The sequence below is a fragment of the Coregonus clupeaformis genome, chromosome 21 (assembly GCF_020615455.1).
Source record: "Coregonus clupeaformis isolate EN_2021a chromosome 21, ASM2061545v1, whole genome shotgun sequence".
In the NCBI taxonomy this organism is placed as follows: Eukaryota; Metazoa; Chordata; class Actinopteri; order Salmoniformes; family Salmonidae; genus Coregonus; species Coregonus clupeaformis.
Genome location: NC_059212.1, coordinates 3,265,746 through 3,335,974, shown reverse-complemented (window position 1 = coordinate 3,335,974; position 70,229 = coordinate 3,265,746). Strand labels below are relative to the sequence as shown.

Below are 70,229 nucleotides of genomic sequence, written 5' to 3'. Positions count from 1 at the left end.
ACAGCTTTGTGGAAGTTACCTGTGGCGCTGATGTTTAGGCCGAGGTATGTATAGTTTTTTGTGTGCTCCAGTGCAACTGTGTCTAGATGGAATTTGTATTTGTGGTCCTGGCAACTGGACCTTTTTTGGAACACCATTATTTTTGTCTTACTAAGATTTACTGTCAGGGCCCAGGTCTGACAGAATCTTTGCAGAAGATCTAGGTGCTGCTGTAGGCCCTCCTTGGTTGGTGACAGAAGCACCAGATCATCAGCAAACAGTAAACATTTGACTTCAGATTCTATTAGGGTGAGGCCGGGTGCTGCAGACTGTTCTAGTGCCCTCGCCAATTTGTTTATATATATTGAAGAGGGTGGGGCTTAAACTGCATCCCTGTCTCACCCCACGGCCCTGTGGAAAGAAATGTGTGTGTTTTTTGCCAATTTTAACCGCACATTTGTTGTTTGTGTACATGGATTTTATAATGTCGTATGTTTTTCCCCCAACCCCACTTTCCATCAATTTGTATAGCAGACCCTCATGCCAAATTGAGTCAAAAGCTTTTTTTAAATCAACAAAGCATGAGAAGACTTTGCCTTTGTTTTGGTTTGTTTGTTTGTCAATTAGGGTGTGCAGAGTGAATATATGGTCTGTCATGTTTTGGTAGTCTTTAATAGTTGATTCTAAGATTTGCATTTGATCATGTATATTTTTTTGCTGTTTGTTCTTTGTTATAGGCGCCAAAAAGATTGGAGAAGTGGTTTACCCATACATCTCCGTTTTGGATAGATAGCTCTTCGTGTTGTTGTTTGTTTACTGTTTTCCAATTTTCCCAGAAGTGGTTAGAGTCTATGGATTCTTCAATTACATTGAGCTGATTTCTGACATGCTGTTCCTTATTTTTCGGTAGTGTATTTCTGTATTGTTTTAGTGATTCACAATAGTGAAGGCTCAGGTTTTCTGGGTCTCTATGTTTTTGGTTGGATAGGTTTCTCAATTTCTTTCTTAGGTTTTTGCATTCTTCATCAAACCAATTGTAACTGTTGTAACTTTTCTTCGGTTTTCTGTTAGAGATTTTTAGATTTGTTAGGGAAGCTGAGGTCAAATATACGGTTTAGGTTTTCTACTGCCAAGTTTACACCTTCACTATTACAGTGGAACGTTTTGTCCAGGAAGTTGTCTAAAAGGGATTGCATTTGTTGTTGCCTAATTGTTTTTTGGTAGGTTTCGACACTACTTTCCTTCCATCTATAGCATTTTAAAATATTATTCAGTTCCTTTGGCTTTGATGCCTCATGATTGAGTATTGCTCTGTTCAAGTAGACTGTGATTTTGCTGTGGTCTGATAGGGGTGTCAGTGGGCTGACTGTGAACGCTCTCAGAAACTCTGGGTTGAGGTCAGTGATAAAGTAGTCTACAGTACTACTGCCAAGAGATGAGCTATAGGTGTACCTACCATAGGAGTCCCCTCGAAGCCTACCATTGACTATGTACATACCCAGTGTGCGACAGAGCTGCCTCTCTCCCCCTCCCTCTCTCTCCCTCTCTCCCCCCTTTTTATCTCTCCCCCTCCCTCACTCTCTCCCCTCCCTCAGGTAGCCTCCCTCTCTCCCTCTCTCTCTCTCTCTCTCTCTCTCTCTCTCTCTCTCTCTCTCTCTCTCTCTCCCTCCCTCACTCTCACCCCTCCCTCAGGTAGCCTCCCTCCCTCCCTCTCCCTCTCTCCCTCCCTCCCTCCCTCTCTCCCCTCCCTCACTCTCTCCCCTCCCTCAGGTAGCCTCCCTCCTTCTCTCTCTCTCTCTCTCTCTCTCTCTCTCTCTCTCTCTCTCTCTCTCTCTCTCTCTCTCTCTCTCTCTCTCTCTCTGTCTCTCTCTCTCTCTCTCTCTCTCTCTCTCTCTCTCTCTCTCTCTCTCTCTCTCTCTCTCTCTCTCTCTCTCTCTCTCTCTCTCTCTCTCGCGTCTCTCTCTCTCCCTCCCCCTCCCTCACTCTCTCCCTCCCTCAGGTAGCCTCCCTCCTCCCTCCTCCCTCCCTCCCTCCTCCCTCCCTCCCTCCCTCCCTCCCTCTCTCTCTCCTCCTCCCTTCCTTCCTCCCTTTCTGTCCTCCTCCATCCCTCTCTCTCCCCCTCGCTCAGGTAGTCTCCCTCACTCCCGCTCCCCTCCTATCCCCCCTCTCTCTCTTTCTCTCTCTTTCTTTCTCTCCCCCCCTCCCTCAGGTAGCCTGTGCCAGTAACCGAAAGGTCACTGGTTCGAATCCCCGAGCCGGCAAGGCGGAACTGCCCTTGAGGCCTGGCAGTTAACCCCAAACAACAACTACTCCCCGGACGCCGATGATGTGGACGTTGATTAAGGCAGCCCCTCTCTCTGATTTAGAGGGGTTGGGTTAAATGCGAAAGACATACACCATATATACAAAAGTATGTGGACACCCCTTCAAATTAGTGGATTCGGCTATTTCAGCCACACCTGTTGCTGACATATATAATCAAGCACACAGCCATGCAATCTCCATAGACAAATATTGGTATTAGAATGGCCTTACTTAAGAGCTCAGTGACTTTCAACGTGGAACCGTCATAGGATGCCACCTTCCAACAAGTCAGTTCATCAAATTTCTGCCCTGCTAGAGCTGCCCCGGTCAACTGTAAGTGCTGTTATTGTGAAGTGGAAACATCTAGGAGCAACAACGGCTCAGCCGCGAAGTGGTAGGCCACACAAGCTCACAGAACGGCCGAGTTCTGAAGCGCCACTCTTTACTGAGTTCCAAACTGCCTCTGGAAGCAACGTCAGCAAAATAACTGTTCGTCGTGAGCTTCATGAAATTAGTTTCCATGGCCGAGTAGCCGCACACAAGCCTAAGATCCCCATGCGCAATGCCAAGCATTGGCTGGAGTGGTGTAAAGCTCACCACCATTGGACTCTGGAGCAGTGGAAGCTCGTTCTCTGGAGTGATGAATCACGCTTCACCATCTGGCAGTCCGACGGACAAATCTGGGTTTTGCAGATGCCAGGAGAACTCTACCTGCCTGAATGCATATTGCCAACTGTAAAGTTTGGTGGAGGAGGAATAATGGTCTGCGGCTGTTTTTCATGGTTTGGGCTAGGCCCCTTAGTTCCAGTGAAGGGAAATCTTAACACTACAGCATACAATGACATTCTACATGATTCTGTGTTTCCAACTTTGTGGCAACAGTTTGGGGAAGGCTCTTTCCTGTTTCAGCATGACAATGCCCCCGTGCACGAAGCGAGATCCATAAAGAAACGGTTTGTCGAGATCGGTGTGGAAGAATTTGACTGGCCTGCAGAGAGCCCTGACCTCACCCCCATCGAACACCTTTGGGATGAATTGGAACACTGACAAGGCCTAATTGCCCAACATCAGTGCCCGACCTCACTAATGATCTTGTGGCTGAATGGAAGCAAGTCCCTGCAGCAATGTTCCAACATCTAGTGGAGGCTGTTATAGCAGCAAAGGGGGGACCAACTCCATATTAATGCCCATGATTTTGGAATGAGATGTTCGACGAGCAGGTGTCCACATACTTTTGCTCATTTAGTGTATTTCGGTTGAATGCATTCAGTTGTGCAATTGACTAGGTATTTTCTCCCTCTCTCTCTCTCTCTCTCTCTCTCTCAATTCAATTCAATTTAAGGGCTTTATTGGCATGGGAAACGTGTGTTAACATTGCCAAAGCAAGTGAAGTAGATAGTAAACAAAAGTGAAATAAACAATAAATATTAACAGTAAACATCTCTCTCTCTCTCTCTCTCTCTCGCTCTCTCTCTCTGTATTGTAGATTTTTGGGAGAAGCCAGGTGTCAGGATTATAGTGAGACAGACAGAGAAGCAGAGCTCAGTAATATCTGATTACAACCATTCGTTCTGACTGACTGCAGTACTGTTTAGTAATCATTCCACACCGTAGGAATAGCAGGGCTTGTTTCCAGACTGCACGTTCTCTATGCTATATGTCAGCTTTAGAATCCCAGGAACACAACAGCCTGTCAATCATTCTCTCCTCCAATCCAATGAGATGTGGGAGGAACTCCAGACTGATAATATAGTTGATACAACAGACCGACCAATCGATCGATCAGTGGCTTCGTTTCATTTCCCTGTGGCTGGCACATTCTCAGACTGCCTGTGTGTGCGTGTGCGTGTGTGTGTGTGTGTGCGTGCGTGTGTGTGTGTGTGTTACGATGAAGAACAACAAAACAAAACATAGAGTTAACCATACACACACAGATACCTGTGATAACGTATCTCCCGTTTTGTTTGAACATCTGCTCTGTGTGTGTATGGTAGTTAGCTTCGGTGTGATGTACAATAGCTAATCCATTCACACACAATCTGTTGCTTCAGCATCACGTTCCCATGACAGTGAAAGAAAGCCCAGAGCACACACACACACACACACACACACAATGCAAAAGCACACAGCCCAAACACCTGCTGTTGACACCAGAGAGACAGACTCCAACTCCTACAACTAGACATGTAGAGCAAAGAGGACACAGAGGAAAATACGCTACACACACACTTAGAACCACACACACACACACACACACACACACACACACACACACACACAAACACCATCCTTACCGTACATGGATGAATGAATTGATGAGATCCCCACCCCCTTGCTTTTCACATCGAGAGAGACGCTACTCTTCACACTCACTGGATCGCTCGCTACCTTCGCTGCCTCGTTACCTCGCTGCCTCGCTGCTCCGCTCACACACTGTGCATGTGACCAGGCTCCTATGACCTTGGCTGCGGCCGCACTGAGCTTGTACTCGAGAACAATGCCTGTGCACACACACACACACACACACGGGTACAATCACACCCTCTGAAAGCCAGACATACCCTGTACTCTGTGATGTTAATCCTCGCAGCACAGAACACACGCCCCACTCTTCATTCATGCATGCGCAGTTACAGAGGTAGCAGAGACAGAGACCGTGCTGGAGTGAGCAGGCGTGTTAGAGAGAGAGAGAGAGAGAGAGAGAGAGAGAGAGAGAGAGAGAGAGAGAGAGAGAGAGAGAGAGAGAGAGAGAGAGAGAGAGAGAGAGAGAGAGAGAGAGAGAGAGAGAGAGAGAGAGAGAGAGAGAGAGAGAGAGAGAGACCGTGCTGGATTGAGCATGCGCGTTAGAGAGAAAGAGAGAAACATATGTTCATGCCAATAAAGCCCTTTGAATTGAATTGAGAGATACAGAGAAGGAGTGACACAGGAAGAGATAGCGTGACAGAGAAAAGCAGGAAAGAAAATCAATTGGTGTAGCAATACTTTAATCACTGATTCCCCCCTCCTCCCAGTCCTCCCTCCCCCAGTCCTCCCTCCCCCAGTCCTCTCTCCCCCAGTCCTCTCTCCCCCAGTCCTCCATCCCCCAGTTCTCTCTCCCCCTGCTCCTGTCCTCAGAACGGAGTATTGCACTGATTAACAAATGTTCTCATCCACTAATAGCACAACAACATCATCCACAGCATCCTCATCCACACACTATACCATCCTCATCCACACACTATACCATCCTCATCCACACACTATACCATCCTCATCCACACACTACACCATCCTCATCCACACACTATACCATCCTCATCCACACACTATACCATCCTCATCCACACACTATACCATCCTCATCCACACACTATACCATCCTCATCCACACACTATACCATCCTCATCCACACACTACACCATCCTCATCCACACACTATACCATCCTCATCCACACACTACACCATCCTCATCCACACACTATACCATCCTCAGCCACACACTATACCATCCTCATCCACACACTACACCATCCTCATCCACACACTACACCATCCTCATCCACACACTATACCATCCTCATCCACACACTATACCATCCTCATCCACACACTATACCATCCTCATCCACACACTACACCATCCTCATCCAAACACTATACCATCCTCATCCACACACTATACCATCCTCAGCCACACACTATACCATCCTCATCCACACACTATACCATCCTCATCCACACACTATACCATCCTCATCCACACACTATACCATCCTCATCCACACACTATACCATCCTCATCCATACACTATACCATCCTCATCCACACACTATACCATCCTCATCCACACACTATACCATCCTCATCCACACACTATACCATCCTCATCCACACACTATACCATCCTCAGCCACACACTATACCATCCTCATCCATACACTATACCATCCTCATCCACACACTATACCATCCTCATCCATACAATATACCATCCTCATCCACACACTATACCATCCTCATCCATACAATATACCATCCTCATCCACACACTATACCATCCTCATCCACACACTATACCATCCTCATCCACACACTATACCATCCTCATCCATACACTATACCATCCTCATCCACACACTATACCATCCTCATCCACACACTATACCATCCTCATCCACACACTATACCATCCTCATCCACACACTATACCATCCTCATCCATACACTATACCATCCTCATCCACACACTATACCATCCTCATCCACACACTATACCATCCTCATCCATACACTATACCATCCTCATCCACACACTATACCATCCTCATCCACACACTATACCATCCTCATCCATACACTATACCATCCTCATCCACACACTATACCATCCTCATCCACACACTATACCATCCTCATCCACACACTATACCATCCTCATCCACACACTATACCATCCTCATCCACACACTATACCATCCTCATCCACACACTATACCATCCTCATCCACACACTACACCATCCTCATCCACACACTATACCATCCTCATCCACACACTACACCATCCTCATCCACACACTATACCATCCTCATCCACACACTATACCATCCTCATCCATACACTATACCATCCTCATCCATACACTATACCATCCTCATCCACACACTATACCATCCTCATCCACACACTATACCATCCTCATCCATACACTATACCATCCTCATCCACACACTATACCATCCTCATCCACACACTATACCATCCTCATCCATACACTATACCATCCTCATCCACACACTATACCATCCTCATCCATATAATATACCATCCTCATCCACACACTATACCATCCTCATCCATACACTATACCATCCTCATCCACACACTATACCATCCTCATCCACACACTATACCATCCTCATCCATACACTATACCATCCTCATCCACACACTATACCATCCTCATCCACACACTATACCATCCTCATCCACACACTATACCATCCTCATCCACACACTATACCATCCTCATCCACACACTATACCATCCTCATCCACACACTATACCATCCTCATCCATACAATATACCATCCTCATCCACACACTATACCATCCTCATCCACACACTATACCATCCTCATCCACACACTATACCATCCTCATCCATACACTATACCATCCTCATCCATACACTATACCATCCTCATCCATACAATATACCATCCTCATCCACACACTATACCATCCTCATCCATACACTATACCATCCTCATCCACACACTATACCATCCTCATCCACACACTATACCATCCTCATCCACACACTACACCATCCTCATCCACAGCATCACAGTATTCTCATCCACAGCATCACAGTATTCTCATCCACAGCATCACAGTATTCTCATCCACAGCATCACAGTATTCTCATCCACAGCATCACAGTATTCTCATCCCCAGCATCACAGTATCCTCATCCACAGCATCAAAGTATTCTCACCCACAGCATCACAGTATTCTCATCCCCAGCATCACAGTATCCTCATCCACAGCATCAAAGTATTCTCACCCACAGCATCACAGTATCCTCATCCACAGCATCACATTGTCCTCATCCACAGCATCACAGTATCCTCATCCACAGCATCACAGTATACTCATCCACAGCATCACAGTATCCTCATCCACAGCATCACAGTATTCTCATCCACAGCATCACAGTATTCTCATCCACAGCATCACAGTATCCTCATCCACAGCATCAAAGTATTCTCACCCACAGCATCATAGTATCCTCATCCACAGCATCACAGTATCCTCATCCAGAGCATCACAGTATCCTCATCCACAGCATCACAGTATCCTCATCCACAGCATCACAGTATCCTCATCCAGAGCATCACAGTATCCTCATCCACAGCATCACAGTATCCTCATCCACAGCATCACAGTAACCTCATCCACAGCATCACAGTATCCTCATCCACAGCATCACAGTATCCTCATCCACAGCATCACAGTAACCTCATCCACAGCATCACAGTATCCTCATCCACAGCATCACAGTATCCTCATCCACAGCATCACAGTAACCTCATCCACAGCATCACAGTATCCTCATCCACAGCATCACAGTATCCTCATCCACAGCATCACAGTAACCTCATCCACAGCATCACAGTATCCTCATCCACAGCATCACAGTATCCTCATCCACAGCATCACAGTAACCTCATCCACAGCATCACAGTATACTCATCCACAGCATCACAGTATCCTCATCCACAGCATCACAGTATCCTCATCCACAGCATCACAGTATCCTCATCCACAGCATCACGGTATCCTCATCCACAGCCTTTTCCAGCCCACCTCTAAAGGGTTTTTCTACCTGTTGTGTTTCAGACACACCTAGTGTACCGAATTAAATTAAAAGATCACGAAGGCTTCCATGTTGTTGGGTGAAAACAGGCCAGTTTGAGCCAGGCTGAGTTGTGCAAGCCGCAGGGCAGTGTGGGAGTTGTTGGCTGCATCCCAAATGGAATGGTATTCCTTTCATAGTCCACTACCTTTGACCAGGGCCGAATGGGCCCAATGGGCTCTGGTCAAAGGTAGTGCACCACAAAGGGAATAAGGTACCATTTGGGACTCAGTTCTGATCCCTTCCATGTGAAGCAGCTCAGTCAGAAGTAATCTGCTTCAACTCCACTCATAGGAGAGCACTTCAATACAGCACCAAATAGACATACTAACAGTCTAACTACAGCAACAACTAGACATACTAACAGTCTAAATACAGCAACAACTCACTCATACTGAATGTTATGCAGAATTTGGGGGAGTTTTCTGAACTGGAGAACAGTGTAGTGAAATAAGGGTGAAACAGTGAGATGATACGGTGAAGACCTACCCACCCATCTCTCGACTCCCCTTCCTTCTTTGCAAATCTCAAATGACAACCAACAGTGGTGGTAGTATATGGGGAGTATAGATGTCAATTAAGACACAGACTATTTCTCTCCTTTAATCCAGGTCATGTTCCAATAGGGTGAAGGGTCACAGGGTCAGTGGGTAAAGATGAGGTTAAAGGTCAGAAGGTGCCTACCTGAGACAGCCCATTGGGCACAAACCGGTTGAATTAACGTTGTTTCCACGTCATTTCAACAACAAAAAATATATGTGATGATGTTGAATCAACGTGGAAAACTGATTGGACTTGCAAAAAAAGTCATCAACATAAAGGAATTTCGACACTTTGGTCTTTTTTTCAACCAACTTTTACCCTTAATCCATTGACATGGTTAAAATGTTTCTTGATTTTCACATTGAATTCACGTTAGTTGACAACTCAGTCAAATGTACATCAAAACTAGATGTTGAAATGATGTCTGTGTCCAGTGGGAGGTGAGGGGTCAAAGGGTACCTACTTGAGACCGGGAGATGGTCTAGTGGGAGCTGAGGGGTCAGAGGGCACCTACCTAAGACAGGGAGATGGTCCAGTGGGAGGTGGGAGGTCAGAGGGCACCTACCTAAGACAGGGAGATGGTCCAGTGGGAGGTGGGAGGTCAGAGGGCACCTACCTAAGACAGGGAGATGGTCCAGTGGGAGGTGGGAGGTCAGAGGGCACCTACCTAAGACAGGGAGATGGTCCAGTGGGAGGTGGGAGGTCAGAGGGTACCTACTTGAGACAGGGAGATGGTCCAATAGAGAGGTGCAGTCCAGCAGCAGGCTCCGAGGACCCTGGCAGAGGTCAGGCAGAATGGGCAGACGGGGCATGGGCACACCACGCAGCCTGGGAATAGACGGGAGGCGAGGGAGGCTGGGGAAGGTCAGGGGCATCTTGTCCTGAGGAATTGCTGGTCTCCCGGCTCCCTGGGTCAAGAGTAAAAGGGCTCAGGAAGTAACAAGCAGATCAGAGGTCACCAAGCCAGCGAAGGAGGAAGGGAGGAGAGGATGAAGAATGGAGGAGGTGGAGAGAGAAAGAAAGAGTGCTCTACAACAGACTGGGGTTGTTGGAGGACTGGCTGCCTTGGCTACTTTCCCTCCTCTCATCAAACTGACATAACTCCCTCCCTCCCTCTGTTTTCACACTTCCTCACACCTCCCTCCCTCCCTCTGTTTTCACACTTCCTCACCTCCCTCCCTCCCTCCCTCTGTTTTCACACTTCCTCACACCTCCCTCCCTCCCTCCTCTGTTTTCACACTTCTAACCTCCCTTCCTCCTCTGTTTTCCACTTTCTCACACCTCCCTCCCTCCCTCCCTCTGTTTTCACACTTCCTCACACCTCCCTCCCTCCCTCTGTTTTCACACTTCCTCACACCTCCCTCCCTCCCTCCCTCTGTTTTCACACTTCCTCACACCTCCCTCCCTCCCTCCCTCTGTTTTCACACTTTCTCACCTCCCTCCCTCCCTCCCTCTGTTTTCACACTTCCTCACACCTCCCTCCCTCCCTCCCTCTGTTTTCACACTTCCTCACCTCCTCCCTCCCTCTGTTTTCACACTTCCTCACACCTCCTCCTCCCTCCCTCTGTTTTCACACTCCTCACTCCTCCCTCCCTCCCTCTGTTTTCACACTTTCACTCCTCCCTCCCTCCCTCTGTTTCACACTTTCTCACACCTCCTCCCTCCCTCCCTCTGTTTTCACACTTCCTCACACCTCCCTCCCTCCCTCCCTCTGTTTTCACACTTTCTTATACCTCCCTCCTTCCCTCTTTTTTTTCACTCACTTAACCTTTAGCTGGTTAGTCTCTCTCTCTCTCTCTCTCTCTCTCTCTCTCTCTCTCTCTCTCTCTCTCGCAATTCAATTCAATTTAAGGGGCTTTATTGGCATGGGAAACATATGTTAAAATTGCCAAAGCAAGTGAAATAGATAATAAACAAAAGTGAAATAAACAATAAAAAATAAAAAATGTACAGTAAACGTTACACTCACAAAGGTTCCAAAAGAGTAAAGATATTTCAAATGTCATATTATGTCTATATATAGTGTTATAATGTGCAATAGTTAAAAGTACAAAAAGGAAAATAAATAAACATAAATATGGGTTGTATTTACAATGGTGTTTGTTCTTCACTGGTTGCTCTTTTCTTGTGGCAACAGGTCACAAATATTGCTGCTGTGATTGCACACTGTGGTATTTCACCCAATAGATATGGGAGTTTATCCAAATTGGATTTATTTTCAAATTCTTTGTGGGTCTGTGTAATCTGAGGGAAATATGTCTCTAATATGGTCATACATTTGGCAGGAAGTTAGGAAGTGCAGCTCAGTTTCCACCTCATTTTGTGGGCAGTCTTCTCTTGAGATCCAGGTCTGCTTACTGTAACGATCCCGGCAGTCTGAGTCGGGTCCTGTCTGTGGACTAGTTTTTCTGCTCGTGATCTCCAGTTTCCCGAGGGTTCTGGAACGCTCCGGGGAGCTCTCTTGATTTCCGCACCTGCATCCCATCAGCAATCTGCACACCTGGTCCTGATCATCACCCTTCTTAGGCTCTGGCCTAACATCCATTCCCTGCCGGATCGTTAGCCATGAACAGTAGGTTTACCAGAGTATCAGTCTTAGAGCTTCTAGCGTTAGTTTTGTTGTTTTTGCACCTTGTTGGTTTGTTGTTTACTTACCTCCGTTTTGTTCCATCTGCAGTCACTCGTCCGGAACCTTCATCCAACCTCTGCCTGGTGGTCGGCGGCTGCCGAGCCATGATGGGATCAACCACTGCACCCCCAACAACTAATCAACGCCGCCCGCTCTGTTCCCTGGATTATTCAGCATCACTCTTGAATTTGTAAATAAACACTCACCTTCGTTTCAACTTACCTTGTCCTGGTCTGCTTCTGGGTTCTGGCTTTGTAACTCGTGACAGAACGATCCGGCCAGTAATGAACCCAGCGGACCTGGACTCTGTTCGCCATGCCATTACCCATCAGGAGAAGATGTTGGGCCATCATAGCACGGTACTACAGGAGATCGCGTTGTCAGTTCGGAACCTTTCTACCGGTCTGACGGAGGTCCAGAACCAACGCAAGTTTCCGGTGGAGGATCCACTACCGGTTTCACCCATCTCGCCTGCCGCTTCTGGAGCTGTGTCCTTCCGTGAGCCCAAGGTTCCGGCGCCGGATAAATATGAGGGGGAGCTGGGAAGATGCCGTTCCTTCCTTATGCAGTGTGGATTAGTGTTCGATCTACAGCCCTACTCTTATGCCACAGACAAGGCTAGGATAGCCTTTGTGATTGAGTTGCTGCGTGGTCGAGCGCTGGAGTGGGCTTCAGCCGTTTGGGAACGACAGGATCCCTGCATGGCTTCATACCAGGGGTTCACGGCCGAGATGAGGAAGCTCTTCGACCATTCCGTCCGAGGGAGGGGACGCAGCTAGGCGCCTGTTTTCGCTTCGCCAAGGAACTCGCAGCGTGGCCGACTTCGTGATCGAGTTCAAGACGTTGGCTGTGGAGAGTGGGTGGAATGAGGAGTCTCTGCAAGCGGCCTTTACCAGGGTCTGTCGGAGCAGCTCAAGGATGAGTTGATCTCCTATCCGGAGCCTAGTGACCTGGACAGCTTGGTAGCCTTGTCTATTCGGGTGGATAATCGAGTCCGAGAGCGAAGGAGGGAGAAGCAATGGGTTCCGTCCCAACCGATCAGCTTCTCAGGTTCCAGTCGGGTTGGGGATTGGATCAGAATACGTCGATCATCGGCCACCACACAGGATTAGTGGAGAGGTTCTGTCTCCCGATTCTGAACCCATGCAAGTGGGGCGGCACGGGTTAACCAAGGAGGAGCGCCAACACAGACGTAGGACTAACTGTTGCCTCTACTGTGGTGGTTCGGGACATTACCTCGCCACTGGTTCCCGGCGGTCGTCAAACTGCGCGGCTCGCTAAAGTTGGGAGGACTTTTAGCGAGCCAGTTTCGACCTCTCAATACCTCTGTCAGACCCCGTTTCCCGGCTACCCTTATGAACAGGAATCAGAGCTTAGCGATTAACGCTTTTATCGATTCAGGTGCCGATGGAAGCTTTCTAGATGCCGAGTTGGTGGAACAGCTGGGGCTTTCCAAGGAGCAATTGCCGGAAGCCATTGAAGCTACCACTCTGGACGGCAGTAGTCTGGCACGTATCCACGATGAGGACTGAACCGGTTAAGATGCTGTTGTCGGGGAATCATTCTGAGATGATTTCATTCTTCATTCTGCCGTCTTCCCATGTTCCTCTGGTCCTTGGATACCCCTGGCTGAAGGAACACAATCCCACGTTCGATTGGGTGACGGGCAAGGTAACGAGTTGGAGCCTTGATTGTCATGCTAACTGTCTCAAGACTGCCTGTCCCCATTCGGTTCCCAGTCAGGTGATTGAGGCTAAACCCCCAGATTTGTCCCTGGTTCCCGAGACATATCACGATTTGGGGGAAGTTTTCAGTAAGCAGAAGGCTCTGTCACTCCCTCCCCACCGACCATATGATTGTGCCATCAACCTGTTCCCTGGAGCTGTCTACCCCAAGGGAAGGTTATACAGTATCTCCCGACCTGAACGTGAGGCTTTGGAGACCTACATCAAGGAGTCCCTAGCTGCTGGTCTCGTTCGATCCCTCGTCATCACCCCTGGGGGCAGGATTCTTCTTTGTGGGTAAGAAGGATGGCTCTCTTCGACCGTGTATTGATTATCGGGGGTTGAATGACATCACGGTCAAGAACAAGTATCCCCTGCCCTTGATGAGTTCTGCCTTCGACTCCTTACAGGGTGCTACGGTGTTCACCAAGCTAGACCTACGCAATGCGTATCACATGGTCCGGATCAGAGAGGGGGACGAGTGGTTGACGGGTTTCAATACACCGATGGGTCACTTCGAGTATCAGGTGATGCCGTTTGGACTGACCAATGCTCCAGCGGTATTCCAGAGTATGGTGAACGACGTCCTGAGAGATATGATCGGTCTCTTTGTGTTTGTTTACCTGGATGACATTCTGATCTTCTCGAAGGAACCTTCCGACCACGTCCAGCATGTCCGGCAGGTTCTGCAGCGATTGTTGGAGAATCGCCTGTTCGTGAAGGCCGAGAAGTCGAGTTTCACGCCCACACGACATCCTTTCTCGGGTACATCATCTCCAGGGGAGAGATTAGGATGGACCAGGAGAAGGTTAGAGCGGTTCTGGAATGGGCCCAGCCCGGTACGAGATTGCAGCTCCAGAGATTTTTGGGGTTTGCGAATTTCTACCGCAGATTCATCCGGGGATTACAGCCGTGTGGCCGCTCCGTTAACTGCCTTGACTTCCAGTATCAGGACCTTCAAGTGGAATCCGGAGGCGGATCGAGCGTTTCTGGATTTGAAGAGGCGATTCACCAACGCACCGATTCTCTCTCAACCAGACACGGCCCGTCAGTTCGTCGTTGAAGTGGACGCGTCTGATGTGGGAGTTGGCGCCATCCTGTCGCAGCGATGCTCCACGGACAGTAAACTCCATCCCTGCGCCTACTACTCGTCGCCTTTCGCCTGCGGAGAGGAATTACGATGTGGGTAACCGGGAGCTTCTCGCGGTGAAACTTGCCTTGGAGGAGTGGCGCCACTGGTTGGGAGGGGGCGGAGCAACCGTTTGTGTCTGGACTGACCACAAGAATCTTGCTTACGTGCAATCGGCTAGACGTCTCAACTCCCGTCAGGCCAGGTGGGCGTTGTTTTTCGGACGATTCAAGTTTTTCCCTGACGTTCCGACCTGGATCTAAGAACGGCAAGGCGGACGCCTTGTCCCGGATGTTCTCCAAGACGGAGGAGAGTGGGTCCAAGACCGAGACAATTCTCCCCGGAACTGCGTCGTGGGAGCAGTTATGTGGAAGATTGAGGAGGAGGTGATGGCGGCCCTTCGGACTCAGCCCGGTCCCGGTAACGGTCCACCCGGTCGGTTGTTTGTGCCTGAGTCGGTTCGTCCCTGCTGTCCTCAAATGGTCCCACGCCAGCAAGATGGCTTGTCACCCTGGCGTGGCTCGGACGATGGCGTTTCTTCGCAGACGTTTTTGGTGGCCTGCCGTGGCCGAGGATACTCGGGGTTTTGTTGCTGCCTGTCCAGTGTGTGCGCAGAATAAGAGTACCAATCGCCCAGCTCTGGACTACTTCACCCCCTTCCTATTCCCCGCGACCATGGTCGCATCTGGCCCTGGACTTCGTCACTGGGTTGCCCGCTTCTGAGGGGAACACGGTCGTTCTGACTATCGTGGACAGATTCAGCAAGTTCGCCCACTTTGTGCCAATTGCCAAGCTTCCCTCTGCCTCGGAGACGTCCGAGATCCTGGTTAGGGAGGTTTTCAGGGTCCACGGTTTGCCCAGTGATATCGTTTCCGACCGTGGCCCTCAGTTTACCTCTGCTGTCTGGAAGTCCTTCTGTTTGGCCATTGGAGCTACAGTCAGTCTCACATCTGGTTTTCACCCCCAATCCAATGGTCAGGCGGAGAGAGCCAACCAGAAGATGGAATCCACGCTACGCTGCCTGGTCTCTTCCAACCCCACCTCCTGGGTCTCTCAGTTGCCTTGGGTTGAGTATGCCCACAATACTCTCCCTACATCTGCCACTGGGATGTCTCCCTTCCAGTGCCTGTATGGCTACCAACCTCCCTTGTTCCCTTCTCAGGAGAAGGAGCTCTCAGTGCCCTCTGTTCAGGCCCATATTCGTCGTTGCCACCGGACCTGGCATCGGGCCAGAAAGGCACTCCTTAGAGTTTCGGACCGGTATCAGCTCCAGGCGAATCGTCGCGGATCCCCGCTCCCACCTATACCATCGGAGATAGGGTCTGGTTGGCCACACGGGATCTTCCGTTACGGACTGAGTCTAGGAAGTTGTTACCGAAGTTCATTGGTCCGTTTGTGGTGGAGAAGGTGATCAATCCAGTGGCAGTTCGACTCAAACTACCGAGGACGCTCAGAGTCCATCCCACCTTTCATGTCTCCTGCCTCAAGCCTGTTTTCCTCAGTCCTCTGTTGCCTTCTCCGCCTCCTCCTCCTCCTCCTCGGATGATCGGAGGTGGTCCTGCCTACACGGTGCGACGCATCATGGATTCCAGACGGCGGGGCCGGGGTTTCCAGTATCTCGTGGACTGGGAGGGGTATGGTCCTGAAGAGAGGAGTTGGATTCCGCGGCGACAGATCCTAGATGCTGACCTCATCCGTGACTTCTACCGCCTCCATCCTGGCGCTCCGGGAGTCCGCCCGGTGGCGTTCGTCGGAGGGGGTACTGTAACGATCCCGGCAGTCTGAGTCGGGTCCTGTCTGTGGACTAGTTTTTCTGCTCGTGATCTCCAGTTTCCCGAGGGTTCTGGAACGCTCCGGGGAGCTCTCTTGATTTCCGCACCTGCATCCCATCAGCAATCTGCACACCTGGTCCTGATCATCACCCTTCTTAGGCTCTGGCCTAACATCCATTCCCTGCCGGATCGTTAGCCATGAACAGTAGGTTTACCAGAGTATCAGTCTTAGAGCTTCTAAGCGTTAGTTTTGTTGTTTTTGCACCTTGTTGGTTTGTTGTTTACTTACCTCCGTTTTGTTCCATCTGCAGTCACTCGTCCGGAACCTTCATCCAACCTCTGCCTGGTGGTCGGCGGCTGCCGAGCCATGATGGGATCAACCACTGCACCCCCAACAACTAATCAACGCCGCCCGCTCTGTTCCCTGGATTATTCAGCATCACTCTTGAATTTGTAAATAAACACTCACCTTCGTTTCAACTTACCTTGTCCTGGTCTGCTTCTGGGTTCTGGCTTTGTAACTCGTGACACTTACGGCTGCCTTTCTCAATAGCAAGGCTATGGTTACCGAGTCTGTACATAGGTCTAATTCTGCTCTGCATGCATTATTTGGTGTTTTACGTTGTACACAGGGGATATTTTTGCAGAATTCTGCCTGCAGAGTCTCAATTTGGTGTTTGTCCCATTTTGTGAATTCCTGGTTGGTGAGCGGACCCCAGACATCACAACCATAAAGGGCAAAGGGTTCTATAACTGATTCAAGTATTTTTATCCAGATCCTAATTGGTATGTCAAATTTGATGTTCCTTTTGATGGCATAGAAGGCCCTTCTTGCCTTGTCTCTTAGATCGTTCACAGCTTTGTGGAAGTTACCTGTGGCGCTGATGTTTAGGCCGAGGTATGTATCGTTTTTTGTGTGCTCTACGGCAACGGTGTCTAGATGTAATTTGTATTTGTGGTCCTGGCAACTGGACCTTTTTTGAAACACCATTATTTTTGTCTTACTGAGATTTACTGTCAGTGCCCAGGTCTGACAGAATCTGTGCAGAAGATCTAGGTGCTGCTGTAGGCCCTCCTTGGTTGGTGACAGAAGCACCAGATCATCAGCAAACAGTAGACATTTGACTTCATATTCAAGTAGGGTGAGGCCGGGTGCTGCAGACTGTTCTAGTGCCCTCGCCAATTCGTTGATATATATGTTGAAGAGGGTGGGGCTTAAACTGCATCCCTGTCTCACCCTACAGCCCTGTGGAAAGAAATGTGTGTGTTTTTTGCCAATTTTAACCGCACATTTGTTGTTTGTGTACATGGATTTTATAATGTCGCATGTTTTCCCCCAACCCCACTTTCCATCAATTTGTAAAGCAGACCCTCATGCCAAATTGAGTCAAAGCTTTTTTTAAATCAACAAAGCATGAGATGACTTTGCCTTTGTTTTGGTTTGTTTGTTTGTCAGTTAGGGTGTGCAGGGTGAATACGTGGTCTGTCGTACGGTAATTTGGTAAAAAGCCAATTTGACATTTGCTCAGTACATTGTTTTCACTGGGGAAATGAACTAGTCTGCTGTTAATGATAATGCAGAGGATTTTCCCAAGGTTGCTGTTGTCGCATATCCCACGGTAGTTATTGGAGTCAAATTTGTCTACATTTTTGTGGATTAGGGTGATCAGTCCTTGGTTCCAAATATTGGGGAAGATGCCAGAGCTAAGGATGATGTTAAAGAGTTTAAGTATAGCCAATTGGAATTTGTGGTCTGTATATTTTATCATTTCATTGAGGATACCATCAACACCACAGGCCTTTTTGGGTTGGAGGGTTTGTATTTTGTCCTGTAGTTCATTCAATGTAATTGGAGAATCCAGTGGGTTCTGGTAGTCTTCAATAGTTTATTCTAAGATTTGCATTTGATCATGTATATTTGTTTGCTGTTTGTTCTTTGTTATAGGGCCAAAAAGATTGGAGAAGTGGTTTACCCATACATCTCCGTTTTGGATAGATAGCTGTTCGTGTTGTTGTTTGTTTAGTGTTTTCCAATTTTCCCAGAAGTTGTTAGAGTCTATGGATTCTTCAATTACATTGAGCTGATTTCTGACGTGCTGTTCCTTCTTTTTCCGTAGTGTATTTCTGTATTGTTTTAGTGATTCACCATAGTGAAGGTGTAGGCTCAGGTTTTCTGGGTCTCTATGTTTTTGGTTGGATAGGTTTCTCAATTTCTTTCTTAGGTTTTTGCATTCTTCATCAAACCATTTGTCACTGTTGTTACTTTTCTTCGGTTTTCTGTTAGAGATGTTTATATTTGATAGGGATGCTGAGAGGTCAAATATACAGTTGAGATTTTCTACTGCCAAGTTTACACCTTCACTATTACAGTGGAACGTTTTGTCCAGGAAGTTGTCTAAAAGGGTTTGAATTTGTTGTTGCCTAATTGTTTTTTGGTAGGTTTCGACACTACTTTCCTTCCATCTATAGCATTTCTTAATATTATTCAGTTCCTTTGGCTTTGATGTCTCATGTTTGAGTATTGCTCTGTTCAAATAGACTGTGATTTTGCTGTGGTCTGATAGGGGTGTCAGTGGACTGACTCTCTCCTCTCTCTCTCTCTCAAACATCGCCAACACATACTCAATCCTCTCATCACCAGAGAGGTGGCAAAGTACAGATAAGATCCACTTTAGTTTGTAGTTCATACTGTAGGCCTAATCCCTACTAGAATCCTAGATATGCTGCTGTAATTCAACATCCAACTCAACATAGCAAAACAATCAATGGCCAATAGGAGTTGGTTATTTTTTGTAAATGTTTTATTTTATTTCACCGTTATTTAACCAGGTAAGCCAGTTGAGAACAAGTTCTCATTTACAACTGCGACCTGGCCAAGATAATGCAAAGCAGTGCGATAAAAACAACAACACAGAGTTACATATGGAATAAATAAAACGTACAGTCAATAACACAATAGAAAATCTATATACAGTGTGTGCAAATGTAGTAAGTTATGGAGGAAAGGCGTTGTCATGCCCTCTTCACAACTGTCTTGGTGTGTTTGGACCATGATAGTTTATTGGTGATGTGGACACCAAGGAACTTCAAACTACCAGGACACAGTAAATACCTGAGATTTTCCTTTGAAAAACATGTTTTTCAGTTGCACGTTCTACCCTTTGGCCATTCGCTCGCCCCTCCACTTTCACAAAGCGCAGCGCTAGCCCCCCCTTCGCCAAACAGGAGTCAGGGTCCTGAACTACTTAGGCAATTGGCTAATATGTGCAGGGTCACAAAGCCAAGCTTTGGCACACACATCCACGTCACCTTTTCAGAGTTGGGACTAACAATGAACTTGGAAAAATAGTTTTCTGCTCAGTGTGTGCACTTCCTGGGCTTGACACTGGACACTCAAATCATGTGAGCAACACTCTCTCCAGAAGGAATGGTATCATTGACAAATTGTCTTTCAACATTTAAAACTGAGAAAACAGGTGACAGCTCTAGAGAGTCAGAGGCTCCTAGGCCTCCTGGCTGCTGCACATTTTACATTTACATTTTAGTCATTTAGCAGACGCTCTTATCCAGAGCGACTTACAGTTAGTGAATACATATATATATATTTTTTTATACTGCCCCCCCGTGGGAATCGAACCCACAACCCTGGCGTTGCAAACGCCATGCTCTATCAACTGAGCTACATCCCTGCCGGCCATTCCCTCCCCTACCCTGGACAACGCTGGGCCAATTGTGCGCCGCCCATGAGTCTCCCGGTCGCGGCCGGCTGCGACAGAGCCTGGATTTGAACCAGGATCTCTAGTGGAACAGTTAGCACTGCGATGCAGTGCCTTAGACCACTGCGCCACTTGTACAGCCAATACTGCTGCAACAGACACAATCTACTGTACAATTTCAATGAGTTGCTGGAGAGCAATACAATGATGGTGCCTAGCACTTCAAACTCTCCTAGACGCAGTTCAGATGACTTTGACCACAGACGCCTCTCTACAGGGACGGGGAGCAGTCTTGAACCAGTCAGGGGTCCATGGTGTATGGTCAGCACCATGGAAACAGCTCACATCAACATACTGGAGCTCAAGGCGGTTCACATTGCACTCCGGCATTTCCTCCCAGTACAACACACTGGTACGGACAGACAACACAACCGTGGTTGCACACATCAACCACCAGGGAAGACTGAGGTCATTGGTACTGCACCAGGTTGCAAGGGAATTACTGCTTTGGGCAAACAGACACCTTACATCCCTCAGAGCAATACACCTGCTTGGGATGGAGAATCAGGCCGCAGACCTACTCTCCAGAGGAGGCCCCTGTTTCTGTATGATATGTTGGATTAAGGAATAAAGACAGACACCAATGTTCAGTTCAATAGCCTTGTTAAGCCTTGTACAAATCCCTACGCGTGGAGTCTGGGGAACAGTCCAACTAGTCGATTACCTATCAACTAGACTCCGTAACAGCCCCCTCTTCCTTCAGACTGGAGGATACATCCCACAGTAGTGGAGATGATCTGAGCTCGACGGCCATGCAACTTATTATGTGACTTGTTAAGCTCATTTTTACTCCTGAACTTATTTAAGCTTGCCATAACAAAGGGGTTGAATACTTATTGACTCAAGACATTTCAGCTTTTCATTTTTTATTAATTTGTCAAAATAAAAATAAAACATAATTCCACTTTGACACACTGGAAATACGTTTTGTATGTGTCCTCCTAGATGATTTTAATGGCATTGTACTCTATCCACATGTGTGGTTCTATTGTGTTTTTAAAACGGTCAAATAAACAAAATGAACACACAAAAAATCGTTTACGTTTCAGTGTTGGAAAATCGCGAATATGCCGTCATGTCTCGTTGTTGCCATAGAAACTGCTTCCAGTTTTAAAAACTCGGATTTTACTGTTTAAAATCTATTGTAATTTTTTTTTCGTTTATATGAAGATAACTAGCTGTAGATAATATACTTTTTCTTGTTACATACAGCTGTGTTTGATTATTAAATGTATAAAAAAAAAAAACTGCATTAGAGTTTTGTTAACGCTGACTTCATAACGAATCTGCTGCCGCGAATAAGAAATTGACAGACAAAGCTGTGCAAAACAGCGGCGCTAGCAAAGAAGGCTAGCTAGCTAACCCATCAAATGTATGTTTCACTCGTCCAGAATAACTTGTCTAATATTTATTCAGATCCATAACGATGCGCAGCTTATACAATTGTAAACGAGGTTGTTTAAGATGGAGTAAATGTCTGCTAGCCAGCTAAGGCGGGGAGTACTGTACTAAGCTAACGTTAGTTGAATTCCAGCTTCACAGAACAACATCGACGACGTAAATAACAAACAAACAACAATATTTAACATAGCTAACGTTAGCTAGATAGCTAGCTAAATCGCAGCAGCATGGACACGAATGTGCAGAAGAGACGCGAGAACAAGAAATCACTGCGTGTGAAAGTGATCAGCCTTGGCAATGCCGAGGTGGGCAAGGTGAGTCAACTAACGTCAGATTTGATTTGTTTTCATAACATATTAACGTTTAGGTTAGCTATTCTGCTAGCCAGCCCTGTATCCAAACTAGCTGTTGGCAAGCTAGTATCAGGTATCAACAGTATGAATGACCCAGGGAGTAACGTTAAATGACTGCAGCCAAAGCCCATAACGTTATAATGTATCCTAAACGAGCTCTGCTGTAGCCCAAAAGCCGGCAGATGGCGATATTGAGTCGTTCCAATATCGCCAGCTGCGGAGAACCCCTCTTTATAATTCTATAGATACCACTAGGCGAGGCGTGGTTTAACGTGACCACGCCTTGAGTAGGGTACAGACCGACAGACTGAAAAACTGCTTCTATCTCAAGGCCATCAGACTGTTAAACAGCCATAACTAGCACATTAGAGGCTGCTGCCTATAGACATAGACTAGAAATCACTGGCCACTTTAAGAAATGGAACACTAGCCACTTTAATAATGTTTACATATCTTGCATTACTCATCTGTATATACTGTATTCTATACTATTCTACTGTATCTTAGTCCATGCCGCTCTGACATCGCTCGTCCATATATAAATATATATTCTTAATTCATTCCTTACTTAGATTTGTGTGTATTGGGTATATGTTGTGAAATTGTAAGATATGACTTGTTAGATATTACTGCACTGTTGGAGATAGAAGCACAAGCATTTCGCTACACCCGCTATACAATCTGCTAAACACGTGTATGTGACCAATAAAATTGGATTGATTTGATTTGACGTAGGGTACTCCCATTACTCCCATGTAGTTAACCTAACTTTCCCATTACTCCAATGTAATTAGCCTAACTTGGGCATTCCTAAGCAAACTCCTGACACTTTTTTTGTCGTTTCAATAAACGTTTTCAGCAGCGTCACGTGTCGTTATTAACATACTTGGCTGTCACCACAACAAATGATTTGCATGATACTTATTCTACCACTCTGATGTGTTACCCGACCTGCTAATAACACTGACAGTAAATCTGTCTCATTATACTGACCTGCTAACACTGACAGTAAATCTGTCTCATTATACTGACCTGCTAACACTGACAGTAAAGCTAGTAAATCTGTCTCATTATACTGACCTGCTAACACTGACAGTAAAGCTGTCTCATTATACTGACCTGCTAACACTGACAGTAAAGCTGTCTCATTATACTGACCTGCTAACACTGACAGTAAAGCTGTCTCATTATACTGACCTGCTAACACTGACAGTAAAGCTAGTAAATCTGTCTCATTATACTGACCTGCTAACACTGACAGTAAATCTGTCTCATTATACTGACCTGCTAACACTGACAGTAAATCTGTCTCATTATACTGACCTGCTAACACTGACAGTAAATCTGTCTCATTATACTGACCTGCTAACACTGACAGTAAAGCTAGTAAATCTGTCTCATTATACTGACCTGCTAACACTGACAGTAAATCTGTCTCATTATACTGACCTGCTAACACTGACAGTAAAGTTAGTAAAGCTGTCTCATTATACTGACCTGCTAACACTGACAGTAAAGTTAGTAAAGCTGTCTCATTATACTGACCTGCTAACACTGACAGTAAAGCTAGTAAATCTGTCGCATTATACTTACGTCACTGTTTGTTTACTCCTAGCTTTTTCAGCGGTTAACTAACGTATAGCTGGCTGGCTAAGTTCATCTTAAATTGAATTCACTAGTCTTAAGATATGCCGCGTAACTGTATACTTCCAGTCTTTGCCTGCCCTTGAACGGTCTAAGTATTTTGAGAAGTTCATTCTTGTTGGCTTACCTATATGTCCCTTCAACTTGCCGGATACCAGCTGGGCAGACAACCCTACCAAATGGCCCATTGTAGCCTATGGCGATATCTATACCTTCTTGGTAGAATCTCCAGGTTCACACAGGCAATACATTTAGTGAGTTAGATAGAAACAAGTGTTAGCTAGCAACTTATCGTGAATGAAGTGCTTCGAATAAACAAACGTATCGCTTAACCGGAGCCCACAGCCTTCCATCATCATCGCGTTGTAACCATGAGGTTCGTCTAAACTGGTCCTTGGACAGTTGATTAAACTTAATTTGGTGGTCTTTTCTCCTACTATTGTTCAAACATAACGGTACGCAACAGCTTTTCGGCATCTCAGTTATAAAAGCAGGGTTAGTTAGCTAACGTTAGCTAGCTGAAGAAAGTCCATTGGAATCGTCTCTTTGGCTGATAATCGTGACGTACATTCCATGCGACAGTCTATCTGTTCATGCTAACATTTTTACGTTTAGAATCAGTGTTTTTTTTTTTTTTTTTAGATATGATGTAGTTTGTTGATTTTAAGACGACATGGAAGTATGTTAAAAATGACCAACCAAGCATATCCCAAATGTTTATAGAATTATTTTTAAAAAAGAATACAGCCGTTGTCGGGTTATGAGTAGGCAATTAAACATGGGAGTAAAAAAGGGAGTACCCTACGGCTGTACCCTACTCGGGTACGTGGTCATGTTAAGCCATGCCTAAGAGGAGGTGGGTAGATAGCGTTGGATGCCAGCCGCCGATAAACACCACAGAAGAAGGGGCGGGGTCGACAACGGTAGCTAGCTAGCCGTACACCGGTAGACAGTGTCCTTCGTCCCCGCCTGTCGGGCACTGTTTCCCCGCAGTTCTGTTAACGACGATGAGGGCAGGGGTTCAGCAGGCGGCAGAGTCTACCAGATAATACTTTTATTTCCCTTCTGACCCACATTCAAAAGTGTCACAGTGTCGAGGGGGAACTGGAGCAAACGTCTCCACTGGGCAGCTGCATGTAAATGATTTAATGCAATATTCAACATAGTTTGATTTAATCAGGCTGTAATACGCAATTGATTGGTATATACAGCCTGAAACTAATGCCTGCTAAATGGTGTAAATGTTCCTTACTCTACCGGTTGTCTGTGCGGTTTGTCCACAGGAAAGTATTGTTTACCCGAGAGAGCAGATAGGTACAGTATATGGTCCAGCACCGAGGTAAAGTTAAGGCTAGTTTTATATTGGATATTCGGTCCTCTCTCGTCAATAGCTAATGAACCAATCATGCCACGACAATGAACATGGTATATTCTGAACCAGGGGAGGATGGAAAACAATCCACACTTTCAGATTTTGATGTTTTTTTGAAGATTTGAAATCCTAATAATTTTTTTTAAAATTCACACAAAAAAAAGGGGTCGATTTGTTCTCCATCCACATATTCAGAATATAACATTTTCATAGCACGTTTGGTTCAATAGCTATTGACGAGAGAAAACCGAATATCCAATATAAAACTAACTTTACCTCGGTGCACAAGGAAACATAAACAGTACCTACTGGCTCTTAAAGTTTTAATCAACATTCTGGCTTGTAAGGAACATTTACTCGATTTTGCAGGCATTCGTTTCAGGCTGTATATACCAATTAATTGTGTGTTACAGCCTGATTAATCTGACTGTATTCAACACTGATATGTCCTTCTCCACAGCCTGCTAGCCAGCTAGGGTAGCCATAACAATGTCACCTAGTAGGACCATTATTACTGTTCCAGCTGGCTGATGGGCGTTATTAGGTAGGTAACGTTAACCGTAGCACAGATCATTTTCGACCAACCTTTACTTGACGATACTTCCTCAATTTCCAAATTGGAAGACGACACGTCTTCTAAACTTCCCTGTCTAGTTGCAGGAGGTTCGTTTGAATTTAGAAAATGCTCAGTTTTTAAATAAATAAAACAAATCTGCTCCATGAAGTAATCCAACAATTTGTCCAGTCCCAAAGTGCTGCGTGTCATAATGACACCCACCTGTCTCAATGAGAGAAGATTTGAAATAGACAAGATGGCGGCGTAAACATTATTGGATTACTTCATGGAGCAAAACAATTTTTTATTTTAGTAACAGAGCATTTTATAAAGTAAGAGCATTTTCTAAGTTCAATTATTTATTTTAATAACAGAGCATTTTCTAAATTCAAACGAACCCCCTGCAACTAGACATGGAAGTTTAGAAGACGTGTTGTCTTCCAAGTCTTGAATTGAGGAAGTATCACCAAGTAAAGGTTGGTCAAAAATCCTCTGTGCTACGGTTAACGTTACCTACCTAATAACGCCCATCAGCCAGCTGGAACAGTAATAATGGTCCTACTAGGTGACATTTTGAATAGCTAGGGTAGCCAATGAATGCATTATTACCATCACCGATGAGCACCCATTCCTACACAGGCCGCTGCCGCGGAGAATGAAATCGGACTTTAGTTTGCATGTGTAATATATGCTCTATCTAACCTTAGTTCATACGCCGCATTGTTTCTTCATTGCAGAGCTGCATCATCAAGCGATACTGTGAGAAGAGGTTTGTTCCCAAGTATCTGGCCACAATAGGGATTGACTATGGTGTCACCAAGTAAGTTTACCCCAATGATGACGAGTCGATACATGTTGATATTTAAATCATTTGTAGACCAAAGATGCACAGTTCAGTTTCCCATTTGCTGTCAGATGATTTCAGATAAAGGACAGGAGACGAGTGTACTGTAGTGCAGTGGTCCTCAACCTCTTTTGACTGCTGTACTACCAAGTACATTTTGCCCTGAAGTACCCCCCTCATGTGCATTTTACCAGTAAGCCTGCCCCTGAAGTCTGTGTGACTGATTGACTGTTTGTTGTCCCCATCAGAGTCCAGGTGCGAGACAGGGAGATCAAAGTGAACATCTTTGACATGGCAGGACACCCCTTCTTCTACGAGGTCAGTACCTAAACCGTACTGCCGTGGTCACGTTGTGTCTGCGTGCTAACCTACTGGGACATCATGTTACACGTGTCGGACCAGATAAACATCTGTGCCCTCATGTCCAGACATGCATCCTGCCACCAAGAGGCCAGCCTCTATATATACACACTCACACACACACACACACACACACACACACACACACACACACACACACACACACACACACACACACACACACTGTTACTGCTGTTTCTGTACTGATGTTCTTGTGGAGCAGTTAATTTTTTTTTTCTCCAGTAAGGGGTGCTGCTGTTACACAAATCATCATTAAGTCAAACACAGTAGTGAAGAAGTGCATCTCATGTTTTATTCAATTTTAGTCTCTTTCATCTCTCTCTCTCGCTCTGTTTCTCTCTGTCTCTCTCTCTCGCTCTGTTTCTCTCTGTCTCTCTCTCTGTTTCTCTCTCTCGCTCTGTTTCTCTCTCTCTCCTCTCTCTGTCTCTCTCTCCTCTCTGTAGAGAACTTTTTGCAGTTTTAAGCCAGTTTGCCTTGCAGCTGAGAGAAAATGTTGCAGTTTTGAAGCCATTTTTCTATTGTAAAGCTAAATTCCTGCAATTCTATGCATTTCAACATGGCTAATGCTGTGTTCTTTTGCTCAAACAGAATAACAAAATGTAAACTGTTTAATTAATTGTTTGTGGAATTTTTATTTCTCCCTGACTGTCTAGCTTTTATTTTGGTGATTGTTAGTTCTCAAAGATTATATTATAAAAAAGAAAGGTCCATTATCTTTTCTATATACTTTTAAAAATGCTCAAGTGGCCCGTCCAAAGATTTCAATGGCAGAAAACCCTCTGCTATACGGACAGTCAGGGCATGGTGTTGATGTATGATGTTGGTCTCTCTCTCTGTCTCTCTCTCTTTCTGTCTCTCACTCTCTCTCTCTCTCTCTCTCTCTCTCTCTCTCTCTCTCTCTCTCTCTCTCTTTCTCTGTCTCTCTTTTTCTCTGTCTCTCTCTCTTTCTGTCTCTCTCTTTCTCTGTCTTTCTGTCTCTCTCTCTTTCTGTCTCTCTGTCTCTCACTCTTTCTGTCTCTCTCTCTCTCTCTCCTTCTCTGTCTCTCTCTCTTTCTGTCTCTCTCTCTCTCGCTCCTTCTCTTTCTCTCTCTCTCTCTCTCTCTCTCTCTCTCTCTCTCTCTCTCTCTCTCTCTCTCTCTCTCTCTCTCTCTCTCTCTCTCTCTCTCTCTCTCTGTCTCTCTCTCTCTCTCTCCTTCTCTGTCTCTCTCTCTTTCTGTCTCTCTCTCTCTCTCTCTCTCTCTCTCTCTCTCTCTCTCTCTCTCTCTCTCTCTCTCTCTCTCTCTCTCTCTCTCTCTCTCTCTCTCTCTCTCTCTCTCTCTCTCTCTCTCTCTCTCTCTCTCTCTCTCTCTCTCTCTCTCTCTCTCTCTCTCTCTCTCTCTCTCTCTCTCTCTCTCTCTCTCTGTGTCTCCCTCTGTCTCTGTCTCTCTGTGCAGGTTCGTAATGAGTTCTATAAGGACAGCCAGGGAGTGGTGTTGGTCTACGATGTTGGTCTGAGGGAGAGTTTTGATGCGCTGGACAACTGGCTGGGGGAGATGAAACAGGAGATGGGCTCCCAGGCTAACATGGAGAGCATCGTTTTTGTCGTCTGTGCTAACAAGGTATGTGTGTGTGTATGATTGTGCTTCTCTGTGTGACCAGGTTCACTGGACTTTAGCACTGTGTGTGTACGCTCCAGGTGGACCTGACTAAGCGTCGTGTGGTAGACGAGGGAGAGGGAAGGCTGTGGGCGGAGTCTAGAGGGTTCCACTACTTTGAGACGTCAGCACAGAGCGGAGAGGGCATCAGTGAGATGTTCCAGGTATGTATACACACACACACACACACACACACACCTGGTTACCTCAGAGAGATAGATTGTACTGATCCGTGTGTGTTCTCCAGGCGTTTTTCTCCTCCATAACGGACATGTGTGAGAACGGCGGGAAGCGCCCGGTGGCGGAGGTCAGTGTCGGCTTCACCAAGGAGCAGGCCGACACCATCCGACGCATACGCAACAGCAAGGACTCCTGGGATATGCTGGGGGTCAAACCTGGAGCCACACGGTAAGACAAGGGGTCAGAGGTCAAACCTGGAGCCTCAGGCCCAGTCCAGAAACAGGGGTGTCAAACCCATTCCATGTCTCTGCTGGTTTTTGTTATTTCCTTTCAATTTGTGGCAAAGTAGCTCTTTACACTCGTACCCAAATACGGGTTGAAAATGGCAGATTTGGGCACTGATAAATGCTGAAATTGGAACACAGTGGCTGTACAGTAACATGCTATACAGCTCTGGCTCTGCGCTTCACAGTGCTGTATGGGTTTTGACTGACAGCCGTTCTGAACTTGAGCACCTCACGCCCGACCCGCTAATATAGAAAATGCGCTGTAGGCTACAGGTAAGGTATTTGTTAGTCATTTTGTCTATAATTACATTTACATTTTAGTCATTTAGCAGACGCTCTTATCCAGAGCGACTTACAGTTAGTGAATACATATTTTTTTATACTGGCCCCCCGTGGGAATCGAACCCACAACCCTGGCGTTGCAAACGCCATGCTCTATCAACTGAGCTACATCCCTGCCGGCCATTCCCTCCCATACCCTGGACGACGCTGGGCCAATTGTGCGCCGCCCATGAGTCTCCCGGTCGCGGCCGGCTGCGACAGAGCCTGGATTCGAACCAGGATCTAGTGGCACAGTTAGCACTGCGATGCAGTGCCTTAGACCACTGCGCCACTCAGGAGCATTAGATACATGCAGCTTCTCTTCTGTCAATATACACTGAGTGTACAAAACATTAGGAACACCTTCCTAAAATTGAGTTGCACCCCCTTTTGCCCTCAGGACAGCCTCAATTCATCGGGGCATGGGCTCTACAAGGTGTCGAAAGCGTTCCACAGGGATGCTGGCCCATTTTGACTCCAATGCTTCCCACAGTTGGCTGGATGTCCTTTGGGTTGTGGACCATTCTTGAGGCACACGGGAAACTGTTGAACGTGAAAACCCAGCAGCGTTGCAGTTCTTGACACACTCAAACCGGTGCGCCTGGCACCTACTACCATACCCCGTTCAAAGGCATACATGTTTTTCCCCCAATGCTGGAAGGGGGGCTTGAGTGTAAAAGTTTGGGAACCCCCTACCCTAGAAGAATACATAAACCCTTGCTCACCAGAATAATGTCATAAATCGATAGAATGCTTCAATCTAGATGACATCGGTAAAGTTTTCTCTGTCATCTCTGCTTCTTTGTGGAGCAAAGACGTTTAGGGACCGGGGGAGAAAATGCATTAACTCTAGATTTTCTGTGCAAAATTTCCAAATGACATCAGTTTGACCAGTTGTAAGAAAATAGCCCAACATGTTTCTGATAAGATTTCAGTTCGGCTTGGATGCATATTTTATGTGGTTGAAATAGGCTACTATCAGCTTTTATGATGCTGATAAAGACAGCACCTCTACAGATGGTATCTAACTGTGCATTCGCATTCTCTCAAGATGCTGAAATAAATAAATCATATTATTCCACTCTTGTGTCGGGAGAATCTCCAGGTGGTGTCCGATTTTAAGTACCTTGGCATCATACTTGATTCCAACCTCTCTTTCAAAAAGCAGGTGAAAAAGGTAACTCAAATAACCAAATTCAACCTAGTTAATTTCCGATTCATACGAAATTGTTTGACTGAAAAGGCAGCGAAACTGTACTTCAATGCTATGATACTCCCCCACTTAACATACTGCTTGACTAGTTGGGCCCAAGCTTGCTGTACAACATTAAAACGCATTCAGTCTGTTTACAACAGGCTCTCAGAGTGCTAGATAGAATAGACATCATCACTGTAACATCCTCAGACGGCATGAGCTCCTGAGTTGGGAAAATCGTGTGCCATACAGTGAGGCATGTCTTGTATTCAAGATCCTAAATGGCCTGGCTCCTCCCCCTCCACATAGTATTTTAGTCAATCGGAAAACCCAAACCCATGGCAGCAGATCCACATGGTCTGCCATGAGAGATGACTGTATAGTTCCCTTAAGGAAAAGCACCTTTAGTCAATCTGCTTCCCAATGTCTGGAACAAACTGCCATCAGACACACATAACTGCACCACACATCGCACCTTCATAAAGACATGGCTAAAGGACACTCAGACTTGTGAACATAATCCCTAGCTGTGTATTGCCGCTTTCCATGTTATCTGTTGTCTGTAGCTTGTGAGGTGTGGAAACACTGTTGCTTTTATGGATTTGGTTCTGTTGCTTTTTCTGCTATTGCTCTGCCTGCTCTGTCTGTCTGCCTCCCTGCCTGCTCTGCCTGCCTGCCTGCTCTGCCTTCCTGCTCTGTCTGTCTGCCTGCTCTGCCTTCCTGCTCTGTCTGTCTGCCTGCTCTGCCTTCCTGCTCTGCCTTCCTGCTCTGCCTGCCTGCTGTGTCTGTCTGCCTGCTCTGCCTTCCTGCTCTGTCTGTATGCCTGCATGCTCTGCCTTCCTGCTCTGCCTTCATGCTCTGCCTTCCTGCTCTGCCTTCCTGCTCTGTCTGTCTGCCTGCATGCTCTGCCTTCCTGCTCTGCCTTCATGCTCTGCCTGCCTGCTCTGCCTTCCTGCTCTGTCTTCCTGCTCTGCCTTCCTGCTCTGTCTGTCTGCCTGCTCTGCCTGCCTGCTCTGCCTTCCTGCTCTGCCTTCCTGCTCTGCCTGCCTGCCTATCTGTCTGTCTTCGCTGTCTGCTCTGCCTTTCTATCTGTCTGCCTGCCTATCTGTCTGTCTGCCTGCTCAGTCTGCTCTGTCTGCTCTGTCTGTCTGCCTATCTGTCTGCCTGTATTTCTGTCTGCTCTGCCTGCTCTGTCTGCTCTGTCTGCCTGCCTATCTTTCTGCCTGCCTATCTGTCTGCCTGCTCTGCCTGTATTTCTGTCTGCTCTGCCTGGTCTGTCTGCTCTGCCTCTCTGCCTGCCATGTCTGTCTGCCTGTCTATCTGTCTGCCTGTCTATCTGCCTGTCTGTCTGTCTGTCTACCTATGTCTGTCTGTCTACCTGTGCCTGTCTGTATGTCTGCCTGTCAGTCTACCTATGTCTGTCTGTCTGTCTGTCTGTCTGTCTGTCTGTCTGTCTGTCTGTGTCTGTCTGTCTGTCTGTGCCTGTCTGTCTGTCTGTGCCTGTCTGTCTGTCTGTCTGTCTGTCTACCTGTGCCTGTCTGTCTGTCTGCCTGTCTGTCTACCTATGTCTGTCTGTCTGCCTGTCTGTGATGTGTTGCTTGTCCTATGTTGCTCTGCATGTTACTCACTGCTCATTGTTTATCTGGATTGTTATTAGAATTGTTTTTAATAACCTGCCCAGGGGCTGTGGTTGAAATGTTGATGTTGATTAGTGTGCACTGTCCCCTGTAAAAATAAACTGATCAAGTAAAGTAAATGTCAAATGCACATAAAATCAACAGTGTAATGTTTGGATCCAGTCTGGTGTCAGGTGAACTGTTGTGTGCTCATTTTTGGTCTAATAATTTCCCCATTATCTCCAAACTGTTCCTTTTCAATTGCTACCATGGTTTTGCATATGCTTTTAATATTTTATTCTCTTTTAGAAACATTTGTAGCCCTATCCATATAATTCCCAGCAGTGTAAAGGGTTAAGACCTACACAAGCAGCTGAGGTAGTTCCTTTACTAATCAGTGACCTTCATTCATAATAATAATAATAATATGCCATTTAGCAGACGCTTTTATCCAAAGCGACTTACAGTCATGCGTGCATACATTTTTTTTTTTGGTGTATGGTGGTCATCAATCAGGTCCAAGAGAGGAGTGAAACCCAGCAGATACTCGACCCTCCGTGGAATGAGTTTGACCCCTGTGCCCTGGACACTGGTGTTAATAGCTCCACACTGCCCTCCGATTGACTGGGTTGGATTACCTCAATGCCTTGTCTAAATCACACTCAGAATGACACAATGCCTTGTCCAATCACACTCAGAATGACACAATGCCTTGTCCAATCACACTCAGAATGACACAATGCCTTGTCCAATCACACTCAGATAAGTGTCTAGAGTCCAGAGGCTGGCCCAATGTCAGGGCCACAGGCTGAAGCAAGGGTTTAAGAACATATATTTGCCCGTTTATTATTTTCTAAATTCTTCAAACTCTGTCAAGATGTTGGGCATCATGGCTGGACAGCAATTTAAGTCTTGCCATAGATTTTCAAGCAGATTTAAGTCAAAACGTTAACTTGGCCACTCAGGAACATTCACTGTCTTCTTGGTAAGCAACTCCAGTGTAGATTTGGCCTTGTGTTGTAGGTTATTGTCCTGCTGAAAGGTGAATTCCTCTCCCAGTCTCTGGTGTACAGCAGACTGAAGTAGGTTTTCCTCCAGGATTTTTGCCTCTGCTTAGCATCCATCCCGTTTCTTTTTTTTCTCCTGAAGAAGTCCCCAGTATTTGCTGTTGTCAAGCATACCCATGCCATGATGCAGCCACCACCATGCTTAAACAGGAGGAGGCAGTTACTCAGTATATAGGGAACAGGGTGCCATTCTCTGGTCTAAAGTAGTGCACTACAGTATATAGTGATGTGTTGTGTTGTGTTGGATTTGCCCCAAGCATAAGGCTTTGCATTTAGGCTGCAACTTTTTTTTTGCAGTATTACTTTAGTGCCTTGTTGCATACAAGATGCATGTTTTGAAATAATTTGTATTCTGTATATTTGTGTTCTTTTCACTCAGTCATTTTGGTCATTGTTGTGGAGTCACTACAATGTGGCAGGTAGCTTAGTGGGTAAGAGCGTTGTGCCAGTAACCGAAAGGTCGCTGGTTCTAATCCCCGAGCCGACTAGGTGAAAAATCTGTCGATGTGCCCTTATAATAATATAATAATAATATGCCATTTAGCAGACGCTTTTATCCAAAGCGACTTAGTCATGTGTGCATACATTTTTACGTATGGGTGGTCCCGGGGATCGAACCCACTACCCTGGCGTTACAAGCGCCATGCTCTACCAATTGAGCTACAGAGGACCACAAAGGGTGCTTACCACCCTTAAGCAAGGCACTTAACCTTAATTGCTCCTGTAAGTCGCTCTGGATAAGAGCGTCTGCTAAATGACTAAAATGTAAAATGTAAAATGTAATATTATAAGGAAAGATCATCTCTTCTTAACCCCTTCCATCTATTACTGTAAATAGACCCTGTTACCATGTCACCATGCATTCCCACTCAAACAGCCCACTCATACACAGGTTCATATTGGCAAAAGCTCAAACAGCCCACTCATACACAGGTTCATATTGGCAAAAGAAGGGAGTAACTGTCTCTCTTTCTTTCTTTCTCTATCTCCATCTTTCTCTTTCTCTCTCTATTTCTCTCTCCTCTCTCTCAATTCAATTCAATTCAATTCACAGGGGCTTTATTGTCATGGGAAACGTGTTTACATTGCCAAAGCAAGTGAAATAAACAAAAAACAAAAGTGAGAATACACAAAACAACAACAACAACATAAAACATATTAGAATTTAACAGTAAACATTGCACTCAAAAAGGTTTAAAAAAGATAGACTAGTGTTATATTATCAGCTATGTACAAATAGTTGTGGTTGTGCCCTTTTCTCATGGCAACAGGTCACAAATCTTGCTGCTGTGATTTCACACTGCAGTATTGCGCCTACAGATATGGGAGTTTATCAATGTTTGATTTGTTTTCAAATTCTTTGGGGGGTCTCTGTGATCTGTGGGAAATGTGTCTCTCTAATGTGGTCATACATTTGGCAGGAGGTTAGAAAGTGCAGCTCAGTTTCCACCTCATTTTGTGTGCAGTGGGCACATAGCCTGCCATCTCTTGAGAGCCAGGTCTGACTATGGCAGCCTTTCTCAATAGCAAGGCTATGCTCACTGAGTCTGTACACAGTCAAAGCTTTCCTTACGTTTGGGTCGATCACAGTGGTCAGGTATTCTGCCATTGTGTACTGTTTGTTTAGGGCCAGATAGCATTCCAGTTTGCAGTTTTTTGGTTGATTCTTTCCAGTGTGTCAAATAGTTATATTTTTGCTTTCTCATGATTTGGTTGGGTGTAATTGTGTTGTTGTCCTGGGGCTCTGTGGGGTCTGTTTGTGTTTGTGAACAGAGCCCCAGAACCAGCTGGCTGAGGGGACTCTTCTCTAGGTTCATCTCTCTGTAGGTGAGGGCTTTGTGGGGGAATGTGTGAGCATCACTTCTGTTTAGGTGGTTGTAGAGTTTTAAAAGCTCTCTTCTAGATTTTGTGCTCTAGGGCAACGGTGTCGAGATATAATTTGTATTTGTTGGAACACCAGTTTTTGGAACACCATTATTTTTGTCTTACTAAGATTCACTGGCAGGGCCCAGGTCTGACAGAATCTGTGCAGAAGATCTAGGTGCTGTTGTATGCCCTCCTTGGTTGGGGACAGAAGCACCAGATAATATGCAAACAGTAGATATTTGACTTTAGATTCTAGTAGGGTGAGGCCGGGTGCTGCAGACTATTAGATTGTAGATTTTAGATTCTTCAAAGTAGCCACCCTTTGCCTTGATGACAGCTTTGCACACTCTTGGCATTCTCTCAACCAGCTTAACCTGGAATGCTTTTCCAACAGTCTTGAAGGAATTCCCACATATGCTGAGCACTTGATGGCTGCTTTTCCTTCACTCTGCAGTCCAACTCATCCCAAACCATCTCAATTGGGTTGAGGTCGGGTGATTCTGGAGGCCAGGTCATCTGATGCAGCACTCCATCACTCTCCTTCTTGGTCAAATAGCCCTTACACAGCCTGGACGTGTATTGGGTCATTGTCCTATTGAAAAACAAATGATAGTCCCACTAAGCGCAAACCAGATGGGATGGTGTATCGCTGTGGTAGCCATGCTGGTTAAGTGTGCCTTGAATTCTAAATAAATCACAGACAGTGTCACCAGCAAAGCACCATCACACCTCCTCCTCCATGCTTCACGGTGGGAACCACACATGCAGAGATCATCCGTTCACCTACTCTGCGTCTCACAAAGACACGAAGGTTGGAATCAAAAATCTCAAATTTGGACTCATCAGACCAAAGGACAGATTTCCACCGGTCTAATGTCCATTGCTTGTGTTTCTTGGCGCAAGCAAGTCTCTTCTTATTATTGGTGTCCTTTAGTAGTGGTTTCTTTGCAGCAATTCGACCATGGAGGCCTGATTCACGCAGTCTCCTCTGAACAGTTGATGTTGAGATGTGTATGTTACTTGAACTCTGTGAAGCATTTATTTAGGCTGCAATTTCTGAGGCTGGTAACTCTAATGAACTTATCCTCTGCAGCAGAGGTAACTCTGGGTCTTCCATTCCTGTGGCAGTCCTCATGAGAGCCAGTTTCATCATAGCGCTTGATGGTTTTTGCGACTGCACTTGAAGAAACTTTCAAAGTTCGTGAAATGTTCCGTATTGACTGACCTTCATGTCTTAAAGTAATGATGGACTGTCGTTTTTCTTTGCTTATTTGAGCTGTTCTTGCCATAATATGGACTTGGTCTTTTACCAAATAGGGCTATCTTCTGTATACCACCCCTCCCTTGTCACAACACAACTGATTGACTCAAACGCAATAAGAAGGAAAGAAATTCCACAAATTAACTTTTAACAAGGCACACCTGTTAATTGAAAGCTGGTTGAGATAATGCCAAGAGTGTGCCGAGCTGTCATCAAGGCAAAGGGTGGCTACTTTGAAGAATCTCAAATCTCAAATATATTTTGATTTGTTTAACACTTGTTTGATTACTACATGAGTCCATATGTGTTTTTTCATAATTTTGTTGTCTTCACTATTATTCTACAATGTAGAAAATAATAAAAATAAAGAAAAACCCTGGAATTAGTAGGTGTGTCCAAACTTTTGACTGGTACTGTATATATTGAAGAGGGTGGGACTCAAGCTGCATCCATGTCTCACCCCACGGCCCTGAGGAAAGAAATATGTGTGCTTATTGCCAATTTTAACTACATATTTGTTATTTGTGTACATTGATTTCATAATGTCATATCTTTTTCCCCCATCACCGCTTTCCATCAATTTGTATAGCGGAACCTCATGCCAAATTTAGTCAAAATCTTTTTTGTTTGTCAATTAGGGTGTGCAGGGTGTATACGTGGTCTGTCGTATGGTATTTTGGGAAGAAGCCAATTTGACATTTGTTCAGGACTTTGTTTTCACTGAGGAAATGTTGGAGTCTGCAGTTGATTGTACTGCAGAGGATTTCTCTGAGATTGCTGTTAATGTAGATTCCACTGTAATTATTGGGGTCAAAGTTGTCTCCACTTTTGTGGATTGGGGTGGTCAGTCCTTGGTTCCAAATATTGGGGAAGATGCCAGAGCTGAGGATGATTTTAATGAGTTTAAGTATAGCCAATTGGAATTTGTTTTATCATTCCATTTAGGATACCATCAACACCACAGGCCTTTTTGGGTTGGAGGGTTTGTAATTTGTCCTGTAGTTCATTCAATGTAATTGGAAAATCCAGTGGGTTCTGGTAATCTTCAATAGCTGATTCTAAGATTTGTAATTGATAATATATATGTTTATGCTGTTTGTTCTTTTTTATAGAGCTGAAAAGATTTGAGAAGTGGCTTATCCATACATTTCCATTTTGGATAGGGAACTCTTCGTGTTGTTGTTGGTTTAGTGTGTTCCAATTTTCCCAGAAGTGATTTAAGTCTATGGATTCTTCAATTACATTGAGCTGTTTCTGACATGCTGTTCCTTCTTTTTTCTTAGTGTATTTCTGTACTGTTTTAGTGTTTCACCATAGTGAAGGCGTATCTCTCTTAAACTGACCTCTCACTAAGTTAATCACTATCTTCCCTGATATATTGGGCGGATTGGGGGTTTGGATTAAGCGAGGGGATTAGGAGACAGTGGGAAATCTCATTAGAGTCCGTCCACCTGACAATCAACTCTCACACACACACACAAAGCAGCTTCAACGGCGCCCTCCTCTTGGTCTAACTTTTGTTCCTGTTTGTGTTTCCAGGGAGGAGGTTAACAAGGCGTACAGGAAGCTGGCAGTGCTGCTGCATCCGGATAAGTGCGTTGCCCCGGGCAGTGAGGACGCTTTCAAGGCCGTGGTGAACGCTCGCACCTCCCTGCTCAAGAACATCAAGTAGTCGCCAGCTAGGGACTTCAGTCATCAGCTCACCCTGACCCCTAACCCCTAACCCCTCGCCATGATGCCTCCTTTAATACCACCCCCTTCAGAACATCATCAGCCTCTCTACCCTCTCCCAACCCCCAAAACTAACCCCCCCGCTCTCCATCCCTCCCACCCCAACCCCCCTCCTCTTCCACCAGATGCCATGACATTTTGCTACAACAGAGTTTTATGAAGTCACTACTGATGATGTGCCACAGCAACTCAGTCTCTCTGTACGGAAGACTATCAATGCTTTACACTGTAGTCTTTCACACACTGGAGAGATAAGTCACTGGAAGACTGGGTGTGTCATTAGCTTGGTCCTAACCAGATGTGTTTGCTCTGGTCCAGAGTCTTCAAGAGGCTTGTTGACCTCTCCAGTTTTAAGGAAGGCTCAGCATCAGCAAGTCGTACGTAACGCCCTGGACAAGAGCTATAGGTGTGTAAACATTAATGGTAGGTTGTCATAAGGGGTGGTTGTCATAAGGGGTGGTTGTCAGAAGGGGTGGTTGTCAGAAGGGGTGGTTGTCAGAAGGGGTGGTTGTCAGAAGGGGTGGTTGTCAGAAGGGGTGGTTGTCATAAGGGGTGGTTGTCAGAAGGGGTGGTTGTCAGAAGGGGTGGTTGTCAGAAGGGGTGGTTGTCAGAAGGGGTGGTTGTCAGAAGGGGTGGTTGTCAGAAGGGGTGGTTGTCAGAAGGGGTGGTTGTCAGAAGGGGTGGTTGTCATAAGGGGTGGTTGTCAGAAGGGGTGGTTGTCAGAAGGGGTGGTTGTCAGAATGTGGGTAATGTTTCTGGGCTGATGCATGTGATCTGAGCAATGCAACATGGCTAATGTCCAAATCTAATGATCTTACTGGGGGACTCTGACCTTCTCTGACTCTCTGGACAAGCTGGTCACCTAGACATAAACTAGTACATACTTGTATTCATACTTAAGCCAGTGTCATACATCCCTATACACTATCTTACTGTCCATACTACACTACAGCCCCTACTTTGCCCTCTGGACATGCTTACCCCCGCCAGCCCCATACAGTAGCCCTCAGTGTACATACATACAGTGGGGGAAAAAAGTATTTAGTCAGCCACCAATTGTGCAAGTTCTCCCACTTAAAAAGATGAGAGAGGCCTGTAATTTTCATCATAGGTACACGTCAACTATGACAGACAAAATGAGATTTTTTTTTCTCCAGAAAATCACATTGTAGGATTTTTAATGAATTTATTTGCAAATTATGGTGGAAAATAAGTATTTGGTCAATAACAAAAGTTTCTCAATACTTTGTTATATACCCTTTGTTGGCAATGACACAGGTCAAACGTTTTCTGTAAGTCTTCACAAGGTTTTCACACACTGTTGCTGGTATTTTGGCCCATTCCTCCATGCAGATCTCCTCTAGAGCAGTGATGTTTTGGGGCTGTCGCTGGGCAACATGGACTTTCAACTCCCTCCAAAGATTTTCTATGGGGTTGAGATCTGGAGACTGGCTAGGCCACTCCAGACCCTTGAAATGCTTCTTACGAAGCCACTCCTTCGTTGCCCGGGCGGTGTGTTTGGGATCATTGTCATGCTGAAAGACCCAGCCACGTTTCATCTTCAATGCCCTTGCTGATGGAAGGAGGTTTTCACTCAAAATCTCACGATACATGGCCCCATTCATTCTTTCCTTTACACGGATCAGTCGTCCTGGTCCCTTTGCAGAAAAGCAGCCCCAAAGCATGATGTTTCCACCCCCATGCTTCACAGTAGGTATGGTGTTCTTTGGATGCAACTCAGCATTCTTTGTCCTCCAAACAAGACGAGTTGAGTTTTTACCAAAAAGTTATATTTTGGTTTCATCTGACCATATGACATTCTCCCAATCCTCTTCTGGATCATCCAAATGCACTCTAGCAAACTTCAGACGGGCATGTACTGGCTTAAGCAGGGGGACACGTCTCGCACTGCAGGATTTGAGTCCCTGGCGGCGTAGTCTGTTACTGATGGTAGGCTTTGTTACTTTGGTCCCAACTCTCTGCAGGTCATTCACTAGGTCCCCCCGTGTGGTTCTGGGATTTTTGCTCACCGTTCTTGTGATCATTTTGACCCCACGGGGTGAGATCTTCCGTGGAGCCCCAGATCGAGGGAGATTATCAGTGGTCTTGTATGTCTTCCATTTCCTAATAATTGCTCCCACAGTTGATTTCTTCAAACCAAGCTGCTTACCTATTGCAGATTCAGTCTTCCCAGCCTGGTGCAGGTCTACAATTTTGTTTCTGGTGTCCTTTGACAGCTCTTTGGTCTTGGCCATAGTGGAGTTTGGAGTGTGACTGAGTGTTGACCTGTTGTGTACAGGTGTCTTTTATACTGATAACAAGTTCAAACAGGTGACATTAATACAGGTAACGAGTGGAGGACAGAGGAGCCTCTTAAATAAGAAGTTACAGGTCTGTGAGAGCCAGTAATCTTTCTTGTTTGTAGGTGACCAAATACTTATTTTCCACCATAATTTGCAAATAAATTCATAAAAAATCCTACAACGTGATTTTCTGGAGATTTTTTTTTCTCAATTTGTCTGTTATAGTTGACGTGTACCTATGATGAAAATTACAGGCCTCTCTCATCTTTTTAAGTGGGAGAACTTGCACAATTGGTGGCTGACTAAATACTTTTTTTCCCCACTGTATAGCAGATGCACTGAGGGGTATGATAACTAACTGAGAGATGGGGAAACTACAGCATACTAACCTCTAAGCAAGTGTCATCTTGGCTTTAGAGGGTCCTACGTATATATCCACCATCATCCACCACAGAACCCCAGTTCCCACTACTGTCCACTACAGAACCCCAGTTCTCACTACTGTCCACTACAGAACCCCAGTTCCCACTACTGTCCACTACAGAACCCCAGTTCCCACTACTGTCCACTACAGAACCCCAGTTCTCACTACTGTCCACCACAGAACCCCAGTTCCCACTACTGTCCACTACAGAACCCCAGTTCCCACTACTGTCCACTACAGAACCCCAGTTCCCACTACTGTCCACTACAGAACCCCAGTTCTCACTACAGTGTTATTACTTTACCATTGGGCCAATTGACTGACATGTTTAACAAGGTACACCTAAGACACCAGAAGATATAATCTGATTTAGTAGTGAGCACTTTCTTTAAACACGGAGCGAGATGTGACATGTATATGAAATCCATACTATTTATATGCTACACCAAACCAAGCCCGTTTGCCAAATCCTACTAGTTATAGACAGTTTGTTATACCAGTCGGGATCATCAGTCACACTGGAAGATACAACTGTCACATTACTCATCCACTGAAATGTTTCCTATATATTCTCATATTCATGTATTGTTTTAGATGATGATAACATGTTATTCCAATGAATATCATTACACCGCCTTCAAACAAGTACTGAAATGTCCGCCTGGTGACTTCATAGCTTACAGAGCACCTGAGTGGTGGATAGAGCTGTGACATCAGCAGTACCAACCTTAACAGTGGTGTTTACATGAAGAAGATAGACGAGGTTATGGTCATAGAAATACAATCTATAGAAGGGTCTTAAGAGCCTCTAATCCTATTGACTTGAATGGGGAAGCCTGTTCTATAAATTATATTTCTATGGTTATGAGAACCTGGAACAGGTTACCAGTATGTGACAAAGCATAATAAATTACTTAACCTGCTAATTTTTTATTTTTTTGGAAAGATAGACTTGAAAATGGCATGGGATAATTTACTCAACAGCCTGTATCAAAGTTTAACTTTAAAAAGAAGAAGAAGAAGATTTAAGAGCTTGTAAAAGTGAGCAGGTTAATTTAGTGAATGTGTTTTGCGATACATCCCTTTGGGTATTTTGTGTAGACACACAAGACCGAATGAAAGCGTTCTATTCGTTTTTAGTTTTTTTTTAAAGGCAGAGGTGTTTGTTTACTGTTCCCATTGTGCCAAGTGACTTGACATGTTAAGGTACAACTAAAACACAAATCAGAAGATATCATCTGATTTTAATCCAAGTAGCGAGAACTCTACAGTTAAAGACATGCTCCGGTACTTTGGCGACTAAGAAAGTGTTTTTTTAAATCTCCCGCTTTGGGCTGGATGTGTCAATGTGTAGTTCATACATGCATAATCTATGAGCAGAATTACTGTCTTGCCTCAATTAGACACAAAATTCCTAGTTTGAAAGCGACTGTTTTCTGGATGCTGTGCTGGGTCATTTTCCCTACATTCCCCCCCACGTGGGCCAGCCCCCTAGCAATTCAAGTTCTAGGCGATGAACTTCAGCCCCTCGCATTTGAGTGACCTCTAGCAAGAGGCCTGTCCAGCGTTATCCAATGAGGTTGCAGGGCAGGCAGAGAGAGTGGACACAGCAGAGAGAGAGAGAGTGCAATGACGTATCTGCACATATGTGACGTGGTGTGCCATTTTTGGGGACCACTTTTGGCTCTTAAGTGCTAATTTCAGAACTACTGGCTAAAACGTATACGAAAGTACCGGAGAATCTCTTTAAACACGGAGACAGATGTTGCATGTATATGAAATCCATACTATTTATATTTTTATATCAACACCAGAAGAGTGAACATATGTATGACTATAGACCTGTGGAACGTGTATGTAGTATGTATTGAACTATGATCATTTTCTCCCTTTTCATCATATATTGTATGTATGTGAATATTTATGGTGATGTTTTCTAATTGATAAGAGGATATTTATTGGGCTGAATTGTTCTTGTGAAGCATGTTTTGAACCAGACAGAGCAGAGCACAGTGACAACAGAGTGGTCATTAGAGTGGTAGCTAGTGGTATTAGCTTCGATACGGTATATCATCTTGATTAAGTCTGTTAGAGTGTGTGTGTGTGTGTGTGTGTGTGTGTGAGCGTTCGAATAACGGGGTTATGATGTGTTAGCTTTGATGCTTTAGTAAGTGTGAAGCTGTGCCTGGGGGGGTAATGCCTTGTCTCCAACGGTATGACTGGCTGGGTTGACTGTCAATTTGGGATTAAAGGTCGCACTCATTACACGACAGTCTGCAGCCCACCCCCCCACCCCCGCAAAACAACACACACACACACACACACACACACACACACACACACACACACACACACACACACACACACACACACACACACACACACACACACACTCTCTGTCTGTTTGTGTCTCTCTCTCTCTCTCAGAAAGAGGTGAGTGTGTGTGTGTATAGTGACAATGTGTTTTACACTCCAGGCATGGCTGTGTTGGGTGGGTCTTTGGTGTGTGTATGTGTGTGTGTGTGTGTGTGTGTGTGTGTGTGTGTGTGTGTGTGTGTGTGTTGTGCGTGCTTGTTTGTTTGTCATGAGAGTGAGACACCATGATGCTGATAATGACTCCCGGGGTTTCCCTTCCCTTTTGTCTCTCCACTGGGTTGATAATAGGTTCTGCATGTTGCTATTGTGTCTGTTTTGTTTTGGTATAATAAACAGAAAAAAACACTGCTTGGTCCATGCTCTCTGATTTTACATTTACGTCATTTAGCAGACGCTCTTATCCAGAGCGACTTACAAATTGGTGCATTCAACTTATGATAGCCAGTGGGACAACCACTTTTTTTTTTTTTTTTTTTAATGGGGTGGGGTAGAAGGATTACTTTTATACTATTCCAGGTATTCTTTAAAGAGGTAGGGTTTCAAATGTCTCCGGAAGGTGGTCAGTGACTCCGCTGTCCTGGCGTCGTGGGGGAGCTTATTCCACCATTGGGGTGACAGAGCAGCGAACAGTTTTGACTGGGCTGAGCGGGAACTGTGCTTCCGTAGAGGTAGGGGGGCTAGCAGGCCAGAGGTGGATGAACGTAGTTCCCTCGTTTGGGTATAGGGTCTGATCAGAGCCTGAAGGTACGGAGGTGCCGTTCCCCTCACAGCTCCGTAGGCAAGCACCGTGGTTTTGTAGCAGATGCGAGCTTCAACTGGAAGCCAGTGGAGTGTGCGGAGGAGCGGGGTGACATGAGAGAACTTGGGAAGGTTGAACACCACACGGGCTGCAGCGTTCTGGATAAGTTGTAGGGGTTTAATGGCACAGGCAGGGAGCCCAGCCAACAGCGAGTTGCAGTAATCCAGACGGGAGATGACAAGTGCCTGGATTAGGACCTGTGCCGCTTTCTGTGTAAGGTAGGTTCATACTCTGCGAATGTGTAGAGCATGAACCTGCAGGATCGGGTGTTGTCCAGGGTCACGGCAAGGTTCTTTGCACTCTGGGAGGAGGACACAATGGAGTTGTCAACCGTGATGGCGAGATCATGGAGCGGGTAGTCCTTCCCCGGGAGGAAGAGCAGCTCCGTCTTGCCGAGGTTCAGCTTGAGGTGGTGGTCCGACATCCACACTGATATGTCTGCCAGACATGCAGAGATGCGAATCGCCACCTGGTTATCAGAAGGGGGAAAGTAGAAAATTGATTGTGTGTTGTCTGCGTAGCAATGATAGGAGAGACCATGTGAGGATATGACAGAGCCAAGTGACTTGGTGTATAGAGAAAATAGGAGAGGGCCTAGAACTGAGCCCTGGGGGACACCAGTGGTGAGAGCACGTGGTGCGGAGACAGATTCTCGCCACGCCACCTGGTAGGAGCGACCTGTCAGGTAGGACGCAATCCAAGAGTGAGCAGCGCCGGAGATGCCCAATTCGGAGAGGGTGGAGAGGAGGATCTGATGGTTCACAGTATCAAAGGCAGCAGATAGGTCTAGAAGGATAAGAGCAGAGCAGAGAGAGTTAGCTTTAGCAGTGCAGAGAGCCTCCGTGACACAGAGAAGAGCAGTCTCAGTTGAATGACCAGTCTTGAAACCTGACTGGTTTGGATCAAGAAGGTCATTCTGAGAGAGATAGCAGGAGAGTTGGCTAGAGACGGCACGCTCAAGAGTTTTGGAGAGAAAAGAAAGAAGGGATACTGGTCTGTAGTTGTTGACATTGGAGGGATCGAGTGTAGGTTTTTTGAGAAGGGGTGCAACTCTCGCTCTCTTGAAGACAGAAGGGACATAGCCAGCGGTCAAGGATGAGTTGATGAGCGAGGTGAGGTAAGGGAGAAGGTCTCCGGAAATGGTCTGGAGAAGAGAGGAGGGGATAGGGTCAAGCGGGCAGGTTGTTGGGCGGCCGGCCGTAACAAAATATGGAAAGGGTTTAGGGGTCTGAATACTTTCCGAAGGCACTGTACACACAAAATGTCTAGGTCAAATAGGGGAGAGGTGTTCTGTCGTGAGGTGTTGCTTTATCTGTTTTTGGAAACCAGGTTTGCTGTTCACTTGATCAATCTGAGATGGAATGCTCTTCCGTGCAATCATGGCTCTTTATAATACTGTACACTTTCTTGAATTTGTTCTGGATTTGGGGACTGTGAAATGACCCCTGTTGGCATGTCTGGTGGGGTAAGTGTGCGCGTCAGAGCTGTGTGTGTTGACTATGCAAACAATTTGGAATTTTTAACACAATGTTCCTTATAAAAAGTGTGGTGTCAACAAAGCAGAGGATCTCTTTATTACGGACAGTAATAGTGAGCCTCCTTGAGCCTCCATGTTGACTGGGAGTGTGGGTAAAGGGTGGTCGGTATAGGGGGTCACCACACAGTCACCACCCAAACACACAGTCACCATGCAGTGGAGAGTCCAAACCAGGTCTCCACTATGCACATTCCCCCCGAATATGCCGACTAGGCTCAACTACCACCCCATCGACAGGGGGATTGTGTAATAAATCTCCAGGTAGGCGCAGCACTGCCCAGGAGTCACGTGTATCCTCTGTCTCAGGAGGAGACGGCGGCTATGGAAACATATGTCTCCGAATCTCTGGGTCAGGGATACATTCGGCCTTCCACTTCACTTGCCTCCTCGAGTTTCTTTTTTTGTGAAGAAGGATGGAGGTTTATGCCCATTGCATTGACTATCAAGGTCTAAATCAGATCACTGTGAAGTACAGTTACCCACTGCCTCTCATAGCCAGTGTGACAGAGTCATTGCACGGGGCGTGCTTCTTCACCAAATTGGATCTCAGGAGCGCTTACAACCTGGTGCGTATCCGGGAGGGGGATGAGTGGAAGACGGCATTTAGTACCACCTCTGGGCACTATGAGTACCTCGTCATGCCGTACGGATTGATGAATGCTCCATCAGTCTTCCAATCCTTCGTAGACAAGATTTTCAGGGACCTGCACGGGCAGGGTGTAGTGGTGTATATAGATGACATTCTAATATACTCCGCTACACGCGCTGAGCATGTGTCCCTGGTGCGCAAGGTGCTTGGTCGACTGTTGGAGCATGACCTGTACGTCAAGGCTGAGAAATGTCTGTTCTTCCAACAGTCCGTCTCCTTCTTCGGGTACCGCCTGTCTGCGTCAGGGGTGGAGATGGAGAATGACCGCATTTCAGTCGTGCGTAATTTGCAGACTCCAACCACGGTAAAGGAGGTGCAGCAGTTCTTAGGGTTTGCCAACTACTACCGGAGGTTTATCCGGAGCTTTGGTCAGGTAGCGGCTCCCATTACCTCCTTGCTGAAGGGGGGACCGGTGCGACTGCAGTGGTCAGCTGGGGCGGACAGGGCTTTTGGTCACCTGAAGGCTCTGTTTACCTCGGCTCCCGTGCTGGCTCATCCTGATCTCTCCTTGGTATTCATAGTAGAGGTGGACGCGTCCGAGGCTGGGATAGGAGCTGTGCTGTCTCAGCGCTCAGGTACGCCACCAAAGCTCCGCCCCTGTGCTTTCTTTTCGAAGAAGCTGAGCCCGGCAGAGCGAAACTATGATGTGGGGGACCGGGAGCTGTTAGCTGTTGTCAGGGCTCTGAAGGCGTGGAGGCATTGTCTTGAGGGGGCTAAACACCCTTTCCTCATTTGGACTGACCACCGCAATCTGGAGTACATCCGGGCGGCGAGGAGACTGAACCCTCGCCAGGCAAGGTGGGCCATGTTTTTCACTCGTTTTGTTTTCACCCTATCCTACAGACCAGGTTCCCAGAACGCTAAGGCAGACGCACTGTCCCGGATGTATGACTCAGAGGAGCGGTCCACGGATCCCACTCCCATACTTCCGGCTTCTTGCCTGGTGGCACCGGTGGTATTGGAGGTTGACGCGGACATCGAGCGGGCGTTACGTATGGAGCCCACTCCCACCCAGTGTCCAGTTGGGCGTCTGTACGTTCCGTTTGATGTCCGCGATCGATTGATCTGTTGGGCTCACACGTCACCCTCCTCTGGTCATCCTGGCATCGGTCGGACAGTGCACTGTCTTAGTGGGAAGTACTGGTGGCCCACTTTAGCTAAGGACGTGAGGGTTTATGTTTCCTCCTGCTCGGTGTGCGCCCAGTGCAAGGTACCTAGACGCTTGCCCAGAGGGAAATTACAACCCCTACCCGTTCCACAACGGCCGTGGTCACACCTATCGGTGGACTTTGTGACGGATCTTCCTCCGTCACAAGGTAACACCACGATCCTGGTCGTTGTGGATCGGTTTTCTAAGTCCTGCCATCTCCTTCCTTTGCCCGGTCTCCCTACAGACTGCGGAGGCTCTGTTTACCCACGTCTTCCGGCACTACGGGGTGCCTGAGGGTATAGTGTCTGATTGGGGTCCCCAGTTCACATCGAGGGTCTGGAGGGCGTTCATGGAACATCTGGGGGTCTCGGTCAGCCTGACCTCAGGTTTTCACCCCGAGAGTAAAGGGCAGGTGGAGAGAGTTAACCAGGATGTGGGTAGGTTTCTGCGGTCCTATTGCCAGGACCGGCGGGGGGAGTGGGCAGTTTTCATCCCTTGGGCAGAGATGGCCCAAACCTCCCTCCGCCACTCCTCCACTAACCTGTCTCCATTCCAGTGTGTACTAGGTTATCAACCGGTTCTGGCACCATGGCATCAGAGCCAGATCGAGGCACCTGCGGTGGATGAATGGTTTCGGCGCTCGGAGGAGACCTGGGACGCTGCCCATGTGCGCCTGCAACAGGCCATCGGGCGGCAGAAGGCGAACGCCGACCGCCACCGCAGTGAGGCCCCGGTATATGCACCGGGGGACTGGGTCTGGCTCTCGACCCGAAACCTGCCCCTTTGCCTGCCCTGCCGGAAGCTGGGTCCGCGGTTTGTGGGGCCATTTAAAGTCCTGAGGAGACTGAACGAGATATGTTATAGGTTACAGCTCCCCCCTGATTACCGGATTAACCCCTCGTTCCATGTGTCTCTCCTCAGGCCGGTGGTAGCAGGTCCGCTCCAGCAGTCTGAGGTGCGGGAGGTTCCTCCGCCCCCTCTGGACATCGAGGGGGCCCTGGCGTATACTGTGCGAGCCATCATGGACTCAAGGCGTTGGGCGAGGGGCCTTCAGTACCTCGTGGAGTGGGAGGGGTATGGTCCGGAAGAGAGATGCTGGGTGCCAGTGGAGGTCATCCTGGACCCTTCCTTACTGCAGGAATTTCACCATCTCCACCCGGATCGTCCAGCGCCTCGTCCTCCGGGTCATCCCCGAGGCCGGTGTCGGCATGCAGCTGGAGCCGCGCGTCAAGGGGGGGGTACTGTCACGACTTCCGCCGAAGTTGGTGCCGCTCCTTGTGCGGGCGGCTATCGGCGGTCGTCGTCACCGGCTTTCTAGCTGCCACCGATCTACGTTTCTGTGTTCCATTTGTTTTGTCTTGTTTGTACACACCTGGCTCCCATTGCATTATGATTATTTCCCTATTTAATCCTCTGGTTCCCACATGGTTTTCTGCGTGTTTGTTTGTTGTGTTGTGTCATACACTTTTGTGAGCTGGTGTGTATTCCCTGCATGGAAATTAGTGTTTGTTTTTTCCAAGTAAAGTATGTCGTTTACTCAGTTCTGTGTCCTGCGCCTGACTCCGTCCTACCGCTGCACATTTGACACCTGACAGTACTTGAAAGAAAAGTTGTGAATCTTACCTTTTTTCCATTGACAAAGAAAACAAGTTCATCTCCGCTCATGTTGGGATCCATCAGATTATTCCTGTTAGTTTGCTTTCCGTAGGTCAGGTCCGACATGTTTAGGCTACTGGTTTGGGCGCGCAACTGTTGTCAGTGAAGACTGCTACGTTACCGTGTGACAATGAATATGTTCATTCAGTCACCCTGTGACACTCTCTCTCTCTCTTTCTCTCTCTCTCTCTCTCTCTCTCTCTCTCTCTCTCTCTCTCTCTCTCTCTCTCTCTCTCTCTCTCTCTCTCTCTCTCTCTCTCTCTCTCTCTCTCTCTCTCTCTCTTTCTCTCTCCCTCCCTCTCTCTCTCCTTTTGTCTTTCTCTCTATACCCTTTAAAGTTTAACTCCCTACGTCCGTCTGTCCCTGGTCCCTCTATATCTCTGTCTGTATGTGACTAGAAGCCAATGCTTGTGGTGATATAAGCGTCATAAAAGGATCAAATCTCCCACTTTGGACTGTATATGAGGATGACACAGTACAATCATGTGTCACTCGGGGTGTGAGGCGGGAGATGACATAAGATGAACACATGATAGCATGTTATTGATTATAGATTAGCCTTGTGACCATGCATGGTGAGTAGTGTACTCATGAGGTGGATGTCTGTCACTGACCACCCGTCCTGTCTTTCTTTTGGTGTTTCAGACCAGACAGTTCTTAATAAACATTCACTAACACTAAAAAGAGCTAGGCTTGGCATGAGAGAGATGACAATGCTAAGATTAAGACATGGTGTATTCTTTAAAATAGATGAATTCATGAATTAATTAATGAGTGAGTGAGTGAGTGATATAATGGATGAATGAATGAATTAATTAATGAGTCATATGCCATAAGAGAGTGAGAGTCAGAGAAGACAATATCATTTGTCAGAACAGACAGTGTTTTGTTTTTTTCATCTCTATACAGCTGTCCAAGTCTTCATGTACTGTAGTCTTCATCTCTATACAGCTGTCCAAGTCTTCATGTACTGTAGTCTTCATCTCTATACAGCTGTCCAAGTCTTCATGTACTGGAGAGTCTTCATCTCTATACAGCTGTCCAAGTCTTCATGTACTGGAGAGTCTTCATCTCTATACAGCTGTCCAAGTCTTCATGTACTGTAGAGTCTTCATCTCTATACAGCTGTCCAAGTCTTCATGTACTGGAGAGTCTTCATCTCTATACAGCTGTCCAAGTCTTCATGTACTGGAGAGTCTTCATCTCTATACAGCTGTCCAAGTCTTCATGTACTGTAGAGTCTTCAGCTCTGTGCTGCTGTCCAGCTGTCCTTTCCCATCTCCTAGTGTGTCTCTCGTAACCTGTACCCCCCCACTCCCCATTTTAGGTAATCCACCATAGAAAGCAGTTGTAATCCCAAAAAATGAGGAGAGGTTTGTTATGCTGAATGATCTCCCTTTCTTTTTCGATATTATATACAGCCCCAGGTCTGTGATGCCTCCAGCAGGTGGAACCCTCTATTGGCCTCTAGCTGTGTCTCTCTCTTCCTGGTCTGGACCAGGGTAAAGACCAGAGCAGACAGTGTGTTCCTCCCCCAGGCCCAAACACCCCGCGGTTCACACTGCGCTCCACGCAGCTGGAACACGACTCACGGCTCCTCACCAAGTACGTCTTGACGTTCCCCTGCCGCTCGCTGACACCCTTCACGTAGATCCCCCCCCCCCCTCAGCTCCCGAATGAAGCCACGGCTCCGCCAGGACATGACTGGTACTCTCTGGGACCTGGGACACACACACAGAGGTTGTCATAAAGCGCTGCATATTAACCCCAAAATGAACCCCGCCACATTAACACCTCTGTTAAACACACTCACACACAGTCCTACCTGTATGTGTCCTCTGACCCCGGTGCTGTCCATGTGGCTGGCCAGGTTGACGGTCATTCCCCGAATATCATACTGAGGCTTAGTGGTTCCTATTACTCCTGCTACCACCGGGTCATGGGCGATGCCTACACACACAGGTCAGAGGTCAAAGTGCGTGTGTCTGTGTGCGTGTTCTCACCGACACGGAGCTGGAAGATGTTCCCAGAGTGTGTATTGTTGATTCATTTGAGCGTCTCCTGCATTTCTAGGGCAAACAGCACCAGCTCACTGAGGTCACACCACTCATCCTCACACTCGTACAACAAACGCACGCACATGTATACACACACACACACACACACACACACACACACACACACACACACACACACACACACACACACACACACACACACACACATCTTATTACTCTTCCTTCTAAATTCAACTAAAATGTCAAAAGTAATATCCTTCCTGTGAACAGAATGAAGCCAAGCACTGATGGACAGCTGAATAAAGAATACTAAACAGGGTTTGGGGTCGATTAGAATTGAAGGCAGTCAATTCAGGAAGTAAACTGAAATTCCAATTCAATAATTGAAAAAAAAAAATATATATATATATATATAATAAAAACTAGAAGATATGTACAGTTTTTCTCAATGGCGTAGAAGCATTTTTTGGAACTGTTTTAAAAGTACCTGAACAACAATGTTCAAATGCATTTTCAGAATGTCTTGTACAGCTTTATATCTTAGACCACCTTTTGCTAAATACAATTGTCATCAATGAATTCAAAATTAACTGTAAAATGTTTTGTTCCCAGGTGTTCCCGTGTGGCTCAGTTGGTAGAGAAAGGCGCTTGCAACGCCAGGGTTGTGGGTTCGATCCCCACGGGGGACCAGTACGAAAATGTATGCACTCACTACTGTAAGAGTGTCTGCTACATGACTAAAATGTAGAATACCAACACGTTGTTTTCATCAGAAGAGAAAAGGTTGCAAATGTGTTCACTGTTTCCGGCAGTCAGTAAATACTACTGCACAAAAATTGCAAATGGCTTTATCAGCAGTAGGCCTGAAACAGGTAAAATACTGGGAAAGATCTAAGCAAATGACTAATTTCTAGGATGTTTTTACAACATTGCAAATAATTAAGTTGAGTTACTTCTAAGTCATCTCCAAAATTGCAGAGCTTTGCTTTGGTTTGGGTTGAGGCCTATACATTCAAATCAGTTGTGTTCCTCCACGGTATTCACCCTTCCTTATTTATTTTGTGGATTGTGTTTCTGCTTCAATGGAAAGTCTGCAAACCTACGAGCAGACGAGCCTATCTACTGAATACATGGAATTGGATTGTGATGATACCGGTGAATAAATCCTGCACACAATGTGTTTATTTTCCATTTTCTTTTTGATCAGTAATAATATTGATTTGATGTGATTGAAATTGTTGGTGAAATATGCATAAAAGTTAATTACCCATAATTATGCACCTTTTGTCGTTGTATTTCAAAAATCTAATAAAATCATAATGATTTAGGAAATAAAATCTATTGATCTACTTGGAATTTTAAAAGACAGACTAACTTTCTGTTTTTCAACTTAGACTCAACAGATATATATGTTTGTGTTAATCTTTTTGCAGACAGTCATGTTCTTTTGATGAATGTATTAGCAATTTTGACAGTATCATTTATTTTGGATGAATGTATTTATCTATTGAGAAGGCAGGTACATTTTGAAAACACATGTACTGTTTTGCAAAAGGCCACAGAGTTACAGTGAGGAAAAAAAGTATTTGATCCCCTGCTGATTTTGTACGTTTGCCCACTGACAAAGAAATGATCAGTCTATAATTTTAATGGTAGGTTTATTTGAACAGTGAGAGACAGAATAACAACCAAAAAATTGAGAAAAACGCATATCAAAAATGTTATAAATTGATTTGTATTTTAATGAGGGAAATAAGTATTTCACCCCCTCTCAATCAGAAAGATTTCTGGCTCCCAGGTGTCTTTTATACAGGTAACGAGCTGAGATTAGGAGCACACTCTTAAAGGGAGTGCTCCTAATCTCCATTTGTTACCTGTATAAAAGACACCTGTCCGCAGAAGCAATCAATCAATCATATTCCAAACTCTCCACCATGGCCAAGACCAAAGAGCTCTCCAAGGATGTCAGGGACAAGATTGTAGACCTACACAAGGCTGGAATGGGCTACAAGACCATCGCCAAGCAGCTTGGTGAGAAGGTGACAACAGTTGATGCGATTATTCGCAAATGGAAGAAACACAAAATAACTATCAATCTCCCTCGGCCTGGGGCTCCATGCAAGATCTCACCTCGTGGAGTTGCAATGATCATGAAAACGGTGAGGAATCAGCCCAGAACTACACGGGAGGATCTTGTCAATGATCTCAAGGCAGCTGGGACCATGGTCACCAAGAAAACAATTGGTAACACACTACACCGTGAAGGACTGAAATCCTGCAGTGCCCGCAAGGTCCCCCTGCTCATAAAAGCACATATACAGGCCCGTCTGAAGTTTGCCAATGAACATCTGAATGATTCAGAGGAGAACTGGGTGAAAGTGTTGTGGTCAGATGAGACCAAAATCGAGCTCTTTGACGTCAGCTCAACTCGCCGTGTTTGGAGGAGGAGGAATGCTGCCTATGACCCCAAGAACACCATCCCCACCGTCAAACATGGAGGTGGAAACATTATGCTTTGGGGGTGTTTTTCTGCTAAGGGGACAGGACAACATCACCGCATCAAAGGGACGATGGACAGGGGCCATGTACCGTCAAATCTTGGGTGAGAACCTCCTTCCCTCAGCCAGGGCATTGAAAATGGGTCGTGAATGGGTATTCCAGCATGACAATGACCCAAAACACACGGCCAAGGCAACAAAGGAGTGGCTCAAGAAGAAGCACATTAAGGTCCTGGAGTGGCCTAGCCAGTCTCCAGACCTTAATCCCATAGAAAATCTGTGGAGGGAGCTGAAGGTTCGAGTTGCCAAGCGTCAGCCTCAAAACCTTAATGATCTGCAAAGAGGAGTGGGACAAAATCCCTCCTGAGATGTGTGCAAACCTGGTGGCCAACTACAAGAAACGTCTGACCTCTGTGATTGCCAGCAAGGGTTTTGCCACCAAGTACTAAGTAATGTTTTGCAGAGGGGTCAAATACTTATTTCCCTCATTAAAATGCAAATAAATTTATAACATTTTTGACATGAGTTTATCTGGATTTGTTTGTTGTTATTCTGTCTCTCACTCTTCAAATAAACCTACCATTAAAATTATAGACTGATCATGTCTTTGTCAGTGGTCAAACGTACAAAATCAGCAGGGGATCAAATACTTTTTTCCCCTCACTGTATGTGTCTTGTTAAAATCGACAACATTGTTCCCTAAAAATTGTTTGTACGCGATTGAGAAAAATGTCAGAGTTTTACACAGGGACACTAAAGTGCTGACTGTTTATCAGGGGAGAGGCCAGAGGCAGCCATGTAACAGGTGCCAATGGTTTTGATTTTCTCAATGTCCTGGAAATATGTCTCATCTAGCAACTAGAGACAGAGAGAGACAGAGACAGAGAGACAGAGAGAGAGAGAGAGAGACAGAGATAGAGAGACAGAGACAGAGACAGAGACAGAGACAGAGAGAGAGAGAGAGAGAGAGAGAGAGAGAGAGAGACAGAGAGAGAGACAGAGAGAGAGACAGAGACACCCCTACACCATAACACCACCTCCTCCATGCTTTACAATGGGAAATATGCAGAGATCATCCGTTCACCCACAATGCTTCTCACTAAGACACGGCGGTTGGAACCAAAAATCTCCAATTTGGACTCAAGGACATATTACCACCGGTCTAATGTCCATTGCTCGTGTTTCTTGGCCCAAACAAGTCTCTTCTTCTTATTGGTGTCCTTTAGTAGTGGTTTCTTTGCAGCAATTCGACCATGAAGGCCTGATTCACACAGTCTCTTCTGAACAGTTGATGTTGAGATGTCTGTTTCTTCAACTCTGTGAAACATTTATTTGGGCTGCAATTTCTGAGGCTGGTAACTCTAATGAACTTATCCTCTGCAGCATAGGTAACTCTGGGTCTACCATTGCTGTGGCGGTCCTCATGAGAGCCAGTTTCATCATAGCGCTTGATGGTTTTTGCGACTGCACTTGAAGAAACTTTCAAACTTTCAATGTTCCGTATTGACTGACCTTCATGTCTTAAAGTAATGATGGACTGTAGTTTCTCTTTGCTTATTTGAGCTGTTCTTGCCATAATATGGACTTGGACTTTTACCAAATACCCCCCCCCCCACCTTGTCACAACACAACTGATTGGCTCAAACACATTAAGAAGGAAAGAAATTCCATAAATTAACTTTTAACAAGGCACACCTGTTAATTGAAATGCATTCCAGGTGACTAGCTCATGAAGCTGGTTGAGAGAATGCCAAGAGTCTGCAAAGCTGTCATCAAGGCAAAGGGTGGCTACTTTGAAGAATCTCAAATATAAAATATATTTTGATTTGATTTTTGGTTACTAAATGATTCCATATGAGTTATTTCATAGTTTTGATGTCTACACTATTAATCCACAATGTTAGAAATAGTAAAAATTAAGAAAAACTCTTGAATGAGTAGATGTGTCTAAACTTTTGACTGGTAGTGTAATATTGTCTGTAACACTAGTCCTTTATTAGTCCTTTATTAGTGGACCCATATAGTCTGTAACACTAGTCCTTTACTAGTCCTTTATTAGTGGACCCATATAGTCTGTAACACTAGTCCTTTATTAGTGGACCCATATAGTCTATAACACTAGTCCTTTATTAGTGGACCCATATAGTCTGTAACACTAGTCCTTTACTAGTCCTTTATTAGTGGACCCATATAGTCTGTAACACTAGTCCTTTATTAGTGGACCCATATAGTCTATAACACTAGTCCTTTATTAGTGGACCCATATAGTCTGTAACACTAGTCCTTTACTAGTCCTTTATTAGTGGACCCATATAGTCTGTAACACTAGTCCTTTACTAGTCCTTTATTAGTGGACCCATATAGTCTGTAACACTAGTCCTTTACTAGTCCTTTATTAGTGGACCCATATAGTCTGTAACACTAGTCCTTTACTAGTCCTTTATTAGTGGACCCATATAGTCTGTAACACTAGTCCTTTACTAGTCCTTTATTAGTGGACCCATATAGTCTGTAACACTAGTCCTTTATTAGTGGACCCATATAGTCTGTAACACTAGTCCTTTACTAGTCCTTTATTAGTGGACCCATATAGTCTGTAACACTAGGCCTTTATTAGTCCTTTATTAGTGGACCCATATAGTCTGTAACAATAGTCCTTTACTAGTCCTTTATTAGTGGACCCATATAGTCTGTAACACTAGTCCTTTACTAGTCCTTTATTAGTGGACCCATATAGTCTCTAACACTAGTCCTTTATTAGTGGACCCATACAGTCTGTAACACTAGTCCTTAATTAGTCCTTTATTAGTGGACCCATATAGTCTGTAACACTAGTCCTTTACTAGTCCTTTATTAGTGGACCCATATAGTCTGTAACACTAGTCCTTTATTAGTGGACCCATATAGTCTGTAACACTAGTCCTTTTGTTAGTCCTTTATTAGTGGACCCATATAGTCTGTAACACTAGTCCTTTATTAGTCCTTTATTAGTGGACCCATATAGTCTGTAACACTAGTCCTTTATTAGTCCTTTATTAGTGGACCCATATAGTCTGTAACACTAGGCCTTTACTAGTCCTTTATTAGTGGACCCATATAGTCTGTAACACTAGTCCTTTATTAGTCCTTTATTAGTGGACCCATATAGTCTGTAACACTAGTCCTTTATTAGTGGACCCATATAGTCTGTAACACTAGTCCTTTATTAGTCCTTTATTAGTGGACCCATATAGTCTGTAACACTAGTCCTTTACTAGTCCTTTATTAGTGGACCCATATAGTCTGTAACACTAGGCCTTTACTAGTCCTTTATTAGTGGACCCATATAGTCTGTAACACTAGTCCTTTATTAGTGGACCCATATAGTCTGTAACATTAGTCCTTTATTAGTGGACCCATATAGTCTGTAACACTAGTCCTTTATTAGTGGACCCATATAGTCTGTAACACTAGTCCTTTATTAGTGGACCCATATAGTCTGTAACACTAGTCCTTTATTAGTCCTTTATTAGTGGACCCATATAGTCTGTAACACTAGTCCTTTACTAGTCCTTTATTAGTGGACCCATATAGTCTGTAACACTAGTCCTTTACTAGTCCTTTATTAGTGGACCCATATAGTCTGTAACACTAGGCCTTTATTAGTGGACCCATATAGTCTGTAACACTAGTCCTTTATTAGTGGACCCATATAGTCTGTAACACTAGTCCTTTACTAGTCCTTTATTAGTGGACCCATATAGTCTGTAACACTAGTCCTTTATTAGTGGACCCATATAGTCTGTAACACTAGTCCTTTACTAGTCCTTTATTAGTGGACCAATATAGTCTGTAAAACTAGTCCTTTATTAGTCCTTTATTAGTGGACCCATACAGTCTGTAACACTAGTCCTTTATTAGTGGACCCATATAGTCTGTAACACTAGTCCTTTACTAGTCCTTTATTAGTGGACCCATATAGTCTGTAAAACTAGTCCTTTATTAGTCCTTTATTAGTGGACCCATATAGTCTGTAACACTAGTCCTTTATTAGTGGACCCATATAGTCTGTAACACTAGTCCTTTACTAGTCCTTTATTTGTGGACCCATATAGTCTGTAACACTAGTCCTTTAATAGTGGACCCATATAGTCTGTAACACTAGTCCTTTATTAGTCCTTTATTATTGGACCCATATAGTCTGTAACACTAGTCCTTTACTAGTCCTTTATTAGTGGACCCATATAGTCTGTAACACTAGGCCTTTATTAGTCCTTTATTAGTGGACCCATATAGTCTGTAACAATAGGCCTTTATTAGTGGACCCATATAGTCTGTAACACTAGTCCTTTACTAGTCCTTTATTAGTGGACCCATATAGTCTGTAACACTAGGCCTTTAATAGTCCTTTATTAGTGGACCCATATAGTCTGTAACACTAGTCCTTTACTAGTCCTTTATTAGTGGACCCATATTGTCTGTAACACTAGGCCTTTATTAGTGGACCCATATAGTCTGTAACACTAGTCCTTTATTAGTCCTTTATTAGTGGACCCATATAGTCTGTAACACTAGGCCTTTATTAGTGGACCCATATAGTATGTAACACTAGGCCTTTATTAGTCCTTTATTAGTGGACCCATATAGTCTGTAACACTAGGCCTTTATTAGTGGACCCATATAGTCTGTAACACTAGTCCTTTACTAGTCCTTTATTAGTGGACCCATATAGTCTGTAACACTAGGCCTTTACTAGTCCTTTATTAGTGGACCCATATAGTCTGTAACACTAGTCCTTTACTAGTCCTTTATTAGTGGACCCATATAGTCTGTAACACTAGGCCTTTACTAGTCCTTTATTAGTGGACCCATATAGTCTGTAACACTAGTCCTTTACTAGTCCTTTATTAGTGGACCCATATTGTCTGTAACACTAGGCCTTTATTAGTGGACCCATATAGTCTGTAACACTAGTCCTTTATTAGTCCTTTATTAGTGGACCCATATAGTCTGTAACACTAGGCCTTTACTAGTCCTTTATTAGTGGACCCATATAGTCTGTAACACTAGTCCTTTACTAGTCCTTTATTAGTGGACCCATATTGTCTGTAACACTAGGCCTTTATTAGTGGACCCATATAGTCTGTAACACTAGTCCTTTATTAGTCCTTTATTAGTGGACCCATATAGTCTGTAACACTAGGCCTTTATTAGTGGACCCATATAGTATGTAACACTAGGCCTTTATTAGTCCTTTATTAGTGGACCCATATAGTCTGTAACACTAGGCCTTTATTAGTGGACCCATATAGTCTGTAACACTAGTCCTTTATTAGTCCTTTATTAGTGGACCCATATAGTCTGTAACACTAGGCCTTTATTAGTGGACCCATATAGTCTGTAACATTAGGCCTTTACTAGGCCTTTATTAGTGGACCCATATAGTCTGTAACACTAGTCCTTTATTAGTGGACCCATATAGTCTGTAACACTAGTCCTTTACTAGTACTTTATTAGTGGACCCATATAGTCTGTAACACTAGTCCTTTACTAGTCCTTTATTAGTGGACCCATATAGTCTGTAACACTAGTCCTTTACTAGTCCTTTATTGGTGGACCCATATTGTCTGTAACACTAGGCCTTTATTAGTGGACCGATATAGTCTGTAACACTAGTCCTTTATTAGTGGACCCATATAGTCTGTAACACTAGTCCTTTACTAGTCCTTTATTAGTGGACCCATATAGTCTGTAACACTAGGCCTTTACTAGTCCTTTATTAGTGGACCCATATAGTCTGTAACACTAGGCCTTTACTAGTCCTTTATTAGTGGACCAATATAGTCTGTAACACTAGTCCTTTATTAGTCCTTTATTAGTGGACCAATATAGTCTGTAACACTAGGCCTTTATTAGTGGACCCATATAGTATGTAACACTAGGCCTTTATTAGTGGACCCATATAGTCTGTAACACTAGTCCTTTACTAGTCCTTTATTAGTGGACCCATATTGTCTGTAACACTAGGCATTTATTAGTGGACCCATATAGTCTGTAACACTAGTCCTTTACTAGTCCTTTATTAGTGGACCCATAAAGTCTGTAACACTAGTCCTGTATTAGTGGACCCATATAGTCTGTAACACTAGTCCTTTATTAGTGGACCCATATAGTCTGTAACACTAGGCCTTTATTAGTCCTTTATTGGTGGACCCATATAGTCTGTAACACTAGGCCTTTACTAGTCATTTATTAGTGGACCCATATAGTCTGTAACACTAGGCCTTTATTAGTCCTTTATTATTGGACCCATATAGTCTGTAACACTAGTCCTTTATTAGTGGACCCATATAGTCTGTAACACTAGTCCTTTACTAGTCCTTTATTAGTGGACCCATATAGTCTGTAACACTAGTCCTTTACTAGTCCTTTATTAGTGGACCCATATAGTCTGTAACACTAGTCCTTTACTAGTCCTTTATTAGTGGACCCATATAGTCTGTAACACTATGTAACGATCCCGGCAGTCTGAGTCGGGTCCTGTCTGTGGACTAGTTTTTATGTTCGTGAGCTCCAGTTTCCCGAGGGTTCTGGAACGCTCCGGGGAGCTCTCTTGATTTCCGCACCTGCATCCCATCAGCAATCTGCACACCTGGTCCTGATCATCACCCTTCTTAGGCTCTGGCCTAACATCCATTCCCTGCCGGATCGTTAGCCATGAACAGTAGGTTTACCAGAGTATCAGTCATAGAGCCTAGCGTTAGTTTTGTTGTTTTTGCACCTTGTTGGGTTGTTGCTTACTTACCCCCGTTTTGTTCCATCTGCAGTCACCCGTCCGGAACCTTCATCCAACCTCTGCCTGGTGGTCGGCGGCTGCCGACCCAGGATGGGATCAACCACTGCACCCCCAACAACTAATCAACGCCGCCCGCTCTGTTCCCTGGATTATTCAGCATCACTCTTGAATTTGTAATAAACACTCACCTTCGTGTCAACTTACCTTGTCCTGGTCTGCTTCTGGGTTCTGGCTTAGCAACTCGTGACACACTAGGCCTTTACTAGTCCTTTATTAGTGGACCCATATAGTCTGTAACACTAGGCCTTTATTAGTCCTTTATTAGTGGACCCATATAGTCAGTAACACTAGTCCTTTATTAGTGGACCCATATAGTCTGTAACACTAGTCCTTTATTAGTCCTTTATTAGTGGACCCATATAGTCTGTAACACAAGTCCTTTACTAGTCCTTTATTAGTGGACCCATATAGTCTGTAACACTAGTCCTTTACTAGTCCTTTATTAGTGGACCCATATAGTCAGTAACACTAGTCCTTTATTAGTCCTTTATTAGTGGACCCATATAGTCTGTAACACTAGTCCTTTACTAGTCCTTTATTAGTGGACCCATATAGTCTGTAACACTAGTCCTTTACTAGTCCTTTATTAGTGGACCCATATAGTCAGTAACACTAGTCCTTTATTAGTCCTTTATTAGTGGACCCATATAGTCTGTAACACTAGTCCTTTACTAGTCCTTTATTAGTGGACCCATATAGTCAGTAACACTAGTCCTTTATTAGTGGACCCATATAGTCAGTAACACTAGTCCTTTATTAGTGGACCCATATAGTCTGTAACACTAGTCCTTTACTAGTCCTTCATTAGTGGACCCATATAGTCAGTAACACTAGGCCTTTATTAGTGGACCCATATAGTCTGTAACACTAGTCCTTTACTAGTCATTTATTAGTGGAACCATATAGTCTGTAACACTAGGCCTTTATTAGTGGACCCATATAGTCTGTAACACTAGGCCTTTACTAGTCCTTTATTAGTGGACCCATATAGTCTGTAACACTAGTCCTTTACTAGTCTTTTATTAGTGGACCCATATAGTCAGTAACACTAGTCCTTTATTAGTGGACCCATATAGTCAGTAACACTAGTCCTTTATTAGTGGACCCATATAGTCTGTAACACTAGTCCTTTACTAGTCCTTTATTAGTGGACCCATATAGTCAGTAACACTAGTCCTTTATTAGTGGACCCATATAGTCTGTAACACTAGTCCTTTATTAGTCCTTTATTAGTGGACCCATATAGTCTGTAACACTAGTCCTTTACTAGTCCTTTATTAGTGGACACATATAGTCTGTAACACTAGTCCTTTATTAGTGGACCCATATAGTCTGTAACACTAGTCCTTTATTAGTGGACCCATATAGTCTGTAACACTAGTCCTTTACTAGTCCTTTATTAGTGGACCCATATAGTCAGTAACACTAGTCATTTATTAGTGGACCCATATAGTCAGTAACACTAGTCCTTTATTAGTGGACCCATATAGTCTGTAACACTAGTCCTTTATTAGTCCTTTATTAGTGGACCCATATAGTCAGTAACACTAGTCCTTTATTAGTGGACCCATATAGTCTGTAACACTAGTCCTTTACTAGTCCTTTATTAGTGGACCCATATAGTCAGTAACACTAGGCCTTTATTAGTGGACCCATATAGTCTGTAACACTAGTCCTTTACTAGTCCTTTATTAGTGGAACCATATAGTCTGTAACACTAGGCCTTTATTAGTGGACCCATATAGTCTGTAACACTAGGCCTTTACTAGTCCTTTATTAGTGGATCCATATAGTCTGTAACACTAGTCCTTTACTAGTCCTTTATTAGTGGACCCATATAGTCAGTAACACTAGTCCTTTATTAGTGGACCCATATAGTCAGTAACACTAGTCCTTTATTAGTGGACCCATATAGTCTGTAACACTAGTCCTTTACTAGTCCTTTATTAGTGGACCCATATAGTCAGTAACACTAGTCCTTTATTAGTGGACCCATATAGTCTGTAACACTAGTCCTTTATTAGTCCTTTATTATTGGACCCATATAGTCTGTAACACTAGTCCTTTACTAGTCCTTTATTAGTGGACACATATAGTCTGTAACACTAGTCCTTTATTAGTGGACCCATATAGTCTGTAACACTAGTCCTTTACTAGTCCTTTATTAGTGGACCCATATAGTCAGTAACACTAGTCCTTTATTAGTGGACCCATATAGTCAGTAACACTAGTCCTTTATTAGTGGACCCATATAGTCTGTAACACTAGTCCTTTACTAGTCCTTTATTAGTGGACCCATATAGTCAGTAACACTAGGCCTTTATTAGTGGACCCATATAGTCTGTAACACTAGTCCTTTACTAGTCCTTTATTAGTGGACCCATATAGTCTGTAACACTAGGCCTTTACTAGTCCTTTATTAGTGGACCCATATAGTCTGTAACACTAGTCCTTTATTAGTGGACCCATATAGTCTGTAACACTAGGCCTTTATTAGTGGACCCATATAGTCTGTAACACTAGTCCTTTACTAGTCCTTTATTAGTGGACCCATATAGTCTGTAACACTAGTCCTTTATTAGTGGACCCATATAGTCTGTAACACTAGTCCTTTACTAGTCCTTTATTAGTGGACCCATATAGTCTGTAACACTAGTCCTTTATTAGTGGACCCATATAGTCTGTAACACTAGTCCTTTACTAGTCCTTTATTAGTGGACCCATATAGTCTGTAACACTAGGCCTTTATTAGTGGACCCATATAGTCTGTAACACTAGTCCTTTATTAGTCCTTTATTAGTGGACCCATATAGTCTGTAACACTAGTCCTTTACTAGTCCTTTATTAGTGGACCCATATAGTCTGTAACACTAGTCCTTTATTAGTCCTTTATTAGTGGACCCATATAGTCTGTAACACTAGGCCTTTATTAGTCCTTTATTAGTGGACCCATATAGTATGTAACACTAGTCCTTTACTAGTCCTTTATTAGTGGACCCATATAGTCTGTAACACTAGTCCTTTACTAGTCCTTTATTAGTGGACCCATATAGTCTGTAACACTAGTCCTTTACTAGTCCTTTATTAGTGGACCCATATAGTCTGTAACACTAGGCCTTTATTAGTGGACCCATATAGTCTGTAACACTAGTCCTTTATTAGTGGACCCATATAGTCTGTAACACTAGTCCTTTACTAGTCCTTTATTAGTGGACCCATATAGTCTGTAACACTATGCCTTTATTAGTCCTTTATTAGTGGACCCATATAGTCTGTAACACTAGTCCTTTACTAGTCCTTTATTAGTGGACCCATATAGTCTGTAACACTAGTCCTTTACTAGTCCTTTATTAGTGGACCCATATAGTCTGTAACACTAGGCCTTTACTAGTCCTTTATTAGTGGACCCATATAGTCTGTAACACTAGTCCTTTACTAGTCCTTTATTAGTGGACCCATATAGTCTGTAACACTAGTCCTTTATTAGTGGACCCATATAGTCTGTAACACTAGTCCTTTACTAGTCCTTTATTAGTGGACCCATATAGTCTGTAACACTAGTCCTTTATTAGTCCTTTATTAGTGGACCCATATAGTCTGTAACACTAGTCCTTTATTAGTGGACCCATATAGTATGTAACACTAGTCCTATGCACACACACACCTGAGTAAAGTACAGGTTTTTCTTTTATTTTCTTAATACTTTAACTCTCTCTGGGGTTTTATGGAGGCAGAACTTGGCTATTTGTTCTGAATAGACAGTAGACAGTAGAGACAATATTTCACAATGTTCAACGTAGCAGGACAAAAACAGTGAGATATTACCTTTCTAGTTGGTCTACAGGGCTGGTCTACAGAGAGATATGACTTTTCTAGCTGGTCTACATGGCTGGTCTACAAGGCTAATCTACAGGCCTTGTCTACAAGACTGGTATACAGGGCTGGTCTACAAGGCTGTTCAGCAAGGCTGGTCTACAGTGACATATGACTTTTCGAGCTGGTCTACATGGCTGGTCTACAAGACTGGTCTACAAGTCTGGTCTATAGGGCTGGTCTACAGTGAGATATTACTTTTCTAGCTGGTCTACAGGGCTGGTCTACAAGGCTGGTCTACAAGGCTGGTCTACAGTGCTGGTCTACAGTGAGATATGACCTTTCTAGCTGGTCTACAGGGCTGGTCTACAGTGAAATATGACCTTTGTAGCTGGTCTACAGGGCTGGTCTACAGAGAGATATTACCTTTCTAGCTGGTCTACAGGGCTGCGCTGCAGGGCTTGAGAGGGAAGGGTTTTGGAGAGAAGCCAGAGGATTGGTTGTTCCAAAGGTTTGAACATTCATACCTTAATGAATAACATGGACTGTTATGTAACTGTCCTTTCTGTATACACAGAGCTAAAATGACTTTTCCATAACTACTGTTCATTTTGTGATAAAAGCACCAAATATGGCAGAGAGGTACATTTATGTACTGAAAAGTTTTAAATATCGGGCCATCACAGTTCTGACCCTGGGGGGGGACGTAGGACCTATCTTATGAAGTAAAGGTTGAATAATATAAATAAATAAATAAACACATCCAGGAAGAATAGCATGCCATTACCATGATGCAGGAGTAAACAACACACAACTGACAGGAACGACTCCTGGGTCAAGTCATTGTTCCAGTACGACTCCTGGGTCAAGTCATTGTTCCAGTACGACTCCTGGGTCAAGTCATTGTTCCAGTACGACTCCTGGGTCAAGTCATTGTTCAAGTACGACTCCTGGGTCAAGTCATTGTTCCAGTACGACTCCTGGGTCAAGTAATTGCTTCCAGTACGACTCCTGGGTCAAGTCATTGCTTCCAGTACACTCCTAAGTCAAGTAATTGCTTCCAGTACAACTCCTGTGTCAAATCATTGCTTCCAGTACAACTTCTGGGTCAAGTCATTGCTTCCAGTACGACTCCTGGGTCAAGTCATTGCTTCCAGTACGACTCCTGGGTCAAGTTAAAGCTTCCAGTACAACTCCTGGGTCAAGTTAAAGCTTCCAGTATGACTCATGGGTCAAGTCATCGATTCCAGTACAACTTCTGGGTCAAGGTTAGCTTCCAGTACGACTCCAGGGTCAAGTTAAAGCATCCAGTACAACTCCTGTGTCAAGTCATTGCTTCCAGTGTGACTCCTGGGTCAAGTCATTGCTTCCAGTACTACTCCTGGGTCAAGTCATTGTTTCCAGTACAATTCCTGGGTCAAGTAATTGCTTCCAGTACTACTCCTGGGTCAAGTCATTGCTTCCAGTAATAGCCACAGTGGTAATACATGCTAAGATTTTATTTTTCCTGTATTGATTTGAGAGGATGTATCAATTTCTCTCTGTTTCACTTCCAACTCTCTCTCTCTACCTTTCTATTCCTCTTCTTCATTCTCCCCTCTTATCCCTCCGTTACACACTCTTCCTCTCTCACCTGCACCCCCCCCTCCCGTCCAGTTGTTCCTTGACTGTGTGTACCAGTGGGTTAGACAGGTTCTAAGCTGGGATGTGCAGAGGGAGGATGTGGAGCCTGTACTGTGTTGCTCTCCAAATACCAGCCCCACCTCAGACGGGTGCTGTATCCTTTACTCACACAGCAATGTGTGTGTGGTGTTTGTGTGCATGTGTGTGAGAGAGAGTGTGTGTGTTTGTGTGCATGCTTGTGGGTGCTTGAGTGTGTGTGGGTGTGAGAGAGAGTGTGTTTATCTTAGCCCTCCAGTCACCACTCGGTGAATGGGTGTCTGGCCCCTCTGTGTTCTCTCCATCACTGTGCTGTCACCACGGTGGAAGGCACGGATGCACACTGCCACACACTCTCCTCCCTCTGTCTCTCTCTTTCTCTCTGACCTCCCTCTCACTCTCTGATTCTCTCTCTCCTTCTCCCCCTCTCTCTCTCTCTCTCTCTTCCTCTCTCTCCCCCTCCTCTTTCTCTCCCTCCTCCTTCCCTCTCTCCGCCTCCTTCCTTCTCTCTTTCTCTCTCTGTTTCTCTCTCCTCTCCCCTCCTCTCCCTCTCTCTCCCCCGTCTTCTCTCTGTCTCTCTCTGTCTCTCTCTCTGTTTCTCTCTCTGTTTCTCTCTCTGTTTCTCTCTCTCTCTCTCTCTCTCTCTCTCTCTCTCTCTCTCTCTCTCTCTCTCTCTCTATCTATCTCCCCCTTCTTCTCTCTCTCTCTCTCTCTCTCTCTGTCTCTCTCTCCGTCTCTCACTCTCTCTCTCTCTCTCTCTCTCTCTCTCCCTCTCTCTCTCTCTCTCTCTCTCTCTCTCTGTCTCTCTCTCTCTCACTCTCCCCCTTCTTCTCTCTCTCTCTCTCTCTCTCTCCCTCTCTCTCTCTCTCTCTCTCTCTCTCTCTCTCTCTCTCTCTCTCTCCCTCCCTCTCCCCCCCTCTCTCTCTCTCTCTTTAGGAGCGTATCGCTAAGTCCCATGGTTCTCAGTGTGGGTTCTGTACCCCAGGTATCGTCATGTCTATGTATGCTCTGCTCAAGAACAACCGTACACCACGCATGGCTGACATAGAGGAGGCCTTCCAAGGTAAATTGGGTGTCAAACTAGTAGGGTTGCAACATTTAGGGTTGCAAAATCAATCAGGATTGCCCTACAAACTAGTGTCCTTCTGGCAAAAAACTCACCAATGTTTATTTGAACCACACTTCAATGACAGGTTTGGGCCAGGTAATGTTGTACTGTTGTTGTCCCCACAGGGAACCTGTGTCGCTGTACTGGGTACAGACCAATTCTGGAGGGGTACAAGACGTTCACCAAAGTAAGACCACAAACACACCCTGTGTGTCATGCCTCCTCCTGAGGATGAGTAAGGACCATCTTCATCCTGTTTCTTCTGCTTTCACTTCCATTATTTATTCTGTGGGTGTCTGTCCGCACTCCACAGGAGAGGAAGTATTGTGATGGCAAGGGGAAGGAAAACGTCTGCTGCATGACCAACGGAGACCAACGGGTACACTGACGAGCATGCCAGCGTAAGTATACTCATTCAATAGTCAGTGTGCAGAGCAATGGTTGACTGGTAACATTTCCGGCACAAGTCACATGTACAGGAGGTCAGTGACCTGGCAGTGTTGTGCCAGGACAACAACCTATCCCTCAACATCACCAAGACAAAGGAGCTGATCATGGACTGCAGGAAACGGTGGGCCGAGCACTCCACCATCCACGTCGACGGGCCCCTAGTAGAGTGGTTCGAGAACTTCAAGTTCCACATCACCATGGAATTATCATAGTCCACACACACCAACACAGTCGTGAAGAAGGCACGGTAACGCCTCTTCCCCCTCAGGAGGCTAAAAAGATTTGTCATGGGCACTCAGATCCTCAAAACATTCTACAGCTGCACGATTAAGAGCATCTTGGCTGGCTGCATCACCACTTGTTATGGCAAGCGCTTGGCATCCAACCACAAGGCGCTACAGAGGGTAGTGCGTACGGCCCAGTACATCACTGGGGCAGAGCTCCCTGCCGTGCAGGACCTCTATGGTATGCAATGTCAGAGGAAGGCCCTTAAAAAATTGTCAAAGACTCCAGCCACCCAAGTCATAGACTGTTCTCTCTGTTACTGCACGTCAAGCGGTACCAGAGCGCCAAGTCTGGAACCAACAGGACCCTGAACATCTTCTACCCCCAAGACTTCTAAATAGTTAACCAAATACAGTGCATTCGGAAAGTATTCAGACCCCTTCACTTTTACCACATTTTGTTACGTTACAGCCTTATTCTACAATGGATTAAATAGTTTTTTCCCCCCTCATCAATCTACACACAATACCCCATAATGACAAAGCAAAAATAGGTTCTTATACATTTTTGCAAATGTATCACAAATAAAAAACGGAAATTTCACATTTACATAAGTATTCAGACCCTTTACTCAGTACTTTGTTGAAGCACCTTTGGCAGTGATTACAGCCTTGAGTCTTCTTGGGTATGACGCTACAAGCTTGGCACACCTGTATTTGGGGAGTTTCTCCATTCATCTCTGCAGATCCTCTCAAGCTCTGTCAGGTTGGATGGGGCGTGTCGCTGTACAGCTATTTTCAGGTCTCTCCAGAGAAGTTAGATCGGGTTCAAGTCCGGGCTTTGGCTGAGCCACTCAAGGACATTCAGAGACGTCCCGAAGCCACTCCTGCGTTGTCTTGGCTGTGTGCTTAGGGTCATTGTCCTGTTGGAAGGTGAACCTATAGCAGGTTTTCATCAAGGATCTCTCTGTACTTTGCTCTGTTCATCTTTGCCTCGATCCTGACTAGTCTCCCAGTCTCTGCCGCTGAAAAACATCCCCACAGCATGATGCTGTCACCTCCATGCTTCGACATAGTTCAATCTTGGTTTCATCAGAACAGAGAATCTTGTTTCTCATGATCATCCAGGAGACTCATTTTGAGCAGGTTATTTTTTCGATTATTGAATCTCCTGCTTTCCCTGTGGTATTAGGTATCTCTTGGCTAGCACTCCACAACCCCACCTTCTCATGGCCGCAGAGGGCTCTCACGGGGTGGTCGCGAGAGTGTCAGGGTAGGTGTCCAGGTGTTTCCGTTGGTACAACCACGGTGGAAAGTCCAGACAGTACCTCCCCCTGAATACCTCGATCTGGCGCAAGCGTTCTCTAAAACGCAGGCGACTAAATTACCCTCCTGGGCCTGACTCCTTCAACACCACCTTATCACACAAGGTTTACAAATATTCTTAAATGTGTAATTTCCCCTTTAAAATGTCAGATTTGATTTGCCCTAACTAAAATGTATCAACCCCTACAAAAATGTATATTAATTAGAATCCACACAATAAATCAGATTTATTTTCCTGTTGTGAGAAACTGATCAAATTAAGATCTGGAGACTTATTTAAATACATATTTGTATACAAGAACAGTAATCCTTGATACAAACTACAAATCTATTCAATAAAATTATAAAACAATCACACTGTCTGTTCTGACAAATGATATTGTCATCTCTGACTCTCACTCTCTTTTGGCATATGACTCATTCATTCATTCATTCATCTATTTTAAAGAATACACCATGTCTTAATCTTAGCATTGGCATCTCTCTCATGCCAAGCCTAGCTCTTTTTAGTGTTAGTGAATGTTTATTAAGAACTGTCTGGTCTGAAACACCAAAAGAAAGACAGGACGGGTGGTCAGTGACAGACAGCCACCTCATGAGTACACTACTCACCATGCATGGTCACAAGGCTAATCTATAATCAATAACATGCTATCATGTGTTCATCTTATGTCATCTCCCGCCTCACACCCCGAGTGACACGTGATTTTACTGTGTCATCCTCATATTCAGTCCAAAGTGGGAGATTTGATCGTTTTATGACGCTTATATCACCACAAGCATTGGCTTCTAGTCACATACAGACAGAGATATAGAGGGACCAGGGACAGACGGACGTAGGGAGTTAAACTTTAAAGGGTATAGAGAGAAAGACAAAAGGAGAGAGAGAGAGAGAGAGAGAGAGAGAGAGAGAGAGAGAGAGAGAGAGAGAGAGAGAGAGAGAGAGAGAGAGAGAGAGAGAGAGAGAGAGAGAGAGAGAGAGAGAGAGAGAGAGAGAGAGAGAGAGAGAGTGTCACAGGGTGACTGAATGAACATATTCATTGTCACACGGTAACGTACCAGTCTTCACTGACAACAGTTGCGTGCCCAAACCAGTAGCCTAAACATGTCGGACCTGACCTACGGAAAGCAAACTAACAGGAATAATCTGATGGATCCCAACATGAGCGGAGATGAACTTGTTTTCTTTGTCAATGGAAAAAAGGTAAGATTCACAACTTTTCTTTCAAGTACACTTGATCAATAGTTGATCAATAAGCCGCCTATAACGGTCGGTGGTCGATTAATTCTGGTAGGCTAACACTTTATGGAGACTATGCTTACAGATCTATACATTTGATAATTATACATTTGAAATGTAATGGTAAACATATGTCTAACACTATGGAATAATTTGTATCATGTTAGTTCTTCTTTCTCAGTAACTTTATTCTAA

General features: G+C 45.0%; 3 protein-coding genes across 10 annotated transcripts in view; 2 read left to right on the top strand and 1 right to left on the bottom strand.

Moving 5' to 3' along the window:
• efr3ba (EFR3 homolog Ba (S. cerevisiae)) overlaps window positions 1-4,940 on the bottom strand; it is a 45,755-nt gene extending 40,815 nt beyond the window's left edge. For 2 of the 6 annotated variants that reach the window (XM_041847290.2, XM_041847292.2), the window contains exon 1: window positions 4,845-4,940. Coding sequence is in view for 2 of the 6 variants with exons in the window: in XM_041847288.2 (XP_041703222.1) it covers window positions 4,578-4,584 (7 nt within the window). In the remaining 4 variants the exon portion in view is untranslated. The other 4 variants (XM_041847288.2, XM_041847289.2, XM_041847291.2 and 1 more) reach the window with 2 other exon arrangements.
• A 16,626-nt stretch (window positions 4,941-21,566) lies between these two features.
• LOC121539068 (dnaJ homolog subfamily C member 27) lies at window positions 21,567-38,043 on the top strand. Its single transcript, XM_041847295.2, has 7 exons — window positions 21,567-21,975; window positions 26,324-26,406; window positions 26,679-26,748; window positions 28,245-28,409; window positions 28,487-28,609; window positions 28,693-28,853; window positions 37,778-38,043. Exons 1-7 carry the CDS (start codon window positions 21,889-21,891, stop codon window positions 37,908-37,910), a joined length of 822 nt encoding a protein of 273 aa, XP_041703229.2. The 5' UTR covers window positions 21,567-21,888; the 3' UTR covers window positions 37,911-38,043.
• Window positions 38,044-69,757: 31,714 nt separating this feature from the next.
• Window positions 69,758-70,229, top strand: part of xdh (xanthine dehydrogenase) — a 54,102-nt gene continuing 53,630 nt past the window's right edge. For 2 of the 3 annotated variants that reach the window (XM_041847297.2, XM_041847296.2), the window contains exon 1: window positions 69,762-69,998. In XM_041847297.2, the coding sequence (XP_041703231.2) occupies window positions 69,900-69,998 (99 nt within the window). In that variant the 5' untranslated portion in view covers window positions 69,762-69,899. Of the gene's footprint in view, window positions 69,999-70,229 lie in introns of all 3 variants that reach the window. The other variant, XM_041847298.2, reaches the window with a different exon arrangement.

Bases quoted from the DNA above. Each gene is read 5' to 3' on its own strand.
- LOC121539068 (XM_041847295.2), top strand. From the start codon at position 21,889: ATGGACACGAATGTGCAGAAGAGACGCGAGAACAAGAAATCACTGCGT. The intron at 28,610-28,692 runs GTATGTATACAC...TGTGTTCTCCAG, and splicing joins GCATCAGTGAGATGTTCCAG to GCGTTTTTCTCCTCCATAAC. The intron at 28,854-37,777 runs GTAAGACAAGGG...TTGTGTTTCCAG, and splicing joins GTCAAACCTGGAGCCACACG to GGAGGAGGTTAACAAGGCGT.